Source organism: Homo sapiens, chromosome 19, assembly GCF_000001405.40.
Source record: "Homo sapiens chromosome 19, GRCh38.p14 Primary Assembly".
Lineage (NCBI taxonomy): Eukaryota > Metazoa > Chordata > Mammalia > Primates > Hominidae > Homo > Homo sapiens.
The window spans coordinates 60,172-132,260 of NC_000019.10; the positions used below are offsets into that span (position 1 = coordinate 60,172).

A 72,089-nucleotide genomic window follows, 5' to 3' on the forward strand; every position below is an offset into this window, starting at 1 on the left:
CGAGGAGTTGACGGTGCTGAGTTCCCTGCACTCTCAGTAGGGACAGGCCCTATGCTGCCACCTGTACATGCTATCTGAAGGACAGCCTCCAGGGCACACAGAGGATGGTATTTACACATGCACACATGGCTACTGATGGGGCAAGCACTTCACAACCCCTCATGATCACGTGCAGCAGACAATGTGGCCTCTGCAGAGGGGGAACGGAGACCGGAGGCTGAGACTGGCAAGGCTGGACCTGAGTGTCGTCACCTAAATTCAGACGGGGAACTGCCCCTGCACATAGTGAACGGCTCACTGAGCAAACCCCGAGTCCCGACCACCGCCTCAGTGTGGTCTAGCTCCTCACCTGCTTCCATCCTCCCTGGTGCGGGGTGGGCCCAGTGATATCAGCTGCCTGCTGTTCCCCAGATGTGCCAAGTGCATTCTTGTGTGCTTGCATCTCATGGAACGCCATTTCCCCAGACATCCCTGTGGCTGGCTCCTGATGCCCGAGGCCCAAGTGTCTGATGCTTTAAGGCACATCACCCCACTCATGCTTTTCCATGTTCTTTGGCCGCAGCAAGGCCGCTCTCACTGCAAAGTTAACTCTGATGCGTGTGTAACACGACATCCTCCTCCCAGTCGCCCCTGTAGCTCCCCTACCTCCAAGAGCCCAGCCCTTGCCCACAGGGCCATACTCCACGTGCAGAGCAGCCTCAGCACTCACCGGGCACGAGCGAGCCTGTGTGGTGCGCAGGGATGAGAAGGCAGAGGCGCGACTGGGGTTCATGAGGAAGGGCAGGAGGAGGGTGTGGGATGGTGGAGGGGTTTGAGAAGGCAGAGGCGCGACTGGGGTTCATGAGGAAAGGGAGGGGGAGGATGTGGGATGGTGGAGGGGCTGCAGACTCTGGGCTAGGGAAAGCTGGGATGTCTCTAAAGGTTGGAATGAATGGCCTAGAATCCGACCCAATAAGCCAAAGCCACTTCCACCAACGTTAGAAGGCCTTGGCCCCCAGAGAGCCAATTTCACAATCCAGAAGTCCCCGTGCCCTAAAGGGTCTGCCCTGATTACTCCTGGCTCCTTGTGTGCAGGGGGCTCAGGCATGGCAGGGCTGGGAGTACCAGCAGGCACTCAAGCGACTTAAGTGTTCCATGACAGACTGGTATGAAGGTGGCCACAATTCAGAAAGAAAAAAGAAGAGCACCATCTCCTTCCAGTGAGGAAGCGGGGCCACCACCCAGCGTGTGCTCCATCTTTTCTGGCTGGGGAGAGGCCTTCATCTGCTGTAAAGGGTCCTCCAGCACAAGCTGTCTTAATTGACCCTAGTTCCCAGGGCAGCCTCGTTCTGCCTTGGGTGCTGACACGACCTTCGGTAGGTGCATAAGCTCTGCATTCGAGGTCCACAGGGGCAGTGGGAGGGAACTGAGACTGGGGAGGGACAAAGGCTGCTCTGTCCTGGTGCTCCCACAAAGGAGAAGGGCTGATCACTCAAAGTTGCGAACACCAAGCTCAACAATGAGCCCTGGAAAATTTCTGGAATGGATTATTAAACAGAGAGTCTGTAAGCACTTAGAAAAGGCCACGGTGAGTCCCAGGGGCCAGCACTGCTCGAAATGTACAGCATTTCTCTTTGTAACAGGATTATTAGCCTGCTGTGCCCGGGGAAAACATGCACCACAGCGCATCTCGAGTCAGCAGGATTTTGACGGCTTCTAACAAAATCTTGTAGACAAGATGGAGCTATGGGGGTTGGAGGAGAGAACATATAGGAAAAATCAGAGCCAAATGAACCACAGCCCCAAAGGGCACAGTTGAACAATGGACTGATTCCAGCCTTGCACGGAGGGATCTGGCAGAGTCCATCCAGTTCATTCAACACCTGGTTAGAAAACTGGGGCCAGCACACAGGGGAAGGGTAAGCTGGTTTCATGATCGAATCAAGGCTCAGACAATTTTTAAAGGCCAGAGGGTAGACTGCAATCACCAAGATGAAATTTACAAGGAACAAATGTGAAGCCCAACATTTAGGTTTTAAAAATCAAGCGTATAAATACAGAAGGTGGAGGGAACTTGCTTTAGACACAGTTCAGGTGAAGAAAGACCTGGAAACTTCTGTTAACTATAAGCTCAGTAGGGGCTAAAAGCATGTTAATCGGCATAAAAAGGCAATGAGATCTTAGGGCACACAGCTCCCCGCCCCTCTTCTGCCCTTCATCCTTCTTTCAATCAGCAGGGACCGTGCACTCTCTTGGAGCCACCACAGAAAACAGAGGTGCATCCAGCACCACAGAAAACAGAGCCACCACAGAAAACAGAGGGTGACTGTCATCCCCTCCAGTCTCTGCACACTCCCAGCTGCAGCAGAGCAGGAGGAGAGAGCACAGCCTGCAATGCTAATTTGCCAGGAGCTCACCTGCCTGCGTCACTGGGCACAGACGCCAGTGAGGCCAGAGGCCGGGCTGTGCTGGGGCCTGAGCCGGGTGGTGGGGAGAGAGTCTCTCCCCTGCCCCTGTCTCTTCCGTGCAGGAGGAGCATGTTTAAGGGGACGGGTTCAAAGCTGGTCACATCCCCACCGAAAAAGCCCATGGACAACGAAAAGCCCACTAGCTTGTCCAGTGCCACAGGAGGGGCAAGTGGAGGAGGAGAGGTGGCGGTGCTCCCCACTCCACTGCCAGTCGTCACTGGCTCTCCCTTCCCTTCATCCTCGTTCCCTATCTGTCACCATTTCCTGTCGTCGTTTCCTCTGAATGTCTCACCCTGCCCTCCCTGCTTGCAAGTCCCCTGTCTGTAGCCTCACCCCTGTCGTATCCTGACTACAATAACAGCTTCTGGGTGTCCCTGGCATCCACTCTCTCTCCCTTCTTGTCCCTTCTGTGACGGATGCCTGAGGAACCTTCCCCAAACTCTTCTGTCCCATCCCTGCCCTGCTCAAAATCCAATCACAGCTCCCTAACACGCCTGAATCAACTTGAAGTCCTGTCTTGAGTAATCCGTGGGCCCTAACTCACTCATCCCAACTCTTCACTCACTGCCCTGCCCCACACCCTGCCAGGGAGCCTCCCGTGGCACCGTGGGGACACAAAGGAACCAGGGCAAAGCTCCCTCAGCCCCATTCAAAGAGGCCTGGCCCACAGGCTCACGGAAAGTTAGCCTCTCATGCCCCGAGAGCTGAGTGCAAGGGAGAGGCAGCGCTGTCTGTGCTTCCCATGCAGAAGCACCCCCCTCCCACCCCTGTGCAGGCCGGCCTTCGCGGCAGACCACCATACACCACGTTCCAAGCCACACTGAGGCCTCCCTCCAAGCCTGCAGCCCCCATTTCCAGACCCTGCCAGGGCAACCTGCATATCCACCTCCCTACCCTGCCCCCCTCTTCCAGGAGTCTGCCCTATGTGGAGTAAGCACGTGGTTTTCCTCTTCAGCAACTATTTCCTTTTTACTCAAGCAATGGCCCCATTTCCCTTGGGGAATCCATCTCTCTCGCAGGCTTAGTCCCAGAGCTTCAGGTGGGGCTGCCCACAGAGCTCCTCAGTCTAAGCCAAGTGGTGTGTCATAGTCCCCTGGCCCCATTAATGGATTCTGGGATAGACATGAGGACCAAGCCAGGTGGGATGAGTGAGTGTGGCTTCTGGAGGAAGTGGGGACACAGGACAGCATTCTTTCCTGCTGGACCTGACCCTGTGTCATGTCACCTTGCTACCACGAGAGCATGGCCTGTCTGGGAATGCAGCCAGACCCAAAGAAGCAAACTGACATGGAAGGAAAGCAAAACCAGGCCCTGAGGACATCATTTTAGCCCTTACTCCGAAGGCTGCTCTACTGATTGGTTAATTTTTGCTTAGCTTGGTCTGGGGAGTTCTGACAGGCGTGCCACCAATTCTTACCGATTTCTCTCCACTCTAGACCCTGAGAAGCCCACGCGGTTCATGCTAGCAATTAACAATCAATCTCGCCCTATGTGTTCCCATTCCAGCCTCTAGGACACAGTGGCAGCCACATAATTGGTATCTCTTAAGGTCCAGCACGAGGTGGAGCACATGGTGGAGAGACAGATGCAGTGACCTGGAACCCAGGAGTGAGGGAGCCAGGACTCAGGCCCAAGGCTCCTGAGAGGCATCTGGCCCTCCCTGCGCTGTGCCAGCAGCTTGGAGAACCCACACTCAATGAACGCAGCACTCCACTACCCAGGAAATGCCTTCCTGCCCTCTCCTCATCCCATCCCTGGGCAGGGGACATGCAACTGTCTACAAGGTGCCAAGTACCAGGACAGGAAAGGAAAGACGCCAAAAATCCAGCGCTGCCCTCAGAGAAGGGCAACCACGCAGTCCCCATCTTGGCAAGGAAACACAATTTCCGAGGGAATGGTTTTGGCCTCCATTCTAAGTGCTGGACATGGGGTGGCCATAATCTGGAGCTGATGGCTCTTAAAGACCTGCATCCTCTTCCCTAGGTGTCCCTCGGGCACATTTAGCACAAAGATAAGCACAAAAGGTGCATCCAGCACTTTGTTACTATTGGTGGCAGGTTTATGAATGGCAACCAAAGGCAGTGTACGGGTCAAGATTATCAACAGGGAAGAGATAGCATTTCCTGAAGGCTTCCTAAGTGCCAGGCACTGTTCCATTCCTTTGCATGTTTTGATTAATTTAATATTTAAAATAATTCTACCAGGAAGCTACCATTATTACCACAACTTCACAAATGAGAACACCGAGGCTTAGAGGGGTTGGGTTGCCCAAGGTTACAGAGGAAGAAAACAGGGGAGCTGGATCTGAGCCAAGGCATCAACTCCAAGGTAACCCCTCAGTCACTTCACTGTGTGTCCCCTGGTTACTGGGACATTCTTGACAAACTCGGGGCAAGCCGGTGAGTCAGTGGGGGAGGACTTTCAGGAAGAGGTGGGTTCCCAGTTGGTGACAGAAGAGGAGGCTGCAAAGTGAAGGAGCAGGGGCTCCAGGTCTGGCGACAACCAGGGAAGGGACAGGGCAGGGATGGCTTGGACCACGAGAGGCACCTGAGTCAGGCAGTCACATACTTCCCACTGGGGTCTACCATGTGAGGCATGGTGTGGGATCCTGGGAAGGAGACCAAGCCTCATTTCAGTTTGCTTATGGCCAAAGACAGGACCTGTGTACCCGACAACCCCTGGGACCTTTACCAAAAAAAGAGCAAACACCATTCACTCACTCATGTTAGATAAACACTGAGTGAAGTCACTGGAGCCCAAGGACTGTGCGAGGTCAGCACTGCCAATACAAGAAGCTGCAGCCCTCCAGCTCGCCTCCCTCAATGGCCACTCCGTGCTCCAGCCATGCTGGCTTCCTTTTAGGTCCTCCACCTCCAGGCTGTAGTTCATGTGCTTCTTTCTGGAATGTTCTTCCCAACCTACCCACTCAACCCTCAGACTTTACCATAAATGTCATTTCCTCACGTCTGCCTTCCCTGACCTGAGACCAAGCCAGGCTTCCCATGACGAGCCTCACAGTACCCCATCTCCCCTGAACAGATGCAGTAATAACCTACATAACCCGGGGCCATGATCTATGGCTTTGAATCCTGGCTCTGTCACTAGGCCAGGTCTCTCAGCCCTTCTGTGCCTCAGTTTCCTCATCTATAAAATGAGATGACGGCAGTGCCTGCTCATGAAGTGTGAGTTAATGCACTCAAATCAATGGTTGTGCACGGTTTATATGAATATTAGTGATTACAAAATATTATCAATAGACCTTGTCACAACTGTTATTGAAGAACTAATCATCTATTGCTTATTTAGGTCTTTCTCTCCTGCCAGAATGTGCGCTCCAGGTGGAGAGGTATGTTGCCTTATCCGTGGCTGGATATATAGAGATTCCCACACTGCCTTGCACACGAGCACTGCTGGGTAAATATTTGTTGGCTGCAGGAAAACGTGAAGGAATAGGCCCTCCAATGGGAGGAAAAGCATGAGTTGTGAGAGCAGAGCCACCACAGGAAACCAGGAGGCTAAGTGGGGTGGAAGGGAGTGAGCTCTTGGACTCCCAGGAGTAAAAGCTTCCAAGTTGGGCTCTCACTTCAGCCCCTCCCACACAGGGAAGCCAGATGGGTTCCCCAGGACCGGGATTCCCCAAGGGGGCTGCTCCCAGAGGGTGTGTTGCTGGGATTGCCCAGGACAGGGATGGCCCTCTCATCAGGTGGGGGTGAGTGGCAGCACCCACCTGCTGAAGATGTCTCCAGAGACCTTCTGCAGGTACTGCAGGGCATCCGCCATCTGCTGGACGGCCTCCTCTCGCCGCAGGTCTGGCTGGATGAAGGGCACGGCATAGGTCTGACCTGCCAGGGAGTGCTGCATCCTCACAGGAGTCATGGTGCCTGTGGGTCGGAGCCGGAGCGTCAGAGCCACCCACGACCACCGGCACGCCCCCACCACAGGGCAGCGTGGTGTTGAGACAACACAGCCCTCATCCCAACTATGCACATAGCTTCAGCCTGCACAGATAGGGGAGTAGGGGACAGAGCATTTGCTGAGAGGCCAGGAGCGCATAGATGGGACTCTGCTGATGCCTGCTGAGTGAATGAGGGAAAGGGCAGGGCCCGGGACTGGGGAATCTGTAGGGTCAATGGAGGAGTTCAGAGAAGGTGCAACATTTCTGACCCCCTACAAGGTGCTTGCTACCTGCCAGGCACCCTTTCCATACCTTGTCTCAGTTCAGCTCCCCACCTTGGATAAACAAGAAACCTTGGTTGCAGAGGAAAAAAGAGGCTGGAAACAAAGGGGTAGAAATGGGGTAGCAGGGGAGATTGCCTGATCAACTGCCAAATGGTACACAGTTCTGGAAAAGCACAAAAAATGTGCACACACGGGTTCTTCCCACTTTAACCCCTGAGGAATCTGAGGCCTGCTCCTGAAACAGACTGGGCAGTGGCTAGTGACTCTAGGTATAGGAGTATCCAGCCCTGCTCACCCAGGCTAGAGCTTAGGGGGACAAGAGGAAAGAGGTGCCTGTGGGGGTGGAGGACAGGAAGGAAAAACACTCCTGGAATTGCAAAGTGAGGGCAGAGTCTATTTATATTGGGTTTAATTAACTCCTCTCCCTGGTGCCACTAAAGCAGCAATCACACTGCAGACAGCACTGATTTGATTGGCAAGAGATGCACCAGGCAGAATATTAAGGGACCAGGCCCCTATAAATAGGCCTAATCACAGCCCCTCACTGGAAAATGGTAAGGAAGACATTAATCAGGCCTGGCACTGTGCCCTAGACCTGCTCCCCTAGGCACTACAGTGGGGCCCTTGGTTGCAACACAAGTAGGTAGGGATGGATGAGTGTGGCATGAAGGGCCTAGGAGATTTCACTTGGGTTTAAAATGCTGTGACCTTGAGTAAGTTGCCGTCTCTGAATCTGATCCTTTCGATTTCCCATTCTCCAAACTGAGAACTAGCACTGCTGAGACGTGGTTATTTCCAATAATAATTTGTATATTTTACATAACGCACCACACCAACATCTTCACCCAGTTGGAGCCTACTCCTTTGCTCCCGCTGCTGGCTTCCCCAGCCCTCCCTTCTGCCCTCCTCAGGCCAGCACTTTTCAGTGAGTTCCTCCTTTGCATACAGGCTTTCCAGATCTGTACTTGCCTTGAATACTCATCAGAGCCCAGGAGTTACTCCTCACCTCCCACTTATTTTTCCTCCCATCAAATAACTAAAGCATGGCCAGCTGATGCCCAGCCAACTGAGAAACCCAACCCTCTGAGACCAGCACACCCCTTTCAAGCATGTTCCTCCCTCCCCTTCTTTGTATTTATACTGATGCAAGTTTGCTGGCTGTCCTAACTTATTTCTGTGCCTCAGTTCTCCCATATGTAAGATCACAAAGGGGGTAAAGATGCAAGATATTTCCTGTGCACATCTTCAGATGAATTTCTTGTTAGTGTGTGTGTGTTTGCTCACACATATGCGTGAAAGAAGAGTACATACACAGATCTCCTCAAAAAGGAGGCAGCAAGCCCGTTCAAGAATGGGACTGAATACACCTGATGAGTGGTTTACTTTCTGTCTGCAAACATCTACTGATCATCTGTTAGGTGCAGGCCATGATCACAACAAAGACGAATAAGACACTACACTAGCCAGGGAGAGTCTCAAAAACAACTAAACTCAAATTAAATTCATTCTACTCCAGTCATGGGTACAAAGCTAAGGAGTGACAAATCCCTCTTGGAGTTAGGGGAGTCAGGAAAAAGCTCTTAGCAGAATGTGTGCCTCTCGGCCGGGCGCAGCGGCTCACGCCTGTAATCCCAGCACTTTGGGAGGCGAAGGCAGGCAGATCACCTGAGGTCGGGAGTTCGAGACCAGTCTGACCAACATGGTGAAACTCCATCTCTACTAAAAATACAAAATTAGCCAGGCGTGGTGGTGCATGCCTGTAATCCCCGCTACTCGGGAGGCTGAGGAAGGAGAATCACTTGAACCGGGAAGGTGGAGGTTGCAGTGTGCCAAGATCGCGCCATGGCACTCCAGCCTAGGCAACGAGGGTGAACCAGGTCCAGGAAGAAGGTGCAAAGACAGCATTCCAGGTAAAAGAAACAGCTTGAACAAAAAGTGTGTAGGGGAACCGCAAGCGGTCTTGAGTGCTGAGGGTACAATCATCCTTGGGGAAGTACTAGAAGAAAGAATGATAAACAGAGGCCAGTTTGTTAAAAACACTCAAAATTAAAGCTAGGAGTTTGGACTTGTGGCAGGAATGAAATCCTTAGACCTGTGCTGTCCAATATGGTAGCCACCAGGCACATGCAGCCACTGAGCACTTGAAATGTGGATAGTCTGAATTGAGATGTGCCATAAGTGTAAAATATGCACCAAATTTCAAAGGCTAGAAAAAAAGAATGTAAAATATCTTATTATTTTATATTGATTACGTGCTAAAATAACCATATTTGGGATATACTGGATTTTAAAAATATATCACTAATTTCATCTGTTTCTTTTTACTTTTAGAAATCACATATGTGACTTAAATATTTCTTTTCTTTTTCTTTCCTCTCACTCAGCGTCCTGTGATTCCAAAGAAATGAGTCTCTGCTGTTTTTGGGCAGCAGATATCCTAGAATGGACTCTGACCTAAGCATCAAAATTAATCATCATAACGTTATCATTTTATGGCCCCTTCTTCCTATATCTGGTAGCTTTTAAATGATGACCATGTAGATAATCTTTATTGTCCCTCTTTCAGCAGACGGTATTTTCTTATGCTACAGTATGACTGCTAATAATACCTACACATGTTAGAACCATTCTGACTCCTCAAGAATCTCATTTAACTCTTATTATCAGTGAATTTATCATCATCCCCTATTTTACATAAGGAAATGGGGTTAGAAAGACCAAATAACATTTTTTCAACATCAAAACACTAGCTTGAGATCAAGCCCAGACTTGGATCTGTCGTCTGAATTCCAAGCTTTTTGTTATTTATTGATATGTTTTGTTGTTTTCATGCAATAATGCAAATCTTAGCCCAAACATTTTGTTAGTAGTACCAACTGTAAGTCACCTTATCTTCATACTTTGTCTTTATGTAAACCTAAATTAGATCTGTTTTTGATACTGAGGGAAAAACAAGGGAATCTAACACTAACCAGCCCGTAGTGTGTGGTCAACACTTTCGTTACTTTAGTATACATCACCCCAATTGTTTGTCTTCACCACACACTTTGGAGTTAGGTAGTAGTATCTATTTTTACAAATAAGAAAACCCAGGCACAAAGGGGTTGATTAGCAATTATCTTTTGAAAAGCCTGTAGTTGCTCATCTGAAGAAGTGACGGACCACCTCTTATTTAGTGGACAGACAGTAACTAGTTGAGAAGACAGGGGATTTTGTTGGCGGAAAAAAAAATTTATCAAAAGTCGTCTTCTATCAGGGAGTTTTATGAGAAACCCTAGCTCCTCAGTTCCACAGTGGGTAACTGTAATTCATTCTAGGTCTGCGATATTTCCTGCCTATCCATTTTGTTAACTCTTCAATGCATTCCACAAATACCTAAGTATTCTTTAATAATGGTGGGTTTTTTTTTTTTTTGCATCTATGAAGTTTTTTCAAATTCTTTTTAAGTGACAAAACTTGTACATGTGTATCGCTCAATATTTCTAGTCGACAGCACTGCTTTCGAGAATGTAAACCGTGCACTCCCAGGAAAATGCAGACACAGCACGCCTCTTTGGGACCGCGGTTTATACTTTCGAAGTGCTCGGAGCCCTTCCTCCAGACCGTTCTCCCACACCCCGCTCCAGGGTCTCTCCCGGAGTTACAAGCCTCGCTGTAGGCCCCGGGAACCCAACGCGGTGTCAGAGAAGTGGGGTCCCCTACGAGGGACCAGGAGCTCCGGGCGGGCAGCAGCTGCGGAAGAGCCGCGCGAGGCTTCCCAGAACCCGGCAGGGGCGGGAAGACGCAGGAGTGGGGAGGCGGAACCGGGACCCCGCAGAGCCCGGGTCCCTGCGCCCCACAAGCCTTGGCTTCCCTGCTAGGGCCGGGCAAGGCCGGGTGCAGGGCGCGGCTCCAGGGAGGAAGCTCCGGGGCGAGCCCAAGACGCCTCCCGGGCGGTCGGGGCCCAGCGGCGGCGTTCGCAGTGGAGCCGGGCACCGGGCAGCGGCCGCGGAACACCAGCTTGGCGCAGGCTTCTCGGTCAGGAACGGTCCCGGGCCTCCCGCCCGCCTCCCTCCAGCCCCTCCGGGTCCCCTACTTCGCCCCGCCAGGCCCCCACGACCCTACTTCCCGCGGCCCCGGACGCCTCCTACCTGCGAGCCGCCCTCCCGGAAGCTCCCGCCGCCGCTTCCGCTCTGCCGGAGCCGCTGGGTCCTAGCCCCGCCGCCCCCAGTCCGCCCGCGCCTCCGGGTCCTAACGCCGCCGCTCGCCCTCCGCTGCGCCCTCCCCGAGCGCGGCTCCAGGACCCCGTCGACCCGGAGCGCTGTCCTGTCGGGCCGAGTCGCGGGCCTGGGCACGGAACTCACGCTCACTCCGAGCTCCCGACGTGCACACGGCTCCCATGCGTTGTCTTCCGAGCGTCAGGCCGCCCCTACCCGTGCTTTCTGCTCTGCAGACCCTCTTCCTAGACCTCCGTCCTTTGTCCCATCGCTGCCTTCCCCTCAAGCTCAGGGCCAAGCTGTCCGCCAACCTCGGCTCCTCCGGGCAGCCCTCGCCCGGGGTGCGCCCCGGGGCAGGACCCCCAGCCCACGCCCAGGGCCCGCCCCTGCCCTCCAGCCCTACGCCTTGACCCGCTTTCCTGCGTCTCTCAGCCTACCTGACCTTGTCTTTACCTCTGTGGGCAGCTCCCTTGTGATCTGCTTAGTTCCCACCCCCCTTTAAGAATTCAATAGAGAAGCCAGACGCAAAACTACAGATATCGTATGAGTCCAGTTTTGTGAAGTGCCTAGAATAGTCAAAATTCACAGAGACAGAAGCAGTGGTCGCCAGGAATGGGGAAGCAAGGCGGAGTTGGGCAGCTCGTGTTCAATGGGTAGAGTTTCAGGCTGGGGTGATGGAAGGGTGCTGGAAATGAGTGGTAGTGATGGCGGCACAACAGTGTGAATCTACTTAATCCCACTGAACTGTATGCTGAAAAATGGTTTAGACGGTGAATTTTAGGTTATGTATGTTTTACCACAATTTTTAAAAAGCTAGTGAAAAGCTGGTAAAAAGAAAGAAAAGAGGCTTTTTTAAAAAGTTAAATATATAAAAAGAGCATCATCAGTCCAAAGTCCAGCAGTTGTCCCTCCTGGAATCCGTTGGCTTGCCTCCGGCATTTTTGGCCCTTGCCTTTTAGGGTTGCCAGATTAAAAGACAGGATGCCCAGCTAGTTTGAATTTTAGATAAACAACGAATAATTTCGTAGCATAAATATGTCCCAAGCTTAGTTTGGGACATACTTATGCTAAAAAACATTATTGGTTGTTTATCTGAGATTCAGAATTAAGCATTTTATATTTTATTTGCTGCCTCTGGCCACCCTACTCTCTTCCTAACACTCTCTCCCTCTCCCAGTTTTGTCCGCCTTCCCTGCCTCCTCTTCTGGGGGAGTTAGATCGAGTTGTAACAAGAACATGCCACTGTCTCGCTGGCTGCAGCGTGTGGTCCCCTTACCAGAGGTAAAGAAGAGATGGATCTCCACTCATGTTGTAGACAGAATGTTTATGTCCTCTCCAAATGCTTATGTTGAAACCCTAACCCCTAATGTGATGGTATGTGGAGATGGGCCTTTGGTAGGTAATTACGGTTAGATGAGGTCATGGGGTGGGGCCCTCATTATAGATCTGGTAAGAAAAGAGAGCATTGTCTCTGTGTCTCCCTCTCTCTCTCTCTCTCTCTCTCTCTCATTTCTCTCTATCTCATTTCTCTCTCTCTCTCTATCTCATTTTTCTCTCTCTCTCTTTCTCTCCTCTGTCTTTTCCCACCAAGTGAGGATGCGAAGAGAAGGTGGCTGTCTGCAAACCAGGAAGAGAGCCCTCACCGGGAACCCGTCCAGCTGCCACCTTGAACTTGGACTTCCAAGCCTCCAGAACTGTGAGGGATAAATGTATGATTTTAAAGTCGCCCAGTGTGTGGTATTTTGTTTTGACTAATACAACCTGAAAACATTTTTCCCTCACTCCACCTGAGCAATATCTGAGTGGCTTAAGGTACTCAGGACACAACAAAGGAGAAATGTCCCATGCACAAGGTGCACCCATGCCTGGGTAAAGCAGCCTGGCACAGAGGGAAGCACACAGGCTCAGGGCTCTGCTATTCATTCTTTGTGTGACCCTGGGCAAGCCATGAATGGAGCTTCAGTCACCCCATTTGTAATGGGATTTAATTGTGCTTGCCCTGCCTCCTTTTGAGGGCTGTAGAGAAAAGATGTCAAAGTATTTTGTAATCTGGCTGGGCGTGGTGGCTCATGCCTGTAATCCTAGCACTTTGGTAGGCTGACGCGAGAGGACTGCTTGAGCCCAAGAGTTTGAGATCAGCCTGGGCAATATTGTGAGATTCCATCTCTACAAAAATAAAATAAAATAGCCAGTCATGGTGTCACACACCTGTAGTCCCAGCTACATGGGAGGCTGAGGCGGGAGGATCACTTGAGCTTGGGAGATCGAGGCTGCAGTGAGCTATGATTGTACCACTGCACTCCAGGCTGGGCGACAGAGAGAGACCCTGTCTCAGAAAAAAAAAAAAAAGTACTTTGTAATCTGTAAGGTTTATTTCAACACACACAAAAAAAGTGTATATGCTCCACGATGCCTGTGAATATACACACACACCACATCATATACCAAGCCTGGCTGTGTCTTCTCACAAATGCACTGCTAGGCACCACCCCCAGTTCTAGAATCACACCAGCCAGTTCACCCTCCAGATGGTTCACCCTCAACTTCATAAAAGTTCCCTACCTAATCTACTGACAGGCTCATCCCCGACCTAATTTTAAAGATTTCCTAGGAGCTGCAGTGGGAATCCTGGACCTCAGCCTGGACAAAGAACAGCTGCAGGTCATTCTCATGTGTGGACACAGAAGCTCTGCCTGCCTTTGCTGGCCAGCTGGGCTGAGCGGGCCTGGGAATTAAGGCTGCAGGGTTGGTCCCAGGCAGTCTTGCTGAAGCTTGCCACATCCCCCAGCCTCCTGGATTTGCCAGGATCCAAGAGCATGGACTTTAGGAATTCCTGGTGGAGGAGTGAAGAAAATGTGACAGGGTGTCCTAAGCCCCGATCTACAGGAAGAAAACTGGAAATAAGACTGAGGACTTAGTTTAAGATGTTCCTACTCAGCCTCTAGCTTTTGTGCTACAGTTCTGGGAACAGACTCCTCTCTCCTGAAAACCACTTCCCTCCGCAGCATTAGATTTCACCAAGATGTCTTGCTTGTGGGAAAGACTTCCAAGGATGCCTGGAGAGAGGAGGATGGAAATGTCCTGCTCTCTAAACAGATAGACAGATGCAGCCAGACAGAAAATAGTTTATCTTGCTGAGGTTTCTAATGTATTTGAAAGAGGCCTGGGTCTAGAAGTCTACCCAGAGGGCTCTGTGTTGTGCACGCAAAGATAAGAACCTTCCCTGTGGGAGTTCCAGAGCCAGTTTTCATAAACACCCATCGGTGACTGTGTTCAGAGTGAGTTCACACCATCCTGACCTGCCCTGAGTTAGACCTTACATGGTCTTCCTCCTCTAGGAAGCCTCTGCAGCCCAGGAACCTCCCCTTATCGGAAATGAACAGCATTTGAAGCTTCACCAGACAGACCAGACAGCTTAGCCCTCGTGTTGTGCCATGTGGGTTGTTCTCTGAGAGGCAGGAGAGCATAGTGGTTACTAGGAAGGGAAGGACTTTGGGACTAGACTGCCTCGGCTGGAGTCCTCTTTCTGCTTCATAGCCACGTGATCCTAGGCATGTTACCTGTGCCTCAGTTTTCACTCTGTCAATATGTAATAACTGAATCTGTCTTTGTGGTGAGGATTCAGTGAGTTAACATATTTGAAGTGCTTAAAAATGAGGCTTGTGTCCATAGATTAATGAGTGAATACACAAATGGTGATATGGACATACAGTGGAGTATTAGTCATAAAAAGGAAGGCAGAGCTGATCCATGGCACCATGTGACAGAACCTCAAAAGCATTAGGTTAAGTGGAAGAAGCCAGACACAGGTCACCTATTGTGTAATTCCATTTATAGGAAATATACAGAATATGTAAATCCGTGGAGAAAGAAAGCCGATTTCCAGGGGCTAAGGGGAGGGGAGAATGGGAAGTGGCTGCTTCATGGGTACAAGGTTTCATTTTGAGCTGATGAAAATGTTTTGGAACTACATAGAGATAGTGTTGGCACAACATGGTGAATGTACTGAATGCCACTGATTGTTCACTTTAAAATGGTCAAACTTATATGAATTTCACCTCCATTAAAAAAAAAAAAAAAGGACCAGATGTGGTTGCTCACACCCATAATCCCAACACTTTGGAAAAAGGTGAAAGTTTTTTTTTCTTTTTTTTTTTATATACTTAAGTTCTAGGGTACATGTGCATAATGTGCAGGTTGGATACATAGATATGCGTGTGCCATGTTGGTTTGCTGCACCCATCAACTTGTCATTTACATTAGGTATTTCTTCTAATGCTATCCCTCCCCCAGCCCCCCACCCACTGACAGGCCCCAGTGTATGATGTTCTCTGCCCCATGTCCAAGCGTTCTCATTGTTCAATTCCCACCTGTGAGTGAGAACATGCAGTGTTTGGTTTTCTGTCTTTGTGATAGTTTGCTCAGAATGATGGTTTCCAGCTTCATCCATGTCCCTGCAAAGGACATGAACTCATCCTTTTTAATGGCTGCATAGTATCCCATGGTATATATGTGCCACATTCTCTTAATCCAGTCTGTCATTGATGGACATTTGGGTTGGTTCAAAGTCTTTGCTATTGTGAATACTGCCACAATAAACATACATGTGCATGTGTCTTTATAGTAGCACGATTTATAATCCTTTGGGTATATACCCTAAGACCTGGGACGCATTTAAAGCAGTGTGTAAAGAGACATTTATAGCACTAAATGCCCACAAGAGACCTCTGCCTGAGAACGTGGGTTTCAGCCTAAGAGTTGTAATATGTGTGCCCATTCACAGGTGCTGCATCAGAGTCCCAGGTGGGAAGAAGGCAAGCATACACAAAAATGGTAAAAGGCAGAAAGGAGCCCAGTCTCGTTCTTTTTAAGAAGTTTTCCTAAGAATCTCCACCCAGCGACTTGCTCTCACATCTTCTTGGCCAGCACTGGACCACACAACTCCTTCTAGATACAGAGGAGTCCTAGGATTCTATGAGAAAGAAGGGGAGGGTGGGCAAAGGGCAGCCAGCTGTGCAGCATCTGCTGGAGACACCTAACCCTTGGTGGAGGGGTTGTGGTGCTGGGAGAAGGCTTTCTGGACGGTGTGACAGCAGAGATAAACTTAAAGGCCAAGTAGGAGTTACCCTGGTGAAGCAGGGCAGGGTTACAAGCATTCCAGCAACATGAAGCAGCAGGAGTGTTTTAATTAAAAGAAGGCAGTTGCTGTAACCAACTATAAACAAATAAAGGCTTAAACACAATGGAAGTTTATTTCTCACTAAGGGAACATCCAAATCCATGATACTTTAAGTCAGGGACCCAGGTTCCTCCCATCTATGGTTCTGCCATCACTAATCTGGGTCTTCCACAATTGCCGTGCTCCTTGGAGGTGGGAAGAGCAGGCGGAGGACACGTGGGAGGTTTTAGGGACAAGCCTGGAGGCAGCATGCGTCACTCCCATGCAGAGTCCATTGGCCAATGCTGGCTCCGATGGCCACATCTCACTGCAGGGGCAGCTGGGAAATACAGTCTGGCTGTCTACCCAGGAGGAAGAGCAGCCAGTTTCTGCTGCTGATGATCAGGAGGTGGAGAAAATGTTCAGTCAGGCAGGGAGTGGGAATAGACAAGACCACAAGCAGCTTGGTGCCTCTGAAAGGGAGAGGGGTGGAGGGGAGACTAGAGAGGTGGGTAGGAATACTGGATTCCACTGACCACGTGCTGGATGTCACGCTTAGCCCTCCTGCTCTGTGCCGGGTTAGGCACCTGGTGTTTTACGTACATAATCTCAATTCTGTGAGGGCATCCGACCTGTGGGAAAAGAGCTGTTTGTTTCAAATGCCAGTCCTGCTTCCTAACAAGTGTTTAGAGCTTAATCGTGTTCAAAATACATATACAATGTTTAATACTTACAAGAATTTGGTGGGGAAAATATTACCATCTTTCCCTTTTGTGATTGGAGAAAAATGAGGCTTTGAAGGGTTTAAGAACTTGCCCAAGGTCGGCCAGGTGCAGTGGCTCATGTCTATAATCCCAACACTTTGGGAGGCTGAGGTGGGAGGATCGCTTGAGGCCAGGAGTTCAAGACCAGCCTGAGCAACATAGTGAGACTTTGTCTCTATAAAAAATAAATAAATAAATAAAAACAACTTGTCCAAGGTCAGACAGGCAGCCTCTTAGTAAGCACACATATCCTCTATATTATACTACCTCTCATGGAGGATCTCCTGTGTTCTACAAATAGTCTGGACTTGAGCCAGAATGTGTTATAATCCTGGGATCACGGCCAGTGGGCTTAGAAGAAGCCATCTCTTTCTCATGCCAAGATGAGGCTCCCCCAGATTTGCTCAGACTTACCTATAGTCAGCAGCATCGGGGGTCAGGAAAGACTTCACGAAGCCATAAATGCATCCTTCTCGGGGCAGCACCTGGCTCTCCCAGGTGAGAGAGGACTCCATTTTCACAGGCAGGCGTGGGAGCTTCAGCACCCATCTCTGGGCCCAGAATGACCCACTGGAGACCTTACAGCTCTCCTGTCACCCCCAATTCCTGCCCCCTCTGCAGCCTTGGAGGAGAATGGAGCTGAAGGGCCTGCCCTCTGTAGGGTGAGAAAGGGAGGCTAAAGCCTGGTGCCCACTGCCCTGGCTGCTCCGCATTGCAGGAGCTGCGCCCTTCCTTTCCTGGCACAGGGTCCACAGCCCCGAAACCCCGTTGTGTGGGAGCTGGGCACAGGGCAGCAGGACTAATCCTTGGAACAGCTCAGGGAGGATTATCCCAGCCACTGTCAGCAGCGGTGCAGCTGGCTCATTCCCATATAGGGGGAGGCCAGAGCCAGGGGCCTGCCACAAGTTGGAAGGCTGGGGAAGGGGAGGCCAGCAGAGGTGTCCTGGCTGTGGGTGGCTCTGAGGGGGCTCTCAGGGGTGGGGCTAAATCTCAGGGGCAGGATTATGTAAATCAAACCAATTCTAGCCACAGATTTAAAGTTTGGAAAAAAAAAAAAACCCAGCCTGGCGGAAAGAATTTAAATTATAAAAACTTAGAAGTATGGAATGTGAAATCATCCTGTAGGTGCTTATTTAACAACGAAATCATCCCGACACAATGAGCCATATGTGAAAAGTCATCCTTCCCCAACACATCCCCCAACAGGCACTCCTCAAGCCTCTCCCACCCAAGTGCTGGCATCCTCCCTGTCCTGCTTCACCTGAGACACCCCTTGTCTCATTAGACATGCAACTACGGGAGGGGTGACAGGAAGACAAGACACTATTTCCTCAGGCCCAGTTTGGTGTGGGGAGAAAGCCTCCTGATCCTGAAAGCAAGAATTTGACCAGAGCAGAAGTAATCAGTATGCAGATTGATTCTGTGGTATGTTAATGTTTATGCATAGATTATGAGGACCAGGTGAAAAGTGGGCCAGGGGAGCCAGATGTGTGTGTGAGTCATGGGTGGCTGAGATGAGGACAGGAGGGAAACTGGTTTGGAGGGTGCTGGCGATGGGGTGGGGGTGCCAGGAGGAAGGGAGGCTAGTTGTTTGAATGTCTGCATGAAAAAGCGGACGACAGCGGGGTCTGGGTGAATTCGGGCAACCATTTGGACCGTGGAGAAAACTGCCTGCGTGCGGCTGAGGACCTGCACTATTAATTTGTTTTTTAGCTAAGGCAAAGATAAATATAAAAACTGATACTCCACCCAGTTACCAGAAAACATTTAGGTATGTGTGAGACAACTTGGGTATGTGAACCTACCTTTTCAATGTAAATTCAGTGAAATCTAAGTGCAGATCCCATATTTCCAATAAAAAGGTAACATCCAAACTCAGATGTCCTATGAGTATAAAATACACAAAGATCTTCTGGACTTAGTATGAAAAGGGATTTTTTTTTTGTCAGGTACCTCACTAGTTATTTTTAAAATAGGATTGCATGTTGAAATGATAATCTTTTGGATATATTGGGTTAAATAAATTTATTATTAAAGTTAATTTCACTTAAAAATGTTTAATGTAGCTACTAGAAATTTTAAAATTAAGCATGTTGCTCACCTTATGTTTCTATTGGACGGCTCTCTCTAGATACAAAGGCTGCCAAGAGGGACCTCACTCTAGCTTCAGGGAGAAGAGAGGAATTAGCAAGGCCAAGCAGAGGCTCCTGAGGGCAGGGCCAAGGGCGGCTTGGTGGGGTGGGGATGGGATGCACAGAGATAACTCCAACCCTTAAGAAGGTGTTTCCTAGAGCAGGCTGTGACCTGTCAGTTTATATACTGAGGCTTAGGAGCCTCTTGGATGCCCCCAGATCTGCACCCCTGAATTGCCCTGTGCCCCTGCCGTCTTTGTTCCTGTGCTGGCATAGTGGTCTCACCTCCGGCAGTATCACCACCACTGGGCACAAGCTTCTCCAGCACAGCAACTGTGTCTTATTTCTCCTTGTACTCCCAGTGTTCACACCATGCTGCACTCACAGAAGACTCTTCGTTGATATTTTGTGGACAGAGAGAATGCCTGTGAGAGTGGGCTGAAGTGTGCGTTGGGCTCCAGAGACCTTAAGGAGGGGAGACCAGGTCCTGAGTAAAGTTGAAGGGGAGGGGCTGAGTCCTGCTAGCCAGGAGTCTCATCCCCTGGGGAAGTTCCAGGGACCCCTCAGAAGTGCAAGGGGACGGTGTTAGTGTTAGTCCAGTAACACAGCCCAGAGCCTGCCTTCCACGTGGGTTTGACAGGAGCCTCCTAACTGCTCTTCTGCTTCCATTTTTGCCCCTTCAGTCTATTCTCAACAGGGAAGCCAGAGGCATCCTTAACCATGTCAGATCATGTGGCTCCTCAGCTCAAAGCCTCATCTCAGAGGAAAGCTCTGGTCCCTTAGAAATGGCCCAGGTGGTGACAGACAGACTCTAAGGTGAGCAGACTGTTGCTAGATATCTGGGCTCGGAGGACTCGCCACTGCTCAAAGGCAGTGAGGATTTTCGCACTAGAAGCTGGAGGACAGGGATCCTTGTTAGGTAGGAGCAGAAAGCTTAGAAAAGTGGTCTCCTGCAGTTACGTGGCAAACACATCATGTAAGTGATAAATTGGGTATGCAGTTGAGGAGATTTCCAAGTAAAATGTTGAGGATGCTGCCTGGTTTCTTCTTACTGCTTATAATATAGTGTGAGAGAAGAGAGATAAATTGAGAAAGAGACTGGTTTTTAAACTGTTAAAATTGAATCAGGACTTGATGATTTTGAAAATTGTCAGTCTCCCCACATGGAAAAAGATGCTGAAATTAACAAATGGCTTCTGAGCATGTGGCATAGGGTGTAACTGTACAGTCTTTTGTGATTATGCATAAAGATCAAAGGATGGGAGTAGCAATGAGTCACACAGAGGTCTGTTGCAAGAGATTACAAGGGTGTACCATGCAGAACCTCTCCACCAAACCTTAGGGCCCTTGGGAAGCTTCAGTGAGTTACCCTGGGGGCCATCTTGGCAGGAGCTGAAGGTAGAAAGGTAGAGTTTATCTCTAAAAGATTCATGGGTATGGCTCTTGACAAATCGACTATGAGCCCCACTGAAACCCACAGAGGACAGGCAAAGGGTTTGGGAAAGCTGTTTCACCCACAGTGCTGGCAGATTGGTCTGTAGGGGACAGAGTGCAAAATGAAAGAAGACTGTCAGAGACCCCAAACTCTGCTGTCAAGAAGAAGGCTGATAAAACTACTTGGCTGCAAACACGTGGATCTTTCGTGAGAAAAGAAGGATGACCCAGAGGCAGAAGCCCAGAAGGCAGAGCCAAGAGACATGGAATCTTCCCACATCTTAAAACCTGTTTAGGGAACACCAGCGTCTGTCCAGCTGGATTTCAGAACCACCATTCCTTCATCCCTCCCCTGCTGCCTCTTTCTGAACAGCAATGTCTCAAGCTTTACCCACCATTGTGTGTTGCATATGTAGGGGGCAGATAGCTTGTATCTTTAGTTTTCCAGATCAGAGGAACATCCAAAGAAATCTGTTCTACACCTAAACCCGATTTAGATGAGATTCGGGACTGTGAGCATGAAGGGATCTCAAGAGGGGTGAATGTGTTTTGCATGCACAAGGGACAGGAGTCTTGGGGACAGAGGACAGGCTGTGGTGGCAGATACTAAGGTGACCCCCACAACCCCCACCTCTGCCATTCACACCCTTGAATAATCCCCTTCTCTGGTTGTAAGCAGAACCTGTGGCTTGCTTATGAAGGAGGCGGTATATATGTGATTCATGTACTGATCATATTGTATAAGATCACTGGCTGGATGCAGTGGCTCGTGCCTGTAATCCCAACACTTTGGGAGGCTGAGGCGGGTGGATCACCTGAGGTCAGGAGTTCGAGACCAGGCTGGCCAACATGGCAAAACCCCGCCTCTACTAAAAATACAAAAATTAGCCAGGCATAGTGGTGCACGCCTGTAATCACAGCTACTCAAGAGGCTGAAGCAGGAGAATTGCTTGAACTCAGGAGGTGGAGGTGGCAGTGAGCCAAGATCGTGCCACTGCACTCCAGCCTCAGTGACAGAGCGAGACTCTGTCTCAAAAAATAAATAAATAAAATGTTAAGATCATAACCTGTCTTTCTGGGGACTCTCTCTTGACGCCTTTGAAGAAGCAGGCTGCCATGTTGCAAGCTGCCTCATGGAGGGGATCAGCTGCGAGGAGCTAAGAGCCCCCTCCAGTCGATGCTCACCAGGAAGCTGAGGTCTTGTGTCCAGCACCCTGCATGGAACTGAATGCTGCCATGTGAGCTTGGAAGCAGAGCCATCCACACAGCTGAGCCCTAGATGAGAACCCAGTGCTGGCTGACACCCTGATGGCACCTTACAGAGGACCAGTTAGGCTGTGCCAACTCCTGACCTGCAGAAGCTGGGGAACATTGGGTCGTATTTGCAGCTGCTGGATTTGTGGGAATTTGTCACACAGCAATTGGGAGTCACACAGCCTGTGACGCCCCAACAATCCACACCTCCTGCATCTCCCTGCCTTCACTTCCTAGCACACTGCCCTGACTCCCTCTGCCGCAGCCACGCTGGCCCTCTGCTGTTCTTCGAAGCCACCAGGGCTGCATTGGCTCCCAGCCTTTGCTCTCACTGCTTTCTCCTCCTAGAGAGCCCTTCCTGCATGTATATGTTTGACTCACTCCCTTGCCTCCTTCAGACTTGTACTTAAAAATCTCAGTAAGCATTTCCCTGGCTACCCTTTTAAAAATTGCAACCCACTTCCATCCCCATCCCCAACATGCCATATTTCCTTTCTTCTTCTTCCTTCTTCCTTTTTTTTTTTTTTTTTTTTTGACACAGGTTCTCTGTCACCCAGCCTGGAGTGCAGTGACATGATCTCGGCTCACTGCAACCTCTGCCTCCCCAGGCAAGAAAAGGGGAGGATGCCAATAAAGGATGCATTGATTTGTATTTACTACAGTGGACATCAAGGGCACATTCTTGCTGTGGCCATCAAGAGACTGTATAAATTCTATGACTTGTAGTTGTCCCACTTAAGAAACAAAGAAGCTGTGCATTTCTTTACTGGTCTAGAGCTGCTCTAGGGCATTTTCTCTACAGCAATTCTAGGTTTCCCCACCTTGTGAGTTTAGCTTTTTCTATATTCAAAGAAAAGTCCTCAGCCAGAGATTCTCAGGAGCTTATAGAACAATCCAAACTCTTGGGAATATTAAGTGGAGAGGGGTACGTGCAAGACACCAACAGCACTAGAAACAGTCCACATCTTTCCATGCGTGGAGGAGTTTATGCTCTATGTGAGTTCACTCCATCATTAATTCTTCAAACACAAGAGTGTTAAAGGAACAAGAGTTAATGGGTCCTGTCATTACACTTGTTCCCAGGATGACATTCTTCATCTTCCTCTTCTACAACCTGTTCTATATTCCCCTCATGTTTATCCAGTGCTTCTGCTAGTCTAGTTCACTTCCAAAGACCCATGATTACCATGGCCCTGTCAGGCTGTAATTGCTGCAATTTCCAATTTACAATTGTCATCATCTATGGTTGATAAAGGTATAGCAATATTTCTATTTCCTCATGATAATGAAGGTCAATTACAACTGCCAGTATAATAACTTATTTCTTTGTCTGCCAACCTACATACACAAGGAAGCCAAAATGACAGGGAGCTACTAAAACTTTATTCTTATTGGAATGCTTACTATGTACCCAGAAGAAGCATTCTCCCTACTCCAGCAGAGCTTAATGCTGTAGGTCCAGGAAGCTCAAATTCTCCAAGGGAGTTTTAGTGAGAGGAGCCACTCTCACCCTCTGCCCTTGGTTTACAAACCTGTATATTCTAGGACCCAATATCTTACAATGTCCATTGGTTCAAAGTATAACATGTTAAAGCACAGAGCCCCAACTCTGAAAAGTACCATCCCTAAATTGGCATTTAGTTGCACCTTTATATCCACCTTTAAAAGAAATATCTTTTAATGTTCTATCAGACTGATAGATTCTGTTTAATATAGTATATTATAGCACCAGTGGATCATTTGGTTGTATGCATATTATTGTACCTTCTCTGCTACAAAATATATTCCTTTGTCCTAAGGTGTGTTACAAAGAACATTAGGCATTCTATGCATCTTTGGATAGTTTAATGGCCAAGGCATTGATGGCAGGAGAGTCAAAGCCACAGGTGGAAAACACATTTATCCCAGTAAGAACAAATTGCTATTCTTCCACTGTAGAGAGGGTAAACAATGTGCCATTACGTTGCCAATTGAATGCCTCAATCATGTCAAGGGCTGAACATCTATGACTGTTTCTGAAAGGTCAAACATTCAACAGAGGCTGTAGCTAGAACTGCCTTAATGATAAGAGATCATGCTGAATTACCCATGCAAAACCTTAATACTTGACACTTATCACTACTTTATTCAAGAGCCTATTGTGCAAGCATAAGTGGCTGAGTCAGGTTCTCAACTCTGCTCATTAATACTATGCTTGGAGTATACAGTAAGATAAGAAACATAAATAAGAAGTGTACATTTGTTTCTTCCTGTTTTCTTCTGGCTATTGGATCAATTACATCCCATCTTAAGCTGACCCCTGTGTAATTAATCAATATCCGTTTTAAGCAGCAATCCATAGTTGTGCAGAAATTAGAAAACTGACCCACACAGAAAAACTAATTGTGAGAACCAATATTATACTAAATTCATTTGACAATTCTCAGCAAAGTGCTGGGTTGATCTCTATTTACGCTTTTCTTAAACACACAAAATACAAAAGTTAACCCATATGGAATGCAATGGAGGAAATCAATGACATATCAGATCTAGAAACTAATCAATTAGCAATCAGGAAGGAGTTGTGGTAGGAAGTCTGTGCTGTTGAATGTACACTAATCAATGATTCCTTAAATTATTCACAATAAAAAAAAAGATTAGAATAGTTTTTTTAAAAAAAAAGCCCAGAAACTAATCTAAGTTTTGTCTGGTAATAAAGGTATATTTTCAAAAGAGAGGTAAATAGATCCACATACTGTGGAGGGAATAAAATACTTTTTGAAAAACAAACAACAAGTTGGATTTTTAGACACATAGAAATTGAATATGTACATTTATAAATATTTTTGGATTGAACTATTTCAAAATTATACCATAAAATAACTTGTAAAAATGTAGGCAAAATGTATATAATTATGGCATGAGGTATGCAACTTTAGGCAAGGAAGCAAAAGCAGAAACCATGAAAAAAGTCTAAATTTTACCATATTGAATTTAAATTTTCAAAAACAAAAATAAAGACAAAGTGGGAAAAATATGTATGCTTCATGTGTGACAAGCCACTGATACCTATTAAATATGAAGAATATTATAAATCATATCAATAACCACAACATTCAAGCTGTCAGTTTGAATAGACAATGTAAATGACAAAACTACATACTCAACAAGATAACAGCAAACCAGCTTCGACAGCACGTTAAAGGGGTCATACAACATAATCGAGTAGAATTTATCTCTGAGATGCAAGAATGGTTCAAAATATGGAAACCAATAAATGTGATATGCCACACTAACAGAATAAAAAATAAAAATCATATTATCATCTCAATAGATGCAGAAAAAGCATTAACAAAAGTAAACATTCTTTCATAATAAGACATCAGATAAAACAAATTAGGAATAGAAGGAATGTACCGCAACACAATAAAGGCCATATATAACAAGCCCACAGCTAACATCATAATAGTAAAATCATCACACTGGTAAAAAAAATGAAAGCTTTTCCTCTAAGGTCAGAAATAATATAAAGGTTCCCACTCTTGCTATTTCTATTCCATATCGTACTAAAAGTCCTAGCCAGGACAATTAGACAAAATAAAAATAAAAACACCCAAATTGGAAAGATAGAAGCAAACTTTTCTGTTTACAGATAACATAATCTTATATGTAGAAACCCCTTAAAACTTCAGCAAAAAAAAAAAAAAAACTACAGAGCTAGTAAATTCAGTGAAGTTGCAGAATACAAAATCAACATACAAAAATCAGTAGTGTCTCTATACACTAATAAGGACTTAACAGAGAAAGAAGTTAAGAAAACAATACCACTAACAATAGAATCCAAAAAATAAAATACTTAGGAATAAATTTTACCAAACATCTGTACACTAAAAACTATAAAACATTGAAAAAAGAAGTTGAATAAGACACATATAAATAGAAAGCTATCTCATGTTAATAGATTAGAAAAAGTAATATTGTTAAGATGTCCTCACTACTTAAAGCAATTTATAGATCTAATGCATTTATTGCAATCTCTTCAAAATCCCAAAGGTATTTTTGACAGAAATAAAAAAAAAATTCTAAAATATGCATGAAACCACAAAAGACTGTGAATAGCTAAAGCAATCTTGAGCAAGATGAACAACACTGGAAGCATCACACTACCTTATTTCAAAATCTACTACAAAGCTATAGTGATCAAAGCAACATGATACTGTCATAAAAACACACAGATAAACCTATGGAATGGAATAAAGAGCACAGAAATAAGTCCACACATTTACATTCAATTGATTTTCAACAACAATGTCAAGAAGACAATGGGGAAAAGACAATCTCTTCAATAAATGATGCTGGAAAAACTATATATCCACATGCAGAAGAATGCAGTTGAATCCTGATTTCATACCATATGCAAAATTCAACTGGAAATGGATTAAATACAAATTTAAAACATGAAATGGTATAACTATTAGAACAAAACATAGAAAATATTCTTCCTGACATTGGTTTGGGCCATCATTTTTCTGATATGACTCTAAAAGCACAGGCAAAAAAAGAAAAAATAGACAAATGAGACTATGCCAAATTAAAAAATTTCTAACAACAAAAGAAACGATCAATAGAGTGAAAAAGATAACCTCTTGAATGGGAGAAATATTTGCAAACTACTCATCCAACCGGGGATTGATATCCAGAATATACAAGTAACACAAATATGTCAAAAGTAAAATAAATAAATAAATAAATAAATAAATAAATTAAATAAATTATTTAAAAATCGGCAGAGGACAGGAATAGACATTTCTCAGGAGACAACATACAAAGGGCCACAGATACATCAAAAAATGCTCAACATCACTATTTGTCAGGGAAGTACTAATTAAAACCAAAATGAGATGTCCCCTCAAACCTGTTAGAATGGCTATTATCAAAAAGATGAAAGATAGCAACTATCAGAGAGGATGATAGAAAAGGGAACCCTTGCATCATGTACAAATTAAAAATAGAACTATCACATGATCCAAGAATCCTACTTCTGGGTATATAGCCAAAGGAATTGAAATCAATATGTCAAAGGGATATCTGCACTCCTATGTTATTGCAGCATGTTCACAATGGCCAAGATATAGAATCAACCTAACTGTTCATAGACAGATGAATGGATAAATGAAATGTGATATGGAAAATTATTCAGCCTTAAAAACAGTAGGAAATTCTGTCATTTGAGACAACGTGGATGAACCTAGAGGACATTAAGCTAAGTGAAATAAGCTAGACACAGAAAGACAAATATTGCATGATCTCACTTAGAATCTAAAAAATCTGAACTCATAGAAGCAGAGAATAGTATGATGGTTACTAGGGTTATCTGGCAGGGAGAGGATGAGGAAATGGGACATTGTTAATAAAAGGAAAAAAATTCAATTAGTAGGATTACATTCAGGGGACCCAATATACGACATGTTGACTGTAATTAATAATGTATTGTATGCTTGAAAATTGCTAATACAGTATATTGTAAATGTTAATATGAGGTAATATATGTGTTAATTAACTTGATTTATTCATTCAACAACATACACATATATTAAAACATCACACTGTATTCCACAAATATATATAATTTTTGTCAATTAAAAAATAATTTTTAAAAATGAGAAACAAAAAAGCTGACATTTTCAGATTAAAAAAATTATACAGAAGAATTAATTCATTAAAGTAAAAACAAATGTGGGAAAATGGTTTTTAAATATAATTTAAACCAAATTTAAAATAAGCATATAAAGACTATGGACAAAACAAGAAATCCAAATAAAAAATAAACATATGAAGAATATTCAAACTCACTTTTTATCAAAGAAATGTAAATTTTAAAATATAGCATTGCTATTGTGTTTTCATAAATAATAATATATCATGGATGAGCCTGTGAGGAAACAGACACTCATACTCTGCAAAGCAATGACTAAGATAATTATGTCAGATCATGAATTACGTTAATTAGCTTGATGGTGGTCACTGTTTCACGATAAATATACATATGTATCAAAACATCACATTACACACCATAAAGATATATAACTTGTTATCAAAAAGAAATATAGCAGTTAAAATTTAAAATTTTTAAAAAACGTCTTTTTGAGGTTCGTACCTCACTTAAGTCACACTGTTCAAAATATTCATGCACTCATTTCTCTCATTCATGTGTTAATGTACAGGGTACGGGCCACTATAAATTCCTTCAGCAACTGGAAAGGAAACTTTATGTACTGAGTGCTCAGAGTTGTATTAACTTTTTTTTTTTTTTGAGCAGCAGCAAGATTTATTGTGAAGAGTGAAAGAACAAAGCTTCCACAGTGTGGAAGGGGACCCGAGCGGTTTGCCCAGTTGTATTAACTTCTAATTCAACACTTTAAGATTCTTAGCATTATTGCAGACAACATCAGCTTCACAAGTGTGTGTCCTGTGCAGTTGAACAAGATCCCACACTTAAAAGGATCCTACACTTTTTTTAATGCTCTGCTGTTTCTGCCTTGAAATTCTTAACAATTTTTTTAACCGAAGTCCTCACAAATTCAGTTTACATTAGCCCTGCAATCATGTAGACATCCTGATTCCAGACAATGTGTCTGGAGGCAGGGTTTACAGGACTTCAAGAACCTTACCTTCTCAACTTTCATCTGCATCTTTACTCCCAACTATATATGAAGATGATGAAGATAGATATGGATGGTGCTTCTACCATACCCTCTTCCTCTGCCAAACTTCCTTGATCTAGGATAAGGTCAGTAAACTTCTTCCGTAAAAGGCCAAAAGTAAATATTATAGGCTCTACAGGCCCTAGAGTGTCTGTCATAACTACTCAACTCTTATTGTAGCATAAAAACTGTCAACAGACAATACAGAAACAAATGAGTGTGACTGGGTTCCAGTGAAACTTTATTTACAAAAGATTTGTCCCATGAGTCAAATTTACCACCTCCAGATCTAGAGAAACACTTTTGAGCCCTTTTATTTTGCTCAACAGTTAAGCATGGCTCCATGTCCCTTATATTTAGTCAGAACTCGGTATGTTTTAAGGAAAGAATGGTTACACGAAGACATACATTCATTCATTTATACAACACATTTTCAGTGTTGAATGATAAATTTTGGAATAGTTAACAGATGATAAAAGTGTTGGTTTCAGTCATCCCTATCCAATGAAGTAAAAAAAAAAGTGTTGAATGGGAAGAAATCAAGAATAGTTATACGAATATCACCATTGCATTAAAGCTCTCTTCCTTGTTTCTAAAAGAATATCTTGACACACATTAAGCTCACTGACCCCCACACCATGAATGAGGGCATCTTCAACAATGGTGGATGACGTCTTAGTTTCCCTCAACTCAGTTAATCTAAGTAAGCTCATGGTATCACTTTCCTGTCCTAGAGGGAACATATTTCCTGCATTTTTCTTTTTTTCCTTACTTTCCATCACCAAGTAACTCTTCTGATATTTTTTCTCTTGAGAAAATTAATATGACTCATAGATCTGGTTCCCAAGAGAAACCAATGGAGGCCTGGTTACAAGGATCTAAGAAGCACCAGTGGGTCTCTAACATCTAGTGGTACTAATTAACTCTGTTAATCATTGGGAAGAAAATGTATACATACTTTTGTCTTGGAGCTGATTCTACTAGAAAGCAGAAATCAAAATGATCAGTTTCCCAGTGTCACTACTGCACACCCTGGAACAGAACAGGTAGGTCAGAAAAACGCTCCCAAAGTTTAGCAATGTCAAGGCAATCTCTCTCTTCTTACATTTCCCTTCAACCTTCCATCTCCTCCACTTTTCTGTTTTCCTCCTATCTCCAATTATTTCAATCCTCAGAGCATTATTCTTACAATCTTAATCACTAAATTATATTACACCCGTTAAAGGAGAGATTTCTAAATGCATTGACATTTGTACTGTCTCTCTTTGGAGAATTAGTATTATAAGGATCTGTTATCTCTTGTCACCTTCCTTATGTCATATGATATGTCACATTTCCCACTGCGGAGACCAAACATGTTCACGTCGTGTGCGTTCCATTTTCCTAATGGAAAGTGGGGGGAAGTGATTTTCTGTCCTCATATAGAGAATGCTGGGGCCATTCCCTCTGTATGCCATATTTGATAAAGCATTTGATAATCTTAGTCAATGCCTGGGCCAAGAATTAAAGGGGTAATTATCAGAATGAAAATGGTTTAATGAAACTGTGTCTATCAGTTCTGAAAAGGGCCTCTATCACAATGAACTAAGGTAGTTATGAATAGAGCTAAAACTTAGGCAACACCATCCTGGACATAGGAACGGGCAAAGATTTCATGACAAAGACACGGAAACCAATCACAACAAAAGCAAAAATTGAGAAGTGGAATCTAATAAAACAATAGCTTCTGCACAGCAAAAGAAGCTACCAACAAAGTAAACAGACAACCTACAGAATGGGAGAAAATATTTGCCAACTGTAAGTCTGACAAAAATCTAATATCTGGCAGCTATAAGGAACTTAAATTTACAAGACAAAAACAACCCCATTAAAAAGTGGGCAAAGAACATGAATAGACACTCTCAAAAGAAGATATACATATGGTTAACAAGCATATGAAAAAAAAGCTCAATATACTGAGCATTAGAGAAATGCAAATCAAAACCATATTGAGATATCATCTCATACCAGGCAGAATGGCTATTATTAAAAAGTCAAAAATAACAGATATCGGTGAGGTTACAGAGAAAAGGGAACACTTATACACTGTTGGTGGGACTGTAAATTATTTCAACCATTGTGGAAAGCAGTATGGGATGGCGATTCCTCAAAAAGCCAAAAACAGAACTATCATTCAACCCAGCAATTCCATTACTGGGTATATACCCAGAAGAATATAAATCGTTCTACCATAAAGACGCATGCATGAGAATGTTCATTGCAGCACTACTCACAATAGCAGAGACATGGAATCAACTTAAATGCCCATCAGTAACAGACTGGATAAAGAAAGTGTGGTACAGATACACCGTGGATTACTATGCAGCCATAAAAAAGAACAAGATCATGTCTTTGACAGGAACATGGATGGAGCTGGAGGCTACTATCCTTAGCAAACTAAGGCAGGAACAGAAATCCAAATACCACATGTTCTCACTTATGAGTGTGAGATAAATGATGAGAACTTACAAACACAAAGAAGGAAACAACAGGCATTGGGGTCTACTTGAGGACGATGGGAAGAGGGAGAGGAGCAGAAAAGATAACTACTGACTACTGGGCGCTACCTGGGGGATGAAATAATCTGTACAACGAACCCCCAGGACATGAGTTTACCTATGTAACAAACCTTCACATGTACCCCCGAAACTAAAATAAAAGTCAAAAAAAAAAAAGAAAAAAAGAAAAATCCATGCATATGATACATCAGTTAACAAGGCACTGGTGAAATTAATTTTAAGTATTATTGTCTCTTTGTGTTTTTGGTCTCAGAAAAGTTACGATTTCCCTTAGTTCCTTAGGGCAGAGAGAATCTTCAATCACTGAAGTCAGGAGACACACATTCTATCTGATTTTCTACATTATCTGTTTGAAAAGGTTACCCACTTATTAGTGTTAAAGCCAAGATATCCAGCAAGGATAGCAACCAACTCTTAAGGTACTCTCCCTTAGGAGGATTCCTGATTCTTTAATGTTTTCTAAAAAAGCAAAACAAACAAACAAACAAAACAAAACACTAAATGTTTTCTCTTTCAACTTATTTGAATACACTCTTTTCTCACTGCTCTGAGCATGAATTCAATATTTCAGGGCAAACTAACTGAATGTTAGAACCAACTCCTGATAAGTCTTGAACAAAAGATAGGATCCTCTATAAACAGGTTAATCGCCACGACATAGTAGTATTTAGAGTTACTAGTAAGCCTGATGCCACTACACAATTCTAGCTTTTCTCTTTAGGATGATTGTTTCATTCAGTCTTATCTCTTTTAGAAAACATAGGAAAAAATTATTTAATAATAAAATTTAATTGGCAAAATGAAGGTATGGCTTATAAGAGTGTTTTCCTATTGTTTTCAGTGTAGGACTCACTGTTCTAAATAACTGGGACACCCAAGGATTCTGTAAAATGCCATCCAGTTATCATTTATATTCCCTAACTCAAAATTCATTCACATGTATTCATTTTTTTCTAAACAAATTAGCATGTAGAATTCTGGTTAAAATTTGGCATAGAACACCCGGGTATTTTTTCATAATGCACCCAATAACTGTCATTCACTAATTGAGAATGGTGATTTAACAAAGGATAATAAAGTTATGAAACCAATGCCACAAAACATCTGTCTCTAACTGGTGTGTGTGTGTGTGTGTGTGTGTGTAAGAGGGAGAGAGAGAAAATTTCACTCCCTCCATAAATCTCACAGTATTCTTTTCTTTTTCCTTTCCTTTCCTTGCTCTTCTTTCTCTCCTATTGCTTTCCTTTCATTTCCTTCTCATAAAAGAAAAATAACAATATAGAAAATAACAAAATATAGATGGTCAACCTTTTTAATATTAAGGTTACCTAAAATGCCATTATCCAAAGTGGTTCTCTAGAGATGCTGATGTATATACTTACATATTTTACAGTGTATTCAAATAAAGAGTATATTACATAAGACATATCCTTTTGTAACCAACTTTTGTCATTAACAATTTACTGGACTTGTCAACAAACCTAAATCTGTATCGTCTATAATGGCTACGTTCATTTTGGTATGAATCTTAATTACCCCTTTCTGCATTATTTAATGATTTTCTCATATGTCACTCTTAAATGTACTTCTAATTTTTCACTTTACATCACATAATGAATGGATCCAAATATGTTATGGATAGATATCTTCAAACTTTCTACTTACAAGTAGTGATAATAACAGATGTTCTCTCTAAAGTGTAGTTGGTATCAATTTTACTGACCTTTAAAAATATCTTAATGGGACAAAGTTCAAATATTTGATGACCAGCTATCGTGACCTTTATCTCTGTGGCTCTGTGGGCCTGTAGTTTTTACGTGCTTTTAGTGTATCATGATTAAATATTTTGTTTTAGTAAAGACACCATTATTTCCCAACTTCATATTCAAATTGTCAAAGGTATTAATCCTAGAGCAGAACTCTCAAAAGCACCAACTCTGATTCCTAACAAAGCATGGAAAAGCCCTCTCTCTGAGTTTCAGATACTCTTTTTTGTGGGGGTTGAGTTTCACTTTATTTAAAGTGAGTCTTAATCCTCCAACAAGTCAACAAGTGATTGGCTGGAATCACACGTATTGGAAAACCAGCAGAAGAGTAAGTCTTTGCATTTTATGCTACTGTACCTCTGGGATTAATTGCTCTTTCCCTCATTGGCCAGTCACTCTTAGTGTGTGATTAATGCCTGAGACTGTGTGAAGTAAGAGATGGATCAGAGGCCGGGCGCGGGGGCTCGCGCCTGTCATCCCAGCACTTTGGGAGGCCGAGGCGGGCGGATCACGAGGTCAGGAGATCGAGACCATCCCGGCTAACACGGGGAAACCCCGTCTCCACTAAAAATACAAAAAGTTAGCCGGGCGCGGTGGCGGGCGCCTGCGGTCCCAGCTGCTGGGGAGGCCGAGGCGGGAGCATGGCGGGAACCGGGAGGCGGAGCTTGCGGTGAGCCGAGATGGCGCCACCGCACTCCAGCCTGGGCGACCCAGCGAGACTCCGCCTCAAAAAAAAAAAAAGAAGATTGATCAGAGAGTACATCCCCTAAGGGTACATGCAGATAAATACAATTAAGGCGATTAACATTTCAAACACGGTGACTGTTTCTTACGTGGACGACGTTGTGTTGAACATGGGTGAGTAAGACTGAAGCAGCCGTAATTACTGCACGATGCGCATGGTAAAGAAGCACTCCGTTACGGAAATTATATTCTTTGCCCCTCTAATCCTTCACTCCACCTGCCATTTTCCCACATGATTTTTTTCTTTGCTGTTCTTGTCTAATTGTTATTAATAATTAATAAATAACTTATGATCTAATTGTTATTAATAATTAATAACTTATCATCACATGATTTATTAATAAATTAATAAATAACTTATGATCACCGCATTTCCCCAATTCATTTATCTTTCTTTCATTTTCTCTCTTTGTGTGTTTTCTGTCTTCATATTTCAGCACTTGCCACATATTTCCCACAAAATCATTTATGGTCAAACAACACTTCAACGTGTAGCATTTGTATTTCTCAATTCTTCCTCACTTTCTTCCTTCAGAATACTAAAGCTTCTTCTCTACTGACTGAGTCAATGGCCAATGGATAGAGTAAATAATTCTGCGGTATCTAAATTTGTATTGATTGGACTTTCAAGCTCTTGGGAGATGCATCTTTTTCTTTTTTGGTTCTTCTCTGTGTTCTACATGGGAATTATCCTGGAAAATCTCTTCATTGTGTTCACAGTAATTATTGACTCTCATTTAAATTCCCCAGGTACTGCCTACTGGCCAACATTTATCTTCTTGATCTGGGTCTTCTCCTACAGTTCTGACTTTTTCACTAACTGCAGCATCATTTCTTTTCCAAGATGCATGATACAGATATTTTTCATTTGTGTCATGCGTAAAAATTGAGATGGTGCTGCTCATAACCATGGCATAGAGCAGGTACACTGCCAATCTGTAAGCCTCCCCATTACCTGACCACAATGAACCCCAAAATGTGTGTTTCCTTTGTTGGAGGCATCCTGGATAGTCAGGATAATCCATGCTGTATCTCAGTTTGTTTTTGCCATAAACTTGCCTTTTTGTGGCCCTAATAGAGTAGGTAGTTTTCACTGTGATTTTCCTTATGTCATGAAACTTGCTTGTGTAGATACTTACAAACTAGAGGTTGTAGTCACTGCTAACAGTGGGCTTATATCCATAGCTACCTGTTTCTTATTAATAATATCCTATATTTTCATTTCGGTAACCGTCTAGAATCCTTCTTCAGGAGACTTATCTAAAGCATTTGTGTCATGTTAGATCACATCACAGTAGGGATTTTGTTTTTTATGCCATGTATATTTCTCTATGTGTAGCCTTTGCCTAAAACAACACATGATTAATATTTGTTCATTGTTCCTTTTGCTATCACCCCTGTCTAGGATCTACACATTAAGAAACAAAGACATGAACGTCTCCATGGAAAGACTGGGAAAATGGATTGCAGGTTCTAGCAGGATGTCATAATAAATGGTGCATATCCAGAGTGCAAGATGATTCAGTCTCACCAAGAACACTGAAAGTCACATGGCTACCAGCATTATTGTGATAAGAACTACTATTTTGGGAGATAGTTTAGCAAAGGTGCCATGTAGAAATTGATTAAGTCAGAGGTATCTTTAACTTGCCACCACAGAGAAGAGATTAATTTCATATACTTCCATTGAGAAGAGAGATAAGAATACAAAACCAAGCTGATTTGCAGGAGTAAACTTGATATTCAAATACTATTTCCTGAATGACATTTTCTGAGACATGCTAATTGTAATTACTTTCAGCTTCAAAACATAATAAATTTATCTCATAGTAAGCATATAGATGGAATAAATAAAATGTGAACTTAGGTAAATTATAAATTAATAAAGTATATTTTTAAAATTTCCATTTTACTTTCTGTTTAAATTAGAATAAGAAACAGAAACAACTATGTAATACGTGTGCAAAGCCCTGAACTGAGATTTGACTTTACCTTGAGCTTTGTCAGTTTACGATGCTATTTCAGTTTTGTGCTCAGATTTGAGTGATTGCAGGAAGAGAATAAATTTCTTTAATGCTGTCGAGACTTTAAATAGATACAGACAGAGCATTTTCACTTTTTCCTACATCTCTATTATTCTAAAAATGAGAACATTCCAAAAGTCAATCATCCAAGTTTATTCTAAATAGATGTGTAGAAATAACAGTTGTTTCACAGGAGACTAATCGCCCAAGGATATGTGTTTAGAGGTACTGGTTTCTTAAATAAGGTTTTCTAGTCAGGCAAAAGATTCCCTGGAGCCTATGCATCTGTGGTTGATATTTTGGGATAAGAATAAAGCTAGAAATGGTGAGGCATATTCAATTTCATTGAAGATTTCTGCATTCAAAATAAAAACTCTATTGAAGTTACACATACTTTTTTCATGTATTTGTTTCTACTGCTTTGTAAATTATAACAGCTCAATTAAGAGAAACCGTACCTATGCTATTTTGTCCTGTGACTCTCCAAGAACCTTTCTAAGTTATTCTACTTAATTGCTTTATCACTCATATGAATGGGAATTTCTTCTCTTAATTGCTGCTAATCTCCCCCATCTTCATATACTCTACCGGGCTTCTGGAACACCACAGCTTCCTGGCTTTTTCTCCTACCTCCTGGGCAAGTCCTTCCCTGTGTCTTTTGTTGAGTGTTCCTCATCTGCTTAACCACCAATCAACCTATTGCCCCTAATTTGATCTTTGGCCTGTTTTCACTTAGATTCTATCCCTACGTATCACCCATTCCCACAGCTTTAATTACCATCTAAACACTAGGGGCTCTCAAACCTTCTATTTTTTCTTTCTTTCTTTCTTTCTTCCTTCCTCCTTTTCTTTCCTTTTCTTTCTTTCATTCTTTCTTTCTTTTTTAAGGGGCAGGGTCTCACTATGTTGCTGAGGCTGGTCTCAAACTCCTGACCTCAAGCAATCTGTCTGCTTCAGCCTCCCAAGTAGCTGAGAATACAGGGACAAGCCATTGCACCTGACCCTGGTACTATTTCTTGAGTTCCTGATCCACAGATCTAACCTCCTACTTTCCTGGATGCCACACAAGATCTTCCACTCAACAAGTCTGCAACTAAACTAGCCTTCCTCTTTTCAAACCTACTCTTCTTTCAGTGTTCTCAGTCACAATAATTTGTACCAACTAGTTACCTAGTTGCACAACCCAAAATCTGGGGAAAATAATAGATTTCTTTCTCCATAGTACCCCAAAATCAATAAATCATCAAGTCTTATTCTACCTTCCAAAGAGCCTTACATATGTTCCTTTATTTTCATCTGTAACACCACTATTCCTGTCTAAGCCTACCTATGTCATTTTTGGAAGAGAATATAGTCACCTATGCGATCTTCCCACTTAAAATCCTATTATCTACGCTTCAGTAAAAGAAAAAAAATTTTTAATCTAAGTATGTAATTCTTTTGCTAAAGACAATTCACATGCTTCTGTGCCCTTAAACTGGTATGTTATCATGGTATAGTAGGCCATCCAAGACCTGGCTTCCTTCCTTTTTTTCAGTCTCAGAGAATAACATACTCTTTCCCTGCAACTCCAGATCCAATTTGGTTTTCTTTTACTTGCCTGGAAACTTCAAATTCTATCAACTCTGGGGCTTTCCACTAGCTAATCATTTTGTATACAATATTTGTCCTTCATGTTTTGCCTCTTAACATCTCAGCTTTCAGTTTCATCATTTTACCAGGGAGGCCTCCCAGAACCTGAGTCCAGAAGAGTTCCTTCCATTGTATATTCCTCTAGCACTACCTATTACCTCTTTTGTAAGACTAACAGCCCTCAAAATTTTTCATTCAGTGATGTCTTCCTCATTGCATTTTAAGTTCAACATGAGCAGGACTTTGTCATGTTCACCTCTATCACATCATAAATATAGCAAAGAGTAAAACTATTGCAACATGACTAATGTATTGAACGATGCTTCAGCTTTCTTCTTACGTTCAATCACAGGTCATACGACTAAAGAACTTCCTTTTTAATCTCCTTTTCTATTCTCAATTAATTTCCTCTGCCTGCATCACCTCAAGTCTCTGGGGTGAAATCCACTAATGAATTCCTTTTGCAGCTTAAGCCAATTCCAATCTTGAGCCAATCTCAGGTGAAGAAGCCTGTAAATTATCACTCTCAGTCCTCTCTTGTACTACTAGGTCTCATGAACTCTTCATTAACAACTCCAGCTTCTCTGTTAGCCCAAAAGCCTTTTGCTGCCTAGAAAACCCATGATTCATGCCTCAGGAAACAGCCTTCAAATCACAACATGTTCTGTATCTGGCTGGCCAACTCCCTGCAACTTATTTCTGCCTAGATGCTCCCTCATTCATTTCAATACGCTGTTCGGCCTGCTACCCCAGTTTCCCACTTAGAACAATGGCACACAGGACAGGAGCACATTGGCACATCAGAATGACTTATGTACTGCTCATTGTGTTGCAGAAGAGACCTCTGTGGGGGCAATAGAACAGATTTTCCTCTCACGTCACTGTAGTTGTGGTTTCCCTAAGCACCTACACTGTTTTACCTCATCTTAGGTAGACAATAATCCATGTAACTGACTGTGTATCCTAATTTTAAAAAATATTTCTGCCCACATTATTCTGCAGTTTTTATCTTGCTTACGTATTTTTGGAATGTTACTATTTTTCAAAAATTAATTTGGGATCAACCAACATTTCTTATTCTGCTGCTGTTCTAGAGAAAATCATTTTCCTCATTTCTGAACAAGAGAAAATGAAATACAGCTCTAAACAAATGCCACTGTAAACCAAGGTGGAGCCTTTGCACTTTCAGGCCACCATGATAACCTGGAGATTAGATTTTTCTGTGTCTTTACATCAATAATAAAGCCAAGCTTCTCCAGGGGTATCCACTAGGCTTGTCTCAATGGCTCAATACAGGTCCTTTTGTGAATGATTACCTCACCCTCATGGAAACACACTCTTGTTACAGAAACTCAGAATGATTCTATTTTTTCTTTTATATTTGTATATGTTTTTCCAATACCTCTGAAAAAACTGATCCAAAAAAAAATACAAATTTTAATTGTAGCCAGTCAATTCAGGAAGGACAAAGGTCAAAAACTTTCAAAGAAACCTTCAACCCCAACACACTAAACTTTGGGAGCACAGGTTGGCATCCAGAGGTAAACATTTGCTATAACTGATAACAGGAGAAGGATCCATTTATTCACCTGTTATCAATTACAGGCATTGTATTTAAAGATCAGATGTTTTATATTTATTTCTTCAAATTTCATTCATGGTGCCATAAGTGAAGGTATGTCTGTCCACCCTGAATATATTTTCACTCCCTCATCTCAGTCATTCCGAACAATTCACACACTAAGATTACCCATGCTAAATGGGGATTCTTTTTTACTAGCCAATGTAGTACCTCAAATCCTTCCTTCCTTCCCCCTATTTCATCAGCAGGCAATTCTTTTGATACTTTTGTCAAGGGGAAATTGTGTGACTCAGAGATCTAGTCCCCAAGAGAAACTAATAATGGGCTGGGTATTGTCTGTCTCAGCAGCATCAGTGGGTCCCTCTCCTGTGCAGCTAATTAGCTTCCTTTCCAATATGAAGAATCTTATATATAGCTTTGTCTTTGGGGTATTACATAAATGAAGATTAAGCTATCTGAATTTCTCCTTCTCCTAAAAATGCACATCCTATGACTGAAAAGACAGGTAAAAGAGATGCTTTTAATTACAAAACCTTCCCTGTCGTGGTTGCTTCTCTCTATCCTTCTAAACTCCCTTTCAATTTCTTCTCTTCTGTAACATATTTGTGCCCAAAATCTTCTGCTTTCTGAAATATTTTATCTTTTTCTTCCACACTATCTCTTATTTTCAAATTTTAATCATTAAATTATATTATGTCTTATAAAACTAATCCCACATATAAACCCCTATGATAATTTCAGTTTGTCCCTAGTATGAAGTTCTTTAAAGATGTGTAGTTTTCTAACTTTCATGCTCTCCAATTCATTATAAACTTCATTTTCCACTCTGAAAAGGAGATGTGTGATCTCGTCTATTTCCATCCTATTTGAAAACCAGATTTAGTTTTAAACCAGAGGAAGGGAATCTCAAGTCTTTACCTCCCACAGTCTGGTGTGATTCTCTCTCTTTTGGTATTACCTTCCTCCACATTGGAACACTCCAGCCAATGCATAGGCTGAGAGGCTATCTCAGATTCAGAAAGATTTGGCCTCATCCCAGGGGAGGGTACAGAGGAGCTGATGGCTATGAATTCTGAAATGGAACTGTTCCAGGTTGAAGAAATAAGAAAGGGAATTGGGAAGAGCAATGCCCAGTGAAAAAGAAGAAATAATATTTTAGGAAGTGAATGCTAATTTTATTTTAAACAAAATAAGAACTCAAGGAATAAGAGGGTTCTTCCAATAGGTTAGAGTGATCCTGTCAAACATATATGCTTCTAGATTTTTTTAAAGACTGTTTCTACCAAGAAAGCATAGACCACTATTGAGAAAGATCATTAAACTGGAATTTAGGAGGTCTGCCTTCTGATTCTGACTTCTTGAATGTATTGTTAGCCATTTAACCACACTGTGTTGTTTCTCATTCTACCTGTAGAATCTCAAAGTTCTTTCCCACTTCTATACAAAACTATAATTCTGAACATCCTTTTTGTTTAATATAAGTCTGCATTTCCTGTTTGAAGATATGTGTCCCAGACCCTAAATGACTGACAAATTTTAAATCTCCAATAGGAAAGATGACAAACTCTATGGAAACTTGGCTTCTGAAGAACTCCTAGAAGCTTTCCAAAGTCATCAGTGTTTCCTAAGAAGGCAGAGAAATCAAACACATGGTCTTTTCCTCTAGACAAGCTCCTTTGGGTCATCAGGATTTCTTCAACAATAAAATGTAATAATTCCAAATGTTTGTAACAGAATGGGTAGGACTTTCTTCACTTATTTAAATACTCCCTTTTTTATGCAACTGAGTTTTCATCAACAAGTACAAGCTTGTGAAGGAGTACTTTAAAATGCAATTTCTCTCTATTTTTGTGGGGGCTAATATTTTATTTCTCATATTGACAATTTATTATGCTGTTTTTAGAAAGTTCATTCATCAAGTATTTCTTGAGCTTTTTCTATGAGACAGGCACTGTTTTAGGCAAGTAATTATGCACTGAACAATGCAAAAAGTTTCCCTGCACTCATGGACTTTAATTTTACATTTATGAAAAGCTACAAATATTAGAATAAGTAAAATACTGCCTGGAGGCTAAAGCATATTTTGATCACTTATTCCCTAATTCTTTTAGAAGAGAACTCACCTGTTGGTTAGCTGAACCACTGCCAGTGATATCCAACTATACATTCAATCCCACCATACCTCATTATCACACTTATTCACTCACAAGCTTAAACTCTTAACTTTTCTCCACATATCAGTGACTATTTCCTACAGCTTTTCTTTTACTTTCCATGTTTGCAGTGACAATATACATAAACAGTGTATGAAAACTCAAGTAAAATCTACTCTCTCAGGTGTTCATAATGCATCAATGTATATTGCTTTAAGCCTGAAGGTAACCTAAGTAAAGATGTACCATGTTCCACCAATGCTTCTTTTGATCATCATTTTATCCTGTTTTTTCTTTAGGATTCTTTCTTATTCCTTCCCCTGACCCTTCTTTTATTCTCCAAATTTCTTTCCAATTCATCTTTGTTCTTCCCTTTCCTTTTTACTCTCTTTAAACATTCTATGGACTCTGCCTCCTTCACACTGATATTGAACGCCCATAGTTTCATATTTTGGATTGCGATTGTTTTATTTTAAAATGGCAAATGTTCATGTTATAAAGAGAATTTTTCAGTCTTTAGACTAATAGGTTCATGTAGTTTGGGATTTTCCTCTTTAAGAAAATTAATTATCACTCACACTCCAAGACAAACACCATTTCAGTAGCAATATGAATTTCAGTAGTAATAGGAATCTCCAAATATGACAAAGTAATTCAGACATTAATTGCTTTTGTTTTGGAATTGCTCTTATAAGATGAAATATCACTTTCATGATGAGAGTCCTAGAGTGCTTGGTTTATATATTGTATCTTAGTTTTAACAGGATAAAACACTTGATCCTAAGCAGTAAACATGATTCTTCAGCTTCAACTTCATTTCTTTATAAATAACTATTTATGAATTGGTGTTGAGCTTAGCAAGTCACCAAACACCTTCTGCTCAGCAGCATAAAGGACATTTCCATGAAACCTCCCAGGGATAATCTTATTTACTCTATAATGTTTCCCGGGTTCAATTCCTCTCCCAAAATCCTTTGTTCTTAAGCCCCTATGATCTGGGTGATCTAAATATGGGTAAGAAGTCCAGGGATAGCACTATGAATGAAGTGAAAATAGTAAAACATAGTTAAAAATGTACAGATGCTCTCTGACTTATAATAGGGTTATGTCCTGATAAATCCATCATAAGTCAAAAATGCATTTAATATTCCTAATGTACCTCACATCATAGTTTGGCCTAGCCTACCTTAAATGTGCTCAGAACACTTTCATTAGCTTATATAAGATCACCTAATACAAAGCCTATTTTATAATAAAATATTGAATAGCTCACGTAATATACTGACTACTATACTCAAGTACAGTTTCTTCTGAATGCATGTCACTTTCTCACCATTGTAAAGTCAAACAATTATAAGTCAAACTATCACAAGCCAGGGACCATCCATATGTATTTCATTCAGAAAATGCTGGAAAAAGCATTTAGGAGAATATCTAGATGAGAGAAGGTAGAAAGCCATGCACAAATTCACTGAGAGTTTAAAAAAATGCATGCATATTGTGGAGATAGAAATCAAATCTATTTGTTTCCATCTGCTGTATTCTTCCCAAAATATTATCTCTTCTTATCCCATTGTACTATATTGCATTTCTTTGACCATTTATTGTGTATCTCTTAATATTTCCCACTTCATCATTACTAACCTCACTCACTCTGAACTTGATGAGAGCACCTGAGCATTAATTTTTCTTATAATTATTTAATGATTACCAGAATTCGTTCAGTATGGCCAGCTCTGGTCAAAGTGAGGCAGGCAAGATGCTTTGTCAACTGCCTGGATGGAATGTCTCAAAAGGTTTCCATTTCATGGTAGCATTATGCAAAGTTCAAGACGTTTAATCAAGACCCTTCACTTACTTAACTATACCTCCTTGAGAATCCCATCTATGAAAAAATTCTAGTCATTATAAAAATGATTGATTAAATGAGGGAAGTAGTAGAGTTCTTCATTTCTTTAGTTGGTTTAGTCTCCTATGAGTCAATCCTAGTTTTCAAAATTCTTAATAAACCATTTATTCCTTCAACTTTCTATGCCATTTGATGTTTTGTAAAAAAAAATATAATATGTATACAAAAAGATATTTCAAAATCTAGAAAGAGAGCTTTAGAGCTTTGTAAAGCTCTTTTAAAAATCAAAAGCAACTACTGTTAATTAACATGTTGTACTATGCAATTTCTTTACCATTATTACTCTTAGTATTTTTAAGAAAAGTCTTTCCATTGTTATTATAAATGCTTCTATTGATATTTATTTTAATAACTGTTATTACAGTCCGTCATGTACATACACTATACTTAAACCTAATGTTTGGTATTTAAATCGTTTCAAGATTTTATCACTGTCAACAAAGTATGATGAATATTTTTATGCTGAAAACTTCTGTAAAAATAGAATTCCAAGAGTATTATTGCACCAAAAGGCATGGACTTAACATTCTTGATACATGATTTCAAAATATTTTCTTTAAGGTTTGAATCAGTCTATATTCCCTCCAGCAGCGTATAAAAGTGCCAATTTCTCTGATCCTTAGCCAGTTTGGGTAATAAAAATTGTAAAACTTTTTTTTCTTTTTTTTTGAGACAGAGTCTCCCTCTGTCGCCAGGCTGAAGTGCAGTGGCGCAATCTCGGCTCACTGCAACCTCCGCCTCCCGGGGTCAAGCTATTCTCCTGCCTCAGCCTCCCAAGTAGCTGGGACTACAGGCACCCGCCACCACCATGCCCAGCTAATTTTTGTTATTTTTAGTAGAGATGGAGTTTCCCCATGTTGGACAGGATGGTCTCGATCTCTTGACCTCGTGATCCACCCTCCTCGGCCTCCCAAAGTGCTGGGATAACAGGTGTGAACAACCATGCCCGGCCTGTAAAACTTTTTCCTAATGTAACAGAAACATAATAGTATTACATTTTATCATATTTCTTTGATTTCTAAGACACACATACACACACACACACACACACATATCTGTATATACAAATACACGTATAGCTTACATTTTAATTCTTCCTTCATTTCATTTGTTCATTTATTAGGTCTTGGAGATTTTGTGAAACTGTTTAAATTCTTTTTTATACTATGAAGATATCAACCTTTTGTCTCTACAGCATTTCAAATTCAAGTATGATTCACGTGTTAGTTTGGGGTAGATCATTATAGGCACATGTAGGAAACAGCTTTCAGAGATGCCTTAACCGTAATTATGCATTTGTATTCTAATTTTTATTTAATGTTATTATTGATTGCATTTTTAAAGATTCTGTATTTTTTAAACCATTTATTTGTATATATTGGTATACAATCTTGCCATTTTCTGGGATTTCATATTTCCTTATTTTTGTTTTTTACCTTTTTTGGCTTGAATTTTTTGAGTTTTTATGCATTCTTTTCCAGTTTCTTAAGATGCTAATAAGTTCATCTATTTGAGCAATTGAGAACATTTAAAGCAATAGACTGCCTCTGAGCACAGCTTTGTCCATATTACATTAACCTTTTATACCCTGGGTTCCCACTAGTTTTTAAATAATCTACTATCAAATAAAAGATTTGTTAATAATAAATTTTAAATCATTAACACTTAACGCATTATTTTCAGTCACACTAAGTTGATTCCTTCGTTTCTTTCAGGTTGCTTCACAGTCTTCCCTTCTATCTGATTCAGTGGACCAAGTAAATGACTCTCTGGTAACAGAATTTGTATTACTTGGACTTGCACAATCCTTGGAAATGCAGTTTTTCCTTTTTCTCTTCTTCTCTTTATTCTATGTGGGAATTATCCTGGGAAACCTCTTCATTGTGTTCACAGTGATCTTTGATCCTCACTTACACTCCCCCATGTATATTCTGCTGGCCAACCTATCGCTCATTGACTTGAGCCTTTCATCTACCACAGTTCCTAGGTTGATCTACGATCTTTTTACTGATTGTAAAGTTATTTCCTTCCATAATTGTATGATACAAAAGTTCTTTATCCATGTTACGGGAGGAGTTGAAATGGTGCTGCTGATAGTCATGGAATATGATAGGTACACTGCGATCTGCAAGCCTCTCCACTATCCAACTATTATGAATCCCAAAATGTGCATGTTTTTGGTAGCAGCAGCTTGGGTCATTGGGGTGATTCATGCTATGTCTCAGTTTGTTTTTGTCATAAATTAACCTTCTGTGGCCCTAATAATGTGGGGAGCTTTTATTGTGATTTTCCTCGGGTTATTAAACTTGCATGCATGGACACTTACGGGCTAGAATTTGTGGTCACTGCCAACAGTGGATTCATATCGATGGGCACCTTCTTTTTCTTAATTGTATCATACATTTTTATTCTGGTCACTGTCCAACGACATTCCTCAAATGATTTATCCAAAGCATTCTTCACTTCGTAGGCTCACATCACCGTAGTGGTTTTGTTTTTTGCTCCATGCATGTTTCTCTACGTGTGGCCTTTCCCTACTAAGTCATTGGATAAATTTTTTGCCATCATGAACTTTGTTGTCACCCCTGTCTTAAATCCTGCCATCTATACTTTAAGGAACAAAGATATGAAGTTTGCAATGAGAAGGCTGAATCAACATATTTTAAATTCTATGGAGACGACATAACACATTTGGTTGATGAGAGCACAGGATAAATGCCATGGACCATCAAGACTCCTGTGATCACCATGATCACTATGGAACGCGCACATTTTTAGTATTGCCTGAAAAAACTGAAAAATCTGCAAAAAGGATGCATTAAATCTAAGAATTGTATTTCAGATAAAGTTGCAACATTTTTTGTTAATCATAAAAAGTATATATTTCTATCTAATGTGTGTATCTAATTAACAGCAATGACTATCTTTAATTTTGATGTAGTTATTTTATATCTGTATATAAGCACATACACATATATATGACCTAGGTTTATTTATCAGTATTTTTATGCTGATAATAAGCATCACTGGAAATTAATTTTCTTATGGAAATTATGTGGATCCAATGGATAAAATATGAGTTTATATAAATTAGTAAATGCCAAAATCAAGGAAGAAACAATTTTTATTTTAATTGTACTTTAAGTTAGATAAATGGTAAGGTCAACAGCTTGTTACAACCCTTAAGTATTATTTTCAGGCTGATTGTCAATATGTTTTGTACAATGTTCTCACTTATAGGTGGGAATTGAACAATGAGAACACATGGACACAGGAAGGGGAACATCACACACCGGGGCCTGTTGTGGGGTGGGGGGAAGGGGGAGGGATAGCATTAGGAGATATAACTAGTGTTAAATGACGAGTTAATGGGTGCAGCACACCCACATGGCACATGTATACATATGTAACTAACCTGCACATTGTGCACATGTACCCTAGAACTTAAAGTATAATAAAAAAAATAGACTCTAGTACTCTGTATTATGCAAAATTTGTCTATGTTACACTTTTTTAACAACACAATCCTATTGCCCTTGAAATCTTCTTCAAAGCATTTCTCGAGTCACTCTTAAAAAGCATCTACAACCTAAAAGTATAGGAAGAGATTTATTTCCTGGAGAAGAGACCCCATTGAGATCTTAAAAGCACATATAATGTGCCTGTGCTTAACTTAAGGTGCTTAGGACAAAGAAGGCGATTGACATCTTTCAGGTAAAACCTGGTAAGTTTGGTGGTCAAGGAACACAACTGAGACATCACTTGGATGTATTTCTATGACTATTTTAAGAAACATAAATTGTGGTGACTCACTCAGCTCACTTTTAACTACTGCATGGTAATTAAAGATGCAAAATAAAATAAGTTACAAGAAGTGAGGTTTTTTATTGGTTAAAGCAATTTTTCTATATTTTCTCCGCAAGTTGGTCATAAAAGTTCTAAGCATTCCTCTTTTTATAAAATCGAAGCATTATTACTTACTCTCTTGTTAACCTATCTGGATTTTAATTTTGTAACTTTATTATATTTGTTTTGCTGTGATTCTTTAAAAAGCACCTTTAGACTCAGTGAGATAGCAAAAATATCCAAATAGGCCAAAAAATTGTGGCAATGTCCTCTCACTCAGGAAAATTCTGTGTGTTTTCTCTAATGGCCAAGGGAAAACTTGTGAGACTATAAAAGTTAGTCTCAGTACACAAAGCTCAGACTGGCTATTCCCAGATCTCTTCAGGTACATCTAGTCCATTCATAAAGGGCTTTTAATTAACCAAGTGGTTTACTAAAAAGGACAATTCACTACATATTATTCTCTTACAGTTTTTATGCCTCATTCTGTGAAAATTGCTGTAGTCTCTTCCAGTTATGAAGAAGGTAGGTGGAAACAAAGACAAAACACATATATTAGAAGAATGAATGAAATTGTAGCATTTTATTGACAATGAGATGGTTCTATTAGTAGGAATCTATTCTGCATAATTCCATTTTGTGTTTACCTTCTGGAAAAATGAAAGGATTCTGTATGGTTAACTTAAATACTTAGAGAAATTAATATGAATAATGTTAGCAAGAATAACCCTTGTTATAAGTATTATGCTGGCAACAATTGTCGAGTCCTCCTCCTCACTCTTCTGGGCTAATTTGTTCTTTTCTCCCCATTTAATAGTCCTTTTCCCCATCTTTCCCCAGGTCCGGTGTTTTCTTACCCACCTCCTTCCCTCCTTTTTATAATACCAGTGAAACTTGGTTTGGAGCATTTCTTTCACATAAAGGTACAAATCATACTGCTAGAGTTGTGAGGATTTTTAGAGCTTTTGAAAGAATAAACTCATTTTAAAAACAGGAAAGCTAAGGCCCAGAGATTTTTAAATGATATTCCCATGATCACACTGTGAATTTGTGCCAGAACCCAAATGCCTACTCCCATCTCAGTGAGACTTACTATAAGGACATAAGGCATTTATATATATATATATTATATATACTATATATTTATATATATTACATATTATATATATATAATATATATTATATAATATATAATATAAATATAATATAAATTATATAAATATAATATATATTTTATTATATAATATAATATATATTATATAATATAATATAATATAAATTATATAAATATAATATATATATTATTATATAATATAATATATATTTTATTATATAATATATATTATATATTATAGAATATAATATATATTTTATTATATAATATATATTATATATTATAGAATATAATATATATTTTATTATAAAATATATATTATAGAATATAATATATATTTTATTATATAATATATATTATAGAATATAATATATATTATATTTATATATAACATATATTATTATATAAAATATGTATAATATATATTATATAAATATATTTATATATTATATAAATATATATATTATATATAATTCTAATGGTTGAATTCCAAGAATAATCTATGGCATGAAAGATTTTACCTGTCAACAGTGGCTGGCTCTTCATGGTTGCTACAATGAGTGTGTAAGATTCTGAAGAACTCCTTTAATAAGCCTAAACTTAATGTTCAACTTAGAATAAATACAATTCTTCTAAATTTTTTTGAATAATTTTTAAAAAGTCAGAAATGAGCTTTGAAAGAATTATGGTGGTGAAGGATCCCCTCAGCAGCACAAATTCAGGAGAGAGATGTCTTAACTACGTTAGCAAGAAATTCCTTTTGCTAAAGAATAGCATTCCTGAATTCTTACTAACAGCCATGATAGAAAGTCTTTTGCTACAGATGAGAACCCTCGGGTCAACCTCATCCTTGGCATATTTCATGTGAAGATATAACTTCAAGATTGTCCTTGCCTATCAATGAAATGAATTAATTTTATGTCAATGCATATTTAAGGTCTATTCTAAATTGCACACTTTGATTCAAAAGAAACAGTCCAACCAACCAGTCAGGACAGAAATTATCTCACAATAAAAATCCTATCATTTGTACTGTCAATGATTAGTATGATTATATTTATTACAGTGCTAAGCAGAAGAGAACTGAAGTGAATGTTCATGATTTATTCCACTATTAGACTTCTCTTTATTCTTAAAAATATTTAAGATCACTAAATTTTTATAGGACTTTAAAAACAGTAATGTGCTGCTTTGAGTGTGTAGGACTAAGAAATGGGATTCAGAGTAGTAAAGAGAAAAGTGGAATTTCCAAGCACTATGAATTACTGTTCTTTAAAAAACAGCAAAAATCAAATAACAGTATTCCTCCAAAAAAGATGGCAAGTGTAAACTCTATACCTTCATGTCTCCCGTGGAATGTTAGTGATCAATTTCCACTTCTCTCTTTTACATCTTACTTGCCCATTAACTCTTATACCTAATCCAAAGATTGTTAATATGGCTATGCCTCACTTTCAGGACACCTTTTATTTGTTACTTCTCTTCACTGCAAAACTTCTTGAAACAGTACTTATTTTCTCTCCTCCATACACAATTGAAATGGCTCTCAACTCATGCCCAGAAGTCAGTGTTCAGTCTCTCACCTGGCAGATAGCAACTTACAAAGATGCCCCAACAATACCTCCTTGTGTCTAGACAGTCATCATTATCCTTTACCTTTTTCTGTATTTATTTCTGCTCCTAAAAGGGATCTCTATGTAAAGTATTGTTATACTAGTGCTTGTTATAATTATTATCAGAGTTAAAGCCATCACAATGTTCCCAATTACTTAAAGACATTGGAATAACATTTTTTTTATTTTCCACATCTTGCCAAAAAATATTTTGTTATCAGTACCTTAATAATGGCTATTATATATTGACCATTACTATTTGCTAGAAAATTTATATACCTGGTCGTATCCAATCCTCACAGAACTTCTATAAAGTTGTGCTATTATCACCTATATTTTCCAGATGTGGCCGTAAGACTGAAATCACTTAGGTGACTTGTCTAAGGTCATTCAGATACATAGTAGATAACCCAGGATTTGAACACAGGCCTCCTAGCACACAAGCTCATATCTTAACTACTTTAATACGTTGCTCGATGGGATCTTACAGGTCTTCATTCACCCCTTTCCTGCTCACACAACCACAACCTGCAGTTATTACCTACTGTTAGGCTTAAAATAATTACTTGGCTTCATTTCCAAGCTCCCTCCCTTCCAATTCACATTGAGTCCAGAGCTAAATTAAACAATCATTCAAAATTTTTCAGTAGTTCTTGTCTCTATAATAAAACAGAAATGCTTTAGAAAGCATTCCAAAATCTCTTACCAGTTTTATCTCCTATGAAAGTCCTTCACACTTTCTCTCATTTAAACTTTATTGCATTTTCCTCACTTTTTCTCACTTCACTTTTGAATTCCCTATTCTTTTATCCTCTGTTAATTTTTAAGTATTATATTTGTGATATTATTTTTTCTTTTTTTCTATTTTTTATCTTTCATTTCATTTTGGCCTATTTTTTTCTCTTAAGAACTTTAATATCACCAAATAACATGTGTGCTACAAACTGTTTTGTAGTTCAAAGAAAAAGGAGATAAACATAGAGTTATGGCATAGACTTAATCTGGCAGAGAGACAAGCATAAATAATGGTATTTTATATTAGGAATAAACCTAACATTAATGGAGACACTGAGAAGCCGAGATAACTGAATTATAAGGCATAGCCAGGGAAGTAGTGCGAGATAAAATTATGATCTTGTTGAATTCTGAATGTCTTTAAGTAATAGATTATAGAAAGTCACTGTAAGAGTGAGCAGAATGATATAAAATGAGGCTTTGAATTTGAATATAATAATTCTGACTTCCTTCTCCTTCTCTTCTTCAAGGTAACTGCAGAGGCTATTTCCTGGAATGAATCAACGAGTGAAACGAATAACTCTATGGTGACTGAATTCATTTTTCTGGGTCTCTCTGATTCTCAGGGACTCCAGACCTTCCTATTTATGTTGTTTTTTGTATTCTATGGAGGAATCGTGTTTGGAAACCTTCTTATTGTCATAACAGTGGTATCTGACTCCCACCTTCACTCTCCCATGTACTTCCTGCTAGCCAACCTCTCACTCATTGATCTGTCTCTGTCTTCAGTCACAGCCCCCAAGATGATTACTGACTTTTTCAGCCAGCGCAAAGTCATCTCTTTCAAGGGCTGCCTTGTTCAGATATTTCTCCTTCACTTCTTTGGTGGGAGTGAGATGGTGATCCTCATAGCCATGGGCTTTGACAGATATATAGCAATATGCAAACCCCTACACTACACTACAATTATGTGTGGCAACGCATGTGTCGGCATTATGGCTGTCGCATGGGGAATTGGCTTTCTCCATTCGGTGAGCCAGTTGGCCTTTGCCGTGCACTTACCCTTCTGTGGTCCCAATGAGGTCGATAGTTTTTATTGTGACCTTCCTAGGGTAATCAAACTTGCCTGTACAGATACCTACAGGCTAGATATTATGGTCATTGCTAACAGTGGTGTGCTCACTGTGTGTTCTTTTGTTCTTCTAATCATCTCATACACTATCATCCTAATGACCATCCAGCATCGCCCTTTAGATAAGTCGTCCAAAGCTCTGTCCACTTTGACTGCTCACATTACAGTAGTTCTTTTGTTCTTTGGACCATGTGTCTTTATTTATGCCTGGCCATTCCCCATCAAGTCATTAGATAAATTCCTTGCTGTATTTTATTCTGTGATCACCCCTCTCTTGAACCCAATTATATACACACTGAGGAACAAAGACATGAAGACGGCAATAAGACAGCTGAGAAAATGGGATGCACATTCTAGTGTAAAGTTTTAGATCTTATATAACTGTGAGATTAATCTCAGATAATGACACAAAATATAGTGAAGTTGGTAAGTTATTTAGTAAAGCTCATGAAAATTGTGCCCTCCATTCCCATATAATTTATTAATTGTCTAGGAACTTCCACATACATTGCCTCAATTTATCTTTCAACAACTTGTGTGTTATATTTTGGAATACAGATACAAAGTTATTATGCTTTCAAAATATTCTTTTGCTAATTCTTAGAACAAAGAAAGGCATAAATATATTAGTATTTGTGTACATCTGTTCCTTCCTGTGTGACCCTAAGTTTAGTAGAAGAAAGGAGAGAAAATATAGCCTAGCTTATAAATTTAAAAAAAAATTTATTTGGTCCATTTTGTGAAAAACATAAAAAAAGAACTGTCACATCTTAATTTAAAAAATATATGCTTAGTGGTAAGGAGATATATGTCAACTTTTAAGAGGTTGAAAAACAAACGCCTCCCATTATAAGTTTATACTTCACCTCCCACCACTATAACAACCCAGAATCCATGAGGGCATTATCAGGAGTGAGTGGAAGAGTAAGTTTGCCAATGTGAAATGTGCCTTCTAGGTCCTAGACATCTGTGGTATAACTGCTCATAAGCAGTAGAAAGAATTTAGAGGGATCCAGGCTCTCATCACGTTGGCACAAAGTATATTACTTGGATCCATCTATGTCATTTTCCATGGTTAATGTTTAAAACCACAGGCTTTAAAGTAAAAAACAAAGAGCTGGATTCAACTCTACTGACTCTTATTAATCATGATTTTGGGCACATTACGTAGCTTTCATGAGCTTTAGTTTCTACATTTATAAACAGGAGATTATACCTATTATGCACGGTTATTATGAAGGAAAATGACAAAATAGATATAAATCAAATAGCCCACTTCGAGACATATTAAGCATGAATAAACATTAGATACTATTAAAATCCTATATATTAACAAAGCCAAAAGTTTCAAACTTTACTTTTTCCCAACATTCTTGTGAAATATGACACATCCCAATCTTAACAGATGCTCATTTGGGATACTGTACTTGTGAGTGGAAGTGTGTATATTTGTGTGCAAGTGTGTACTCATATACTTCCACCTTACCACCCTAGAAAGGCATGATGAAAATTTAAGATAGAAGGAAAATATAAATTGAAAAAAAAAAACCTTAACAAATGATTCTGACAAATATCTTCTCTTTCCAGGGAGAATCACTGAGCCAGAATAAAATTGAACACTAAATATTCTAAGAAAAAAGGAATCTAGTTTGTCAAAATGTGACTTGAATTAATAGATAAGGAGAGTCAGATGATAAGAGGGTCAAAATTATGTTTATCTTAGGAAAAGTAGAATAGAAAATTTATAAGCAGATTAAAAACACATAATAAAAGTAGTAAATAATAATGACAGTATCTCAAATCAGTGCAGGGGGGAAAGGCCTACTAATGTGATGGTGGGATAATTGGATAGCAATATGGGAAAAGATATATTTAATTTATTTGCTACACCAAATGCCAGGACAATCTCTAAGTGAATTCAAGACATAACTCTTTTTTCAAAAAAACTATGCAAATATTAAAAGAAAACAAGTTAATGTTTTTATAATCTATGAATATGGTAAAGATGGATAACATTGACTATCAAATTAATTTTTAATGCGTAATAAAACTATGAGAAAATTTAAAAGTGAGAAGAAACTACTTGTAACTCACATAATAGACTAGTACTTCTAACACATAGGGAACTTCTAAAACAAAACCCAAAATATTAATAGGAAAATGGGCAAAACAGTTAAACTTACAGTTCATACATAAGGAGAATCAGTCTTTTTTTTTTTTTTACAGTTGTAGGCAGAAAACTTTTATTTTTCATTTATTTGTAAAATTTACCCCTAATTTATTCATAATTCATTTAACTGCTAAGGGCATTAATGTGTACAACGCCATGGGAGAAACCAGTATATTCAGAATTTCTCCTGAAATTTGACCAGAAGTTATGGACATCCCTCCCCTGGGAAGGAGGCAGGCAGAAAAGTTTGGAATCTATGTAGTAAAATATGTTACTCTTTTATATATATACATATATGTGTGTATATGTGTATATATATATACACACATATATACATACATACATACATACATACATACATATTATCTGAATTAGGCCTGGTCTTTTTTAATACTTTAAGTTCTGGGATACATGTGCAGAATGTACAGGTTTGTTACACAGGTATACACGTGCCATGGTTGTTTGCTGCACCCATCAACTCACCATCTACATTAGGTATTTCTCCTAACGTTATCCCTCTCCTTGCCTCCCACCTCCCGACAGGCCCTGGTGTGTGATATTCCCTTCCCTGTGCCCATATGTTCTCATTGGTCAACTCCCATTTATGAGTGAGAACATGCGGTGTTTGGTTTTCTGTTCTTGTGTTAGTTTGCGGAGAATGATGGTTTCCAGCTTCATCCATGTCCCTGCAAAGGACATGAACTCATTCTTTTTTATGGCTGCAAGAAATGCAAATCAAAACCACAATGAGATGCCATCTCACACCAGTTAGAATGGCAATCATTAAAAAGTCAGGAAACAATAGATGCTGGAGAGGATGTGGAGAAATAGGAATGCTTTTACACTGTTGGTGGGAGCGTACATTAGTTCAACCATTGTGGAAGACAGTGTGGTGTTTCCTCATGGATCTAAAACTAGAAATACCATTTGACCCAGCAATCCCATTACTGGGTATATACCCAAACGATTGTAAGTCATTCTACTATAAAGACACATGCACAGGTATGTTTATTGCAGCACTATTCACAATAGGGAAGACTTGGAACCAACCCAAATGCCCGTCAATGTTAGACTAGATAAAATGTGGCACATAGACCTGGTCTTAAAATCAAGAACAGAGATTGTTACTTTTACATCCATTCCTAATTGATAAACCATTCAGTTATACCACATCTTAGCTTCTGGACTACAATGACCATATTTGGGGTTTTCTTTCTAATTTCATTATAGGTTCAGAGGGTACATGTGCAGGTTTGAGACAAAGGTATATTGCATGATACTAAGGTTTGGAGTACAAATGATCCCACCTCCCAGGTAGCAAGAATAATACCCAATATGTAGTTTTTCAACTCTTTCCCCTCTTCCTCCATCCTCCCTCTGCTACTCTGTGGTGTCTGTTTTTCTCATCTTTATGTCCATGTGTACTCGATGTTTAGCTCCCCCTTGTAGGTGAGAACATGTGGTATTTGGTTTTCTGTTTCAGTGTTAATTCACTTAGGATAATGGCCTCCAACTGCATTCATGCTGCTGCAAAGGATGTGACTTTCTTCTTATTAGCTGCATATATTTTGTGGTGGATTTGTACCACATTTACTTTATCTAGTCCAAAGTTGTTGGGCACCCAGGTGGATTCCATGTCTTTGCTATTGTGAATAGCACTGGGACAACCCATACAAGTTCATGTGTCTTTTTGGTAAAACAATGTATTTTCCTTTGGGCATATATGCGGTGATGGAATTGCTGGATCGAGTGGTAGTTTAACTCTTAGTTCTTTGAGAAATCCCCAGACTGTTCTCCACAGTGGCTGGACTAAGTTGCATTCCCACCAGCAGTGTAGAAGTGTTCCCCATTCTCTGTAGCCTCACCAGCACATGTTAAACTATCTTTAAATATATGAAAAAAATGTTCAAGTCTCTCAGATTAAGATGCATGCAAAGTAAAATGATACTTAAATATCAGTTCTAACCTATAAAATATCAAATATCTGACCTCAATATTTGATAATCCAACCTGTTGATGAAGCTGTAGAGAGAGGCACTCTTTTTTTTTTTTTTTAATTATACTTTAAGTTTTAGGGTACATGTGCACCTTGTGCAGGTTAGTTACATATGTATACATGTGCCATGCTGGTGCGCTGAACCCACTAACTCGTCATCTAGCATTAGGTATATCTCCCAATGCTATCCCTCCCCCCTCCCCCCACCCCACAACAGTCCCCAGAGTGTGATATTCCCCTTCCTGTGTCCATGTGATCTTATTGTTCACTTCCCACCTATGAGTGAGAATATGCGGTGTTTGGTTTTTTGTTCTTGCGATAGTTTACTGAGAATGATGATTTCCAGTTTCATCCATGTCCCTATAAAGGACATGAACTCATCATTTTTTATGGCTGCATAGTATTCCATGGTGTATATGTGCCACATTTTCTTAATCCAGTCTATCATTGTTGGACATCTGGGTTGGTTCCAAGTCTTTGCTATTGTGAATAATGCCGCAATAAACATACGTGTGCATGTGTCTTTATAGCAGCATGATTTATAGTCCTTTGGGTATATACCCAGTAATGGGATGGCTGGGTCAAATGGTATTTCCAGTTCGAGATCCCTGAGGAATCGCCACACTGACTTCCACAATGGTTGAACTAGTTTACAGTCCCACCAACAGTGTAAAAGTGTTCCTATTTCTCCACATCCTCTCCAGCACCTGTTGTTTCCTGACTTTTTAATGATTGCCATTCTAACTGGTGTGAGATGATATCTCATTGTGGTTTTGATTTGCATTTCTCTGATGGCCAGTGATGATGAGCATTTTTTCATGTGTTTTTTGGCTGCATAGATGTCTTCTTTTGAGAAGTGTCTGTTCATGTCCTTCACCCACTTTTTGATGGGGTTGATTGTTTTTTTCTTGTAAATTTGTTTGAGTTCATTGTAGATTCTGGATATTAGCCCTTTGTCAGATGGTAGGTTGCGAAAATTTTCTCCCATTTTGTAGGTTGCCTGTTCACTCTGATGGTAGTTTCTTTTGCTGTGCAGAAGCTCTTTAGTTTAATTAGATCCCATTTGTCAATTTTGTCTTTTGTTGCCATTGCTTTTGTCCCACTGATCCCACAGAAATACAAACTACCATCAGAGAATACTACAAACACCTCTACGCAAATAAACTAGAAAATCTAGAAGAAATGGATAAATTCCTGGACACATACACTCTCCCAAGACTAAACCAGGAAGAAGTTGAATCTCTGAATAGACCAATAACAGAAGCTGAAATTGTGGCAATAATCAATAGCTTACCAACCAAAAAGAGTCCAGGACCAGATGGATTCACAGCCGAATTCTACCAGAGGTACAAGGAGGAACTGGTACCATTCCTTCTGAAACTATTCCAATCAATAGAAAAAGAGGGAGTCCTCCCTAACTCATTTTATGAGGCCAGCATCATTCTGATACCAAAGCCAGGCAGAGACACAACAAAAAAAGAGAATTTTAGACCAATATCCTTGATGAACATTGATGCAAAAATCCTCAATAAAATACTGGCAAAACGAATCCAGCAGCACATCAAAAAGCTTATCCACCAAGATCAAGTGGGCTTCATCCCTGGGATGCAAGGCTGGTTCAATATACGCAAATCAATAAATGTAATCCAGCATATAAACAGAGCCAAAGACAAAAACCACATGATTATCTCAATAGATGCAGAAAAGGCCTTTGACAAAATTCAACAACCCTTCATGCTAAAAACTCTCAATAAATTAGGTATTGATGGGACGTATTTCAAAATAATAAGAGCTATCTATGACAAACCCACAGCCAATATCATACTGAATGGGCAAAAACTGGAAGCATTCCCTTTGAAAACTGGCACAAGACAGGGATGCCCTCTCTCACCACTCCTATTCAACATAGTGTTGGAAGTTCTGGCCAGGGCAATTAGGCAGGAGAAGGAAATAAAGGGTATTCAATTAGGAAAAGAGGAAGTCAAATTGTCCCTGTTTGCAGACGACATGATTGTATATCTAGAAAACCCCATTGTCTCAGCCCAAAATCTTCCTAAGCTGATAAGCAACTTCAGCAAAGTCTCAGGATACAAAATCAATGTACAAAAATCACAAGCATTCTTATACACCAACAACAGACAAACAGAGAGCCAAACCATGAGTGAACTCCCATTCACAATTGCTTCAAAGAGAATAAAATACCTAGGAATCCAACTTACAAGGGACGTGAAGGACCTCTTCAAGGAGAACTACAAATCACTGCTCAAGGAAATAAAAGAGGATACAAAGAAATGGAAGAACATGCCATGCTCATGGGTAGGAAGAATCAATATCGTGAAAATGGCCATACTGCCCAAGGTAATTTACAGATTCAATGCCATCCCCATCAAGCTACCAATGACTTTCTTCACAGAATTGGAAAAAACTACTTTAAAGTTCATATGGAACCAAAAAAGAGCCCGCATTGCCAAGTCAATCCTAAGCCAAAAGAACAAAGCTGGAGGCATCACGCTACCTGACTTCAAACTATACGACAAGGCTACAGTAACCAAAACAGCATGGTACTGGTACCAAAACAGAGATATAGATCAATGGAACAGAACAGAGCCCTCAGAAATAATGCCGCATATCTACAACTATCTGATCTTTGACAAACCTGAGAAAAACAAGCAATGGGGAAAGGATTCCCTATTTAATAAATGGTGCTGGGAAAACTGGCTAGCCATATGTAGAAAGCTGAAACTGGATCCCTTCCTTATACCTTATACAAAAATCAATTCAAGATGGATTAAAGACTTAAACGTTAGACCTCAAACCATAAAAACCCTAGAAGAAAACCTAGGCTTTACCATTCAGGACATAGGCATGGGCAAGGACTTCATGTCTAAAACACCGAGAGAGGCACTCTTATGCATTGTTGGTGAGAATACAAAATGGTACAACTCTTGGCAATATCTTAAAAAATTTACATGGTACTGACTTTTGGTCTAGCAATCCTACTTCTATCCTAAAGATATATTGGCAAAAATACAAAATAATTGATGCACACAAGTCTATTCATTGAAGCATTGTTTTTCATAGTAAACGGAAAGTAGGCCGGGCGTGGTGGCTCATGCCTGTGATCCCAGCATTTTGGGAGGCTGAGGCGGGCAGATCACTTGAGGCCAGGAATTCAAGACCAGCGTGGCTAACATGGCGAAACCCCATCTCTACCAAAAATACAAAAATTAGCTGGGCGTGGTGGTGCACACTTGTAATTCCAGCTACTTGAGAGGCTGAGGTGGGAGGATCGCTTGAACCTGGGAGGCAGAGGTTTCAGTGAGCCCAGAACGTGCCTCTGCACTCCAGCCAGGATGACAGAGCAAGACTCCATCTCAAAAAAAAAAAAAAAAAAAAAAGGAAAATAACCAAATGACAATTAGTGAGTACTACTTGCAAAACTTGTACGCAATAGAGTATGAAGCAACTATAAAATGAGAGAGAAATATCTCCAAATACTACTCTAAAGTAATCTACAAGGTATACCTTAACTGAAAAGAAACAAAAAAGTGACACCAGAATGCTATTTTTATGTTAAAACAGGGATAAATACATTGGATTTACATGCATATATAAGTATATATTTTATAAATGTTTAAATAAGCATACTTAAAATGGCAAAAACATAATACATATATAATTTTCTTATGGCAGGAGGAGGAAACAGGGCAAGGCACAGGGATAAAAGTTATTCTGAATACATCTTATTTTATATTTTTGACTTTGAAATCATGTAGCTGTTTTATGTAATATAAAAATGTAATTAAATTAACAGAAAAAAATTACAACTGCTAAAAATCAAGATCTGGCTTTTTAATTAAGTTATAAAACATCGGAGAAAAGAATTGTTTCATGGGACACTAACATACAGACAAATTCATTTGGAACCCAATGAATTAATGGGCCTAAGATAACAACCAATAGAAGCTAAAATGACGAATAACTGTTTCAGAAGAAAACATATATGGAATGAATCAGCTGAAAATACCTGAACCTACTGATCAATTTTTATATGTCACATGAAGTGAATACACATAAAGTATAATATGGAGCACATAGAACCAACTAGAAATGAGCCTAATTGGTAAATATTCTCTATTTTATGACAATATACAGGAAATATGTCGAAGAGAGAAACATGCAAGAACACCGTAGGGTTTAATAAGATAATCACAAGGTATGGAATATTCAACAGGATGAATATCCTGGATTATTCAGCAAATACACAGAGCTAAAAAGCAGGAGAAAGGAATTCATATATATTTTTAAAAACTAAAAAGATATATTAGCTGATGCAACTTTGAAACTTCTTTAGATCCTGATTCAAATAGAGCAAATTTAACAAATATATTTGAAACTATTAAAATAATTTAAAAATGACTAAGTATTTGATTATATCAAATATAGACAATAATAACCTTGAATGTACATGGATTAAATGTCCACTTAGGGGCTGGGTGTGGTGGCTCATGACTATAATTCCAGCACTTTGGGAGGCCAAGGCAGAAGGATTGCTTGAGGTCAGAGGTTCAAGTGCAGCCTGGTCAACACAGTGAAACCCTATCTCTACAAAAAACAAACAAAAATAAAAAATTAACTAATTTTAAAAAATATATATTTCTTCTAAATTCTCCACCTGAAAGATATAGACTGACTGAATGAATTTTAACTATGATCTGACTATGTGCTTCCCTGAACAAATGCACTTTACCTGTAAAACACATATTAACTAAAAGAAAAGAGATGGAAAAAGGTATTCCATGAACAGAAACCAAAATGAGTAGGAGTAGCTATACTTCTGTCAGACAAAACAGACTTTAAGTCAAAACTAGCTTTAGAAAAAAGACAAAAATGCTTATTATACAACGATAAAGGAATCAATCCAGAAAGAGGATATAACAATTTTAAATATATATGCAGCCAACACTGGAGCAGCCAGATTCATAAAGCAAATACTACTAGATCAAAACAGAGAGGTAGACTCAAATATAATAATAGTGAAGGACTTCAACACCCCACTTTCAGCATTAAACAGATCATCTAATAAGAAAACCAATCTCGCAGCCCTCACCCTGGAGAGTCCACAGGGACCAGGGGTTGGTCTGAACCCCCAGCACAGAGCACCTGCCTCACAGAAGAGTGGCTGCATTTTTCTTCCTGCAGTTTTCAGTCCTCACTTCTCCTTACCAAGCAGGGCCGCCTGGCCTGGGACTCCTGTACAACTACCCTGCCCCCCACCTGACCACTTCAATAAGAAGTAGCCCAGCATTTCTCCAAGGAGGAAATACCAGAGTCAATTCACAACCACTGCAATTGTAGTGGTACCACCATAACAGCCCTTGGGCTGCAGAAGGAACTAAGAGTCTAATCACTACAGTGGCACCTTCAGCACACCACAGCCACCATACAGAGAGGAATCCAGCCCCCTCCCCTGGGAACCCCCACCACCCACTCCACCAGGCACAGCACCCAGCTCATAACTGCAGATCAGTTGCCCCACCCACAGCTGAGCTTACCTACTGGCAGTGGCCCAGACTTTCCCTAGGGAGAGGCTCCCAGAGGCAAACGGCAGCCTCTCTGCCCCTGTCACAGCAGCAGTTCTATCCATGCTGTCCTCAGGCTTGGAAAGAAACAAAGCGCCTGAAGGCTGCACCTGAACTTACAGCATGCCACAGTTCCCATACGGAGAGGAGACCAGTCTCTTCTCCCAGTGAGCCCTAAACCCCCTGATCCCCAACAAGCAGAGCCCTAACCTCACACCAGCAGTACAGCTGCTCCATCCCCCAGGCTGAACATTCCCAGTAATAGCAGCTCCACCTGGAGATGGAGCCCCCAGGGTCAACCAAAAGCCCCTCTGCCACTGCCTCTACAGTGGTACTACCCCTGCTACCCTTGAACTAACAAAGGAGCAAAGACCCCAGTGCTTTATCCACACCTCCAACAAGCTGCAGTCGACCACAAAGAAGAAACAAGTCTGTCTCCCATGGGTCCTACCCACACCCCCTGCTGTTCACCATGAATGATAGAGTCAACAGTGTGAAAACGACCATACTGCCAAAAGCAACCTACAAATTCAATGCAATTCCCATCAAAATACCACCATCATTCTTCACAGAACTAGAAAAAACAAGGCTAAAATTCACATGGAACCAAAAAAGAGCCCACATAGCCAAAGCAAGACTAAGCAAAAAGAATAAATCTAGAGGCATCACATTACTCGACTTCAAACTATACTATAAGGCCATAGTCACCAAAACAGCATGGTACTGGTATAAAAATAGGCATATAGACCAATGGAATAGAATAGAGAACCCAGAAATAAAGCCAAATACTTTCAGCCAACTGATCTTTGACAAAGCAAGCAAAAACATAAAGTGGGGAAAGGACACCCTATTCAACAAATGGTGCTGGTATAATTGGCAAGCCACATGTAGAAGAATGCAACTGGATCCTCATCTCTCACCTTATAAACAAATCAACTCAAGATGGTTCACAGACTTAAATCTAAGACCTGAAACCATAAAAATTCTAGAAGATAAGATTGGAAAAACCCTTCTAGACATTGGCTTAGGCAAAGACTTCACAATCAAGAACCCAAAAGCAAACACAACAAAGATAAATAGATGGGACTTAATTAAACTGAAAGCCTTCTGCACATCAAAATAAATAATCAGCAGAGTAAACAGACAACCCACAGAGTGGGAGAAAATCTTCACAAACTATGCATCCAACAGAGGACTAATATCCAGAATCTACAAAGAATTGGAACAAATCAGCAAGAAAAAAAACCAAACACAAGGATGACAGTGGAAATACAAAAACAAGACATAAATATTCTGAATAGTGATAATAAAACAGTGCATACCAGAATACAAACTGTTTCCAAGTTACAATGGTTCAACCATTTTTCAGCTTTATGGTGGTGTGAAAGTGATATCCATTCATTAGAAACCATGCTCCAGGATGGGCGCAGTGGGTCACGCCTGTAATCCTAGCACTTTGGGAGGCCGAGGAGGGCGGATCACAAGGTCAAGAGATCAAGACCATCCTGGCCAACATGGTGAAACCCCGTCTCTCCTAAAAATACAAAAATTAGCTGGGCATTGTGGTGCGTGCCTGTAATCCCAGCTATTCGGGAGGCTGAGGCAGGAGAATCACTTGAACCAGGGAGTCGGAGGTGTTGCAGTGAGCCGAGATCGTGCCACTGCCTCCAGCCTGGCAACAGAGTGAGACTCCATCTCAAAAAAAAGAAAGAAACCCGACTCCGAATTTTGAATTTTGATATTTTCCTGGACTACCAATATGTGGCACAATGCTCTCTCACAATGTTGTGCAACAGCGGTGAGCTGCAGCTTCCAGTCAGCCAAATGATAATAAAGGTAGATAATCCATCTTGATATCTTCCTGAAGAACATAATGCCTGCCTACCATCAACAGGCATCAATACTTTCTACCAGCTATTCTCAACCCTCATGATCGGAAGAGACAGAGACTGACTGTGTCAAAGTATTAGTCCCATCATTCAGCAATTAACCTTAGCTCAATGCTTCAAAAATTCTTCAGGCCCTGTGTAATTTCAGCTACGTACATTAATGATAAGTACCCATACAACCATTCTGTTTCTTATTTTCAGTACCATATTTAATAAATATCAGTTATTCAATACTTTATTTAGACATTTTGTTAGATTATTTTGACCAACTGAAGTCTAATCTAAATGTTCTGAGCATGTTCAAAGTAAGCTAGGCCAACCTATAATTTTCGGTGTGCTAAATGCATTTTTAACTTATGATATTTTCAGTTTACGGGGGTTTGTTGAGACATAACTTCATCATACATCAAGGAGCATCTGTATATGGGATACAGTTAAAGCAGTGATCAGAGGAAAATCTATAGCCTTAACACATTTATTAATAAAAGTGTAGGAATTAAATTATCAGCTGAAAAATGTAAAAAGTATCTAAAAGAGTAAGCAGAAAGTACAAGAAAGAACCCAAAGTAGAAAAAAGTGAAAATTAATAAAATAAGAAGCCAAAAAACAGATCAAATCAGTAAACCAAAAATCTTGTTCTTTAAACAAATCAACAAAGTTGACAAAAAAATTAGATCTTTTAATCATGAATAAAAAAAAAGAGAAAGCACAAAAATGAATAAGGAATGGTGAGAGAAATAACTATTGATAATCAGCAAATAAAAAATCATTAAAAACAATGTTGTTCACATCTATGAAAAACATTGAAAGCTAGAGGGAATGGGTAATTTTCTAGAAAAATACAATTCACCACAACTGACTTCAAAAAAAAAAAAAAGAAGTACAGCACTTATGTGAGCAATTTCCATAGAGAAATACAGTTGTCATGGAATTATAACACACACACAAACACTAGGTTTAGATGTTTTCACGGAGAATTCCACCAAACCTTTAGAAATCAGATCGTCCAAAGGCAAATTAACAACCCTCAGCCATTTGCGGCAAAATATTACAATTGAGGCAAGATATACTGTACTGAAAACTTGAGGAAAAAGCAGGAGAGAAAGTTCCTTTGGGAAATTCGAATACTCAAAAGTGCTTACATACAATGAAAAATTTGGAAATCCATAAGCATGGCCAAGGTGGGACACATGCTCAGAAAAGGCCTGAGAAGACACTAATAACTCACCTTTAGTAATTCCTAGGCTCACAGCAAGAAAAAATGAAGGCTAAGGCAGAATTATACATGGCTCCGCTAAGTGTTGAGGGAGCCCCAATACAGAGTCAGTAAGCAAAGTCTGGGAGATGTTTTTCATATTTTTTTCTTTTTTGGCTACTTGCAGTCAAGGAAATCATTTTTAAATCACTAAATGCTAAATGAACACAAGCTAAAGGAACCGAGCCGCCTTCAAACATCAAACATAAAAAAGAATGCAGATATTACAAAACCAGTTTACAAAAGTTACTAAACAAATAAAAACTACATCCCACAGTGGGTAACAAAAATAACCTTGAAGAAGGGAAAAATTTGGTTTCCAGAATAAACACATTATAATATCCAAAATGTCCAGTTTTCAACAAAAATTAAGAAGCATGCAAATAAACACAAAACTATGGCCCATTTACAGAAGAAATAAATGAGACTCTCCCTGAGTAAGCAGATATTGGAAATATTAGACAAAAACTTTATATAACTGTCTTAAATAAACTTAAAGAGCTAAAGAAACCCAAGAGAATGACATATAAATAAATAAGAAATATGAATTTTTTAAAAGGTACAAAAAAATTCTGAGGCTGAAAAGTACAATAACTAATTAAAAAGTTACTTTTTACTTAGGGTTCCAATAGAAGATTTGAGCAGCTGGAAAAAAGAATCAGTGAACTTGATAGATCAAGTGAAATGATTCAGTCTGAAGAGCAGGAAAATGAAAGAATGACAACAAAAAAGAATAGAGCCTAAAGACCTGTGTAACAACATCAAGAATGCCTACATACAGAATCCTGGTGGGGAGTGAGGGGCAGGAAGACTATTTGAAGAAATGTGTTTGAAAGCTTCCCAAATTTCACTAAAAACAAATATATACATTCAAAAAGCTCAGTGAACTTCATCAAGGAAATATACAAAGATATTCACACCAAGACACACTATGTTTCAAATTGTCAAAAGGCAAAGCGAATGTTTGAAAGCAGCAAGAGAAAGGCAACGCGTCATTTACAAAGGATCCTCAATAAGTTTGACAGCAGATAGTGCATTATAATCCATGGATGCCAGAAGAGCTTAGGAAAAAGGCAATGCATCATTTACAAAGGATCCTCAGTAAGTTTGACAGCAGAGAGCTCATGATAAACCATGGGTGCCAGAAGAGCTTAGAATGACATTTTAAAGTTCTGAAAGAAAAAAACACTGTCAACCAAAAATTCTGTAACTTGGAAGATGCCCCTTCAAGTATTAAGGATAAATTACACATTCCCAGATTAAAAAAAAAAAGAGAGAGAGAAAGAGAAAGAAAGAAAGAAGAGAGAGAAAGAAAGGGAGAGAAAGAAAAAGAAAGAAAGAAAGAAGAGAGAGAAAGAAAGGGAGAGAAAGAAAAAGAAAGAAAGAAAGAAAGAAAGAAAAAGAAAGAAAGAAAGAAAGAAAGAAAGAAAGAAAGAAAGAAAGAAAGAAAGAAAGAGAAAGAAAGAAAAGAAAGAAAGAAAAGCAAGCAAGCTTTAAAAGTTCATGTTTGGTAGGCTGTACTTCAAGATACACTTTAAAAAAAAAAAGACTCCTTCAGATACAAACTAAAAAACACTAGAAAGTAACTCAAAACCACATAAAGAAATAACTCCAGTAAGGATAACTACATAGGTAAATATAAAAGGAATTATCATATTTTTTGTAAGTCTTTTTAAATATTCTATATGTTTTAAAACAAATGTGTAAAATAATGACTATAAATCTATGTTAATGAAGCATGATGTATAAAGATGTGGTTTGTGAAATTACCAACATAAAGAAATTCATAGGAAACTAAATAATAATAGAGATTTTGTATACTATTGAAGTTGTTTCAATTTACTCTAAATTGTTCCAAATTAAGAATGTTAATTGTAAATCCCCATGGTAACCACTAAGTTAATATCTTTTGAAAATACAGAAAAGGAAAGCAGAGGGTAAACACAGTGATATGCTACAAAATAGCAACTAAACACAAAAGAAGGCGATAATTGAGGAAATTAGGAACAAAGGAGGTATAAGACATACAGAAAACAAAAGCAAAATGGTAGGAGTAAGCCCCTCTTTATCAGTAATTACATTAAATACAAATGAATTAAACTCTCCAATCCAAAGAAAGAGATTGACAGAATGGATTTTTAAAAAATGATCCAACTATATTGTCCACAAGATACTCACTTTAGATCAAAATACACAATGCGTTGAAATGAAAGGATGGGAGAAAATATTCCATGTAAGTAATAACCAAAGGAGATCTGAGGCAAATATACTTATATCAGACAAAATAGACTTTAAGTCAAAAACTGTTACAAAATACAAAGAACAGTATATATTGATTTCAAAATTAAACAAGAAGATATAACAATTATAAATATATGTACACCAACTAACAGGGCTCCAAAATATATAATGTAACCATTGAGAGAATTAAAGGGAGAGACAGACAATTCCACGAAAATTGTTGGGCATTTTAAAACCCAACTTTAATAAAGGACAAAACATCCAGAGCAAATATCAAGGGAGGAATTAGAGGATTTGAATAAAACTATAAGCAATAACTATAGATAACACTTCTCTCAAAAACTGCAGAATACACATTCTTCTCAAGTGAACATGGAACATTCTCCAGCACAGATGATATGTTAGGCCATAAGATAAGCTCAATAAACTTAAAAAGATTGAAATCATGCAAAGTATCTTCACTGACCACAATGGAATGAAATAAGATATCAATAACAAAAGAAAAACTAGAAAATTTACAAATATTTGGAAATTAAACAACACAGTATTTACCAACCAATGAATCAAAGAACAAATCATGAGGGAAATTAGAAAATGTTTAGAGACGATTGAAAACAAAGATATAACAAGATGGGTGTGATATATCAAAAGCAGTGCTCAGAGTTGTAACACCTACATTTTAAAAAAGAAACATGTCAAATCAATAACCAAACTTTACTCAATAAACCATAAAAGGAAGAGCAAACAAAATCCAGAGCTAGCAGAAGGAAGGAAATAAAGATTAGAGCAGAGATAAATGAAATTGAGAATTAAAAAATTATACAGAGATCAACAAAACTAAAAGTTGGTTCTTTTAAAATATCAATAAAATTAATATACTTTTACATAGACTAAGCAAAACATCTCTATTCAGCTGACTTTTTTTTACAAGGGAGCCAACATTATTCAGTGGGGAATAATAGCTTTTTCAACAAAAAGTGCTGGGAATACTGAATATTCATATGAAAAAAAAATGAAGCTGGACCCCTACCTCACATTATATACAAAATCTAGATTGGATCAATAATGTAAATATACGAGTGAAAACCATACATGCTTAGAAGAAAACATGGAAATAAAACATTGCTGTGGATTGGCAATGCATTCTTAGATAATACACCAAAAATACAAGCATGAAACAAACAAATGTAGCCAAAATGTACCAGAATCTGAAAACATGTATTATCTATAAAGAATTAGAGGGGAATTTGGTGAAAGAAATATGGGAGAATGGGATATTGCTCTGTGAATGCTTTTGTGCATAATTGTACATTTTTAATTAAGTTAATCTTTTACACTCTCAAAGTGTGATATTAAGCAAGCAAAGATAAGTTATTACAAGACTCTAAAACCGAATGCAATGAGAAACAAGTGAATCCAAATATATTTCAAATGAATGAATGACATAATCAAACTTAAGGGGAAAATAATAATTAATCTGATTAATTTTTGACTGTTCTCTTATTTCAAATTGACTTTTGAACATACTTTGACTACATACTATTGCTTGAAAAAATAAAATATCTGCAAAAAATTATTAAATCTTCATGATAGGATTTTTTCTTTTTATATTAGTATAAATATAACAATTCTGAAACAAATGTATGTGCATTGTAAGATTAAGCCAATGAGTAAATATTAATATATTTGTATTGCTAGAACCCCAGATTCTCACTGTGAAAGGACAGAGATACAGATATGGAATAAGACAAGGAAAGAAGCAGCCCACTGAGTTACATTAGAATCAGTATTATCAACATAAATATGCAATGTGCTCTCTCACATGCTCTTTCCTTCTCTTAAAAAAATATAATATGTACATATTATATATTATATGCATAGACACACGTGTGTCTATACATATCCTATCTATACATATTGAGGATTAACAGGTGCTAGTAGAAAATATTAACTTTCTTTGTATTAACAGGTGTTAGTAGAAAGTAGTAGTAGGTGCTAAGATAAAAGCCATAATTAAACCTCCTGGTGAATGAACACACCATCACCTACAATCTTACCAAAAATAGAACCAAGCACGTGTCCTAGTCAAACCTCTGGATTCAACTGTCATTTGGATAAAACGCAAAGGATAGTGAAAATGTCGATCTTCACTGAGAGTCTCACCAGCAAATTTCACAGTGTGGACATCAAGTGACAAAAATCCCACATTTTTCAACAAATATATTGTATGGGAAAGAAAACTTTGAAAAGAAACCTGTATGTTAGAAGGGATTTTAAAAACACGACAAATGAAAACAAATGCGCAAGACTAAATCATAGTGTCTTGGAATGCATGCATGAAGGACACAGCCGTGAAAATGCAAGGACGCCTCTACTGGAACAGTCACGTTTATCGTCACTTTTCAGGAGAAAGGTGGCTGCAACTGAGGAGAGTCACATGCAGGACTTCAGGGCTGGCAAAGTCCTATATCTTGACTTATGTGATGATTACAGGGATGTTTACAAAAATCAAACTATAAGTTTGTTTTGTGCCATGTTTTGTATTGTGTGTGTGTGTTTTGTTTTTCAACTTAAAAATACATAAAATCAAAACCAAGGCTTCATTATCAAGTAGCACAAAGTCTCCAATCTATAACCTCCTTTGTCTGGATATCTGCATTTAACTACCATTGCCAGAGCTAATCCTGACAATGCATTCATATTTTTAACACTGAAACACAGTAAACAGGGAAAATTTTGCTCCTCTAAAACAGGGCATCTTCAGGCAATCAGAACAACTCAGAAAGTTTCTGTCTGTTGCATAAAACTCCCCTGTGCAAAGAGTTACACAAAATGCTGTCATAGTAAAGGTAGTTAACTAACGGCACTAATTGTTCTTGGGCAGTGGCCAAGTGGAACTTCAGAGACCTGGCATTGCCAGCCAGAAATCACTTGTCATGGGAATTGTCTCCTGGAATCACTTTGGTTGTCCCAGGGTAACGCAGGGAAAGTGGTTAATGGGTCACTTGGGGGTGGCATCTTCATCAGTAAATCACATTTACTTTCTCCTACTAAGAATTTTATTTTTGGCCATGAAGCCAAAAGTCAGCTCTTAAATAACAAGGGAAGCAAATAATCATTGAATAAAAATAGCAGAAAGAAAAAGCTGTGCAAAGAAATTTATGTTTTTAATTTGTTATATATGTATATTTTTATCATACTTTAAGTTCTAGGGTACATGTGCACAATGTGCAGGAATAAAATTTATGTTTTTAAAATTTATTCTACATTATGAATTCTACATTAGAAAAATAAACCATAGCCTCATCACAGGCACTTAAATACACTGAAGCTGCCAAAACAATCTATCGTTTTGCCTACGTACTTATCAACTTCCTCATAGCAAACTGGGAGAAAAAAGCAATGGAATGAATAAAATGATAGCCACAAAAATCAAGGTGGGAGAAATACTTATTATATGTCCATAAAAAATTTTAATTAATGCAAAGTATTAACACCAATGATTGCAGTAATACAGATCTTACAAATGATAGTTTTAGTCTGAACAGGACTATCCAAAAGTTAATTTTCTATAGTAACAGTTTTTAAATAAAATATCAATTCCTGAAACACATAAAATGGTCCATGAGTATACAACGAGTGAAAAAAAACAAATTCAGAGCAAAGATAAATTAAGAAGTATCTAATATTCAAACATAGTCAAAGAGAGGGAGATTTCTGGATAATCACTTAAGCCCATGGTTAAACATAAATGCAAATATGTTAATGTTTACTGAATAACTTATCTGTGCCAAGTGGTGTATTAATGATTCATTTTTATTTTTCACTAAATCTTTTCTCTAAAGTTGGTGTAGCCTGCAACTAAATGCAAGAAATCTGACCTAGGACCTGCACTTCTTACCATTTTGCTCATATTTATTCCCTGTGCATTTTTGTAACATGTATATGTTATATATATAGAAAGAGAGAGAGGCAGAGATGGAAAGTAATTTATGGAGTTTGATGTTATGTCAGGGTAATTACATGATTATATAATTAACAGGTTTCTTTTTAAATCAGCTATATCAATAGAAAAATAAATGTAGGAATCAAGAGACTCATTCTGTCCATCTGTGATAGTTCCATCATGATACTGCATTGTCAAGTCATTGCTCCAAAAATATGGTTTAGCTCAACACTGAGTGACTATAGGAAACCAGAAACCAGGCTGGGCGCTAAAGATGCAAAGATGAATGAGACATCATCTCTGCCGTCCAAAAGCTTACTGTCTAGTGGGAGAGTTACACACGTAAGGACAGTAATCTAATAAGAGCTAATAAGTGAAAACTAAGATAAATTAATAATACAAGATTACAGGGAAGGTTTCCAAAGTCAATGAGGCCTCAAATGAATCTTGAAAGTGTGCAAGGATTAACCAAATGAAGAAATGTGTAAGTTTTTCAAACAAAAAGGAACAGCATGAGCAAATGCAAGGAGGCCTAAAATAAAGAGATGTGTAAAGAGGTGTAAGCAGCTTTGTGCTACTGCCTGATAATTAGAAGAATATCGGGAGTAACAAGAGCTATAGAAGAGAGTCACAATTATGGAAAAATATTTATTAAATTATAAGAAATTTATAGCATAAGGAATAGTAGGACCATTAAATGTTTTAATAAAGATGATGCTTCTTTTTTTAATATTTATTTTTATTATACTTTAAGTTCTAGGGTACATGTGCACAACGTGCAGGTTACATATGTATACATGTGCCGTGTTGGTGTGCTGCACCCATTAACTCATCATTTACATTAGGTATGTCTCCTAATGCTATCCCTCCCCCCTCCCCCCACCCCACAACAGGCCGCGGTGTGTGATATTCCCCTTCCTGTGTCCAAGTGTTCTCATTGTTCAAGTCCCACCTATGAGTGAAAACATGCGGTGTTTGGTTTTTTGTTCTTGAGATAGATGATGCTTTAAATTGACCACTCTAGCTGCATTGTGGGAGGAAAAAAAGATTTTAAAACAAGACTAGAAACAGAATAATTAGAAAAATGCAACTACAATGCAGATGAGTGATTATCAAGGTCTGAACTGAATAGTGGAAATAGAGATAAGGAGGCAAATTCAAGATATGTGCGTGACAGTAAAATTAACATGACCTAGTGTTTGATTGACTCTGTAAAGTGAAAGGAAAGGATGAATAATCAACAAATAATATTTATTCTACCAAATGCCTCCATGCCGCTTTGATGACAGGATAATATGTAAGCTTTTCTATATTTCAGAAACTATATGACATGACGAAAAGTAAAAAGGGGATGGGGGTAAGGAGGTATCCTGAATTGACTGAGAAATAAGGAGGTATTCCACAGAGAATATAAATAAACATATACTTAGTGTTCAAGGAATAATAAAAAAGAGAACATCTATGTGTCCACCATACAGGATATGAAATAGAACATTTGCCGGCCATGGTGGCTCACACCTGTAATCCCAGTACTTTGGGAGGCCGAGGTGGGAGGATCACTTAAGCCCAGGACACAGGTTGCAGTGAGCCAAGATCACACTATCGTACTCCAGCCTGGGCCACCATGTCTCAGAAAAATAAAAAAAACTAGATGTCTTGGAGGATTGGAAACAAAATAGAACTTTACTAGTGCCTTAGACGCCCATTGGGTGCTCCTTGCCAATTGTGTTCTCCTTTATTTCCTGCTGGATATGACCACTGTCCTTCCATTGCATTGTATGTGTTTTTTAATAGACTTTAATGGTTCTCAAGTGATGCATTATTTAGTTTGGTTCTTTGAAACTTATATAAATGAAATTATTTTGTAGAAGTTCTTTCACCTTTATCAGAAGGTACTTTCACCTTGATTCAATAATAAGTTTGCATATTACAACCTTGTTGAATGTTGGTGTAAT

General features: G+C 39.7%; 1 protein-coding gene, 2 long non-coding RNA genes, 1 other non-coding gene and 3 pseudogenes across 6 annotated transcripts, besides 2 other annotated features; 5 read left to right on the forward strand and 2 right to left on the reverse strand.

Moving 5' to 3' along the window:
* Positions 1–779: 779 nt before the first annotated feature.
* WASH5P (WASP family homolog 5, pseudogene) lies at positions 780–10,795 on the reverse strand (annotated as a pseudogene). The gene is made up of 3 exons (NR_033266.1): positions 10,757–10,795; positions 6,175–6,328; positions 780–1,723 (listed from the first exon to the last, which is right to left on the reverse strand). The product of NR_033266.1 is annotated as a WASP family homolog 5, pseudogene (transcript).
* Positions 2,586–3,205: an enhancer, noted in NCBI's record as "H3K27ac-H3K4me1 hESC enhancer chr19:62757-63376 (GRCh37/hg19 assembly coordinates)". NCBI's record gives its function as "activates a minimal SCP1, AML or CMV promoter by ChIP-STARR-seq in naive H9 embryonic stem cells {active_cell/tissue: H9 hESC(naive)}" and the evidence as "EXISTENCE:reporter gene assay evidence [ECO:0000049][PMID:30033119]".
* Positions 10,796–11,209: 414 nt separating the features above from the next.
* Positions 11,210–16,855, forward strand: LOC105376912 (uncharacterized). The gene is made up of 3 exons (XR_007067058.1): positions 11,210–12,103; positions 12,414–12,531; positions 15,606–16,855. It is a non-coding gene; the product is annotated as an uncharacterized LOC105376912 (long non-coding RNA).
* Positions 11,802–11,939, forward strand: MIR1302-11 (microRNA 1302-11). The gene has a single exon (NR_036268.1). It is a non-coding gene; the product is annotated as a microRNA 1302-11 (primary transcript).
* On the reverse strand, positions 16,049–17,519 carry FAM138F (family with sequence similarity 138 member F). The gene is made up of 3 exons (NR_026820.1): positions 17,159–17,519; positions 16,715–16,919; positions 16,049–16,612 (listed from the first exon to the last, which is right to left on the reverse strand). It is a non-coding gene; the product is annotated as a family with sequence similarity 138 member F (long non-coding RNA).
* Positions 21,706–22,207: an enhancer, noted in NCBI's record as "H3K27ac-H3K4me1 hESC enhancer chr19:81877-82378 (GRCh37/hg19 assembly coordinates)". NCBI's record gives its function as "activates a minimal SCP1, AML or CMV promoter by ChIP-STARR-seq in naive H9 embryonic stem cells {active_cell/tissue: H9 hESC(naive)}" and the evidence as "EXISTENCE:reporter gene assay evidence [ECO:0000049][PMID:30033119]".
* OR4G3P (olfactory receptor family 4 subfamily G member 3 pseudogene) lies at positions 33,906–34,769 on the forward strand (annotated as a pseudogene).
* Positions 44,431–45,299, forward strand: OR4G1P (olfactory receptor family 4 subfamily G member 1 pseudogene; annotated as a pseudogene).
* Positions 46,933–52,985, forward strand: OR4F17 (olfactory receptor family 4 subfamily F member 17). Of its 2 annotated transcripts, NM_001005240.3 has the most exons (3): positions 46,933–46,986; positions 47,302–47,384; positions 50,454–52,985. In NM_001005240.3, exon 3 carries the CDS (start codon positions 50,508–50,510, stop codon positions 51,423–51,425), a length of 918 nt encoding a protein of 305 aa, NP_001005240.1. In that variant the 5' UTR covers positions 46,933–46,986; positions 47,302–47,384; positions 50,454–50,507; the 3' UTR covers positions 51,426–52,985. The 2 variants fall into 2 exon arrangements, with proteins under 2 accessions (NP_001005240.1, NP_001416914.1); NM_001429985.1 differs by lacking the exon at positions 47,302–47,384.
* The last annotated feature ends 19,104 nt before the right edge of the window (positions 52,986–72,089 follow it).